Source organism: Macrosteles quadrilineatus, unplaced genomic scaffold (assembly GCF_028750875.1).
Source record: "Macrosteles quadrilineatus isolate MER2022 unplaced genomic scaffold, UCM_ALF_1.0 Scaffold_5__1_contigs__length_97177068, whole genome shotgun sequence".
Lineage (NCBI taxonomy): Eukaryota > Metazoa > Arthropoda > Insecta > Hemiptera > Cicadellidae > Macrosteles > Macrosteles quadrilineatus.
In genome coordinates, this window is record NW_026542598.1 from 26,339,154 (window position 1) to 26,411,242 (window position 72,089).

A 72,089-nucleotide genomic window follows, 5' to 3' on the forward strand; every position below is an offset into this window, starting at 1 on the left:
AGAAGTTTAGATGTTGTCAGTATTACATTTGCAGATCAACACGACAAGGCTATTGACTTTAACGGAGAAGAAACTACAATTACTTGTCATATAAAAAAGATATGAGAATTTATAAGAATTTATCTATAAGTGTACAAAATGCTAGGTTCCTAAAATCAATAGGACTAAAGTTAAAATTTTCTATTAATAAAAATGGAAGATTTTCTAGACGTTACAGGGAAATCCCAATTCGACGATAGTGTGGTTAAAATTACAAATCACTCCTATGTTCCCCACAATACTTTAGCAATAAATAATTCTGATGAAATTCGAATGTGTATAAATAATCAAGATTTGCTAACTCTACCATGTAGAAGTTATCTGTATATTAAGGGAGAAATTGAAAATCATGATAAAGGTCATTTTATAAATAATGCATTTGCGTTCTTATTTGATGAAATTAGATACGAAGTTGCAGGTAAAGAAATAGACATTGTAAGAAACCCAGGAATTTCTAGTCTTATGAAAATATTGAGCTCTTACAATAAAACTACTAAATTGTCAAATGTAGCATTTGATTCTGACACGAATTTAAAAGAGTTCCATAAAGGTGGCAAGTTTAGTACTTGTTTGCCATTAGAGATGTTAATGGGTGTATTTGAGGATTTTAATAAGGTATTAGTAAATGTCAAACAAGAATTGGTGTTGAAAAGATCCAAAAATGATTTGAATTGTATATTAACAACCACTAGTGCTCCAGCCAGTGGCACTGCTGATACGATTCCCAAAATTACACTTAACTCAATTCAATGGGTAATGCCACACGTGATACCATCAGATGGAGAGAAGTTACAATTACAAAAGATGTTATTGCAAAATAAAAATTTGCAAATTGCATTTAGAAGTTTAGAGTTACATGAACTTCCATCATATCCCAATACCACAAGACATACATGGTCAGTAAAGACGTCTTCAAGTTTAGAGAAGCCTAGGTATATTATATTTGGTTTCCAAACAGCTAGGGATAATAGTGCACGAAAAAGAACTGATGAATTTGATCACTGTAAATTAAAAAATCTCAAAGTATTTTTAAACTCTGAATATTATCCTTATAGTGATTTAAATCTCGACTTTGAAAATGGAGATGTCTCTAAAGCTTATGAGATGTTTATGAGGTTTAGAGAGACTTACTATAATACTATCCCAGATCCTATGATTAGTAGGGCTGAGTTTATGAAGAAATATCCACTAATTGTAATAGACTGTTCTAGACAGAACGAAACAGTGAAGGAAGGAATTGTTGATATTAAATTAGAGATTGAAACTGCAGAAAATGTACCAGCAAATACATCTGCATATTGTTTGATAATACATGATAAAGTTTTTGAGTACAATCCTTTGTCAAATGAGATAAATAAAATGTAAATAAAAGATGAAAAACATTCAACAAGAATTGGTTGACTCTGCAAATCAAATACGAGAGAAATATAGAGCTTTAAAACGTGGCAAGTTGCTAGAGGCTGAAGAGAGGTTCCAAACATTCCAACCTTTAATAGAGCCATTACAAGAATTAAAGAAAATCACATCAGAGAGACCTAGAATGGAGATACTCCCAATGACTCCATCTAGAATATCAATGATACCAAGATTACAACCATTACAGCAATCCACTCCACAGAAATTGGATTTTGGTCTTTTAGCATCAGACTATTTAGGAAATTACCTCAGTAAAAGTAGTATGACAGACACTACATATGGTATTAGACGAGAAGCAAATAAATTTTTTATTGGAAATAAGGATGTTGATATTGGCAATGATGATGTTACAGTTGCAAATAAAACCTACAAGGGGACAAAAGGTTTGTGGCAGTTGTTAACTTTAAAAGAACCTGAGGATTATACTCAGGCTGATTTGCAAAATTATAAAGAGATTTTGGAAGCTACAAATGGACATTTAAAGAGTTACAAAGACGGTGCACCAATTTCAAGTAATAGACATACTAAATATCTTAATATAATTAAACCACTATTTAAATCTGTTGGTGAAGGTTTGAGACAAGTGACTGGTAATAAAATAGACTATATTTATTGGGATGATCCTAATGAGCTTATAGATAGGTTAAGACTTCTTTGGCTAAGTCGCCAAGCCGGTAACTCAGGAGTGGATAATGAAATAGATTCCATTATTGAGGAATTGAGAGAAAGTGGAATTATTTATTAAATAAAAATATGTTTATAGATAAATTTTATCGTTTATATAATCCATATAATAAACCTGCAGAACCCAGGGCTAGTAATGAACCTACTTTAAATTTACAAGACGATAGTTGGAATTGTTTAAACCGTAAAATTGGTAATGTTAAAGATGGGGAGTTTGTAGATGATGTATCAACTTTGGGTCAGACATTAACTAGAAAAGGTGATGTATTTTTACAAGGTAAAACTAAATATGAGTTTTTAGAATCTAAGAATAAAAATTGGAATGCTAAAAAACAGAAAATTACTAATGTGGAAAAGGGTGAAAGTTTAGATGATGTGCCCACTTTACAACAGACTTTAATACGTAAAGATGGCAAATTTGTACAAGACAATAATAATTTTGAATTTTTAGAATCAGAAAATGGTGTTTGGAATGCTAAGAAACGGAAAATTACTAATGTGGAAAAGGGTGAAAGTTTAGATGATGTGCCCACTTTACAACAGACTTTAATACGAAAAGAAAATGGTAAATTTGTACAAGACGATAATAATTATGAATTTTTAGAATCAGAGAATGGTGTTTGGAATGCTAAGAAACAGAAACTTAGCAATTTGATAGAAGGTACAGATAGTAAGGATGCTGTGAATGTTTCACAAGTTCCAAAAATGGAAGCAGGCTATTGGGATTTTAATAATAAAAGGTTAGTACGTGTTAAACCTGCCGTTGATGACACTGATTGTGTTACAAAAGAACAGACTATAACTTTTGATAAAAAAGAAAAATGTTGGGATGCCAAAAAACAATATATAAGAAATCTGCCAATGGGGGAATATTTAGATGATATTTGTTTAATGTCACAAGCTATGTATTATGATGGATCAAAATTTGTATATGGAGGAAGAAAATTTAATTTGATGGAATACAATCCTGATTTATTAGTTGCCGACCCTACATCTTTGAGCGGATTTAAGTATATAGATAATAGACCATATATACCAGAAAACTATGTATTTAAAAGAATGGAAGATAATCTATTGATTGGGGCTAATGGTAATATATTTACAGTACAAGGAAAGAGTGATGTTATAAAAAATGAATGAAATTGCATACGAACTTCATAAGCCTGCAAGAAAGAATTTCATTAGAAGGTCTTTTAAAGTATTAGGTATAAACGAAACTGTACAAATAGATTTAATTGATATGCAAAACTATGCTAGAGAGAATTCTGGCAATAAATATATTTTAACTTTAATAGATACATTTTCTAAAAAAGCTTATGCTGCTCCACTAAAGAATAAGACAGGGCTGGTGGTTACAGAAGCCATTAAAACCATTCTACCAAAGGGGGTTAAAAACATTCAATCTGACAATGGAAAAGAATTTTTTAATCAATATTTTAGCAAACTAATGAAACAATTAAATATTAATCACTATCACACATTTTCTACAACTAAGGCTGCAACTGTGGAGAGGTTTCAGAGAACTTTAAAGAATTGGTTATATAGGGAATTTAGTGCTCAGGGGAGTTATAAATGGTTGGATTTACTTGGATTTACCATGTTATATACATTCCTCGCATGCAAAATAGAACTTCCTGGTCTAGCTAATAAACACATGTTTAAGAAACGCTTCACTATTTCTCACCATAACGACTTACCATTCCATCTATTTGGTTTTAGTTTTATTCATAAATAAAATCAGGTTCATCGACAATAAATACAAATGCTTTCCATTTCTTTAATCATACATTTTCTTACACATCTTAACATTGTGTAAACACCCCTTCTTACCATACACCCTATACAATTGGGCCACAATGGCACAACTTTGCTCCCCCAGCAATAATGTGTCTTCCCCAACAACTTATACTTGTGAGATGAACGATGGAGGCAGCTCTAACACGGTGGTTTGTACTGTAATTAATCATTGCGGTTGAGACGTAACATGTTAAACACTAACTTGTACGTCTGCTATCTCCTTAGCTGTAACACAGGTTTTATCACTAAAACTATTCTTATTATTTTGATTAAATATCACAACCAGCATTATTCAAGCTGCACTTTGATATATTCAAAGTAAACCATTTTCACGAACCAATGTTGGATTTCTGTAACTACATGTTGACCATAAAGGACCAAAATCCCGAACTTGATTTTTTCTGTAATAGTGAATTAGTCGATGTTGGTGCGGCCAAATATCTCCTTGGCTTTGCGTGGCCATGAGAGTACGTAAGTAGGTAGTAATTTGGAAAAAGTCAGCTATTAATAATACATATTATTTACCATTGAAGTTACGATTCGGTAGTTCTTTTCTACCTGATCCGAAATAGATACAAAATGTAAATGCACTGGTGTGATGTAGTGTATAATTGTAGTCCGGTGTGACATGTCCCTATTCTCGGGACAGATGAAATAACACGCTCCATGTATCTGAATGTGTTACTGTAAAAGTGTTCGGGAAAAGTTTGGTAGTTCATAAGTTTTTTATTTAATAGTTTCAAAGTGTTTAAATTCTAATTAATGCCGTTATTCATGGTTTTACACGATCAAGCAACACAATATAGCCAGCATATAACAGAAGAAATAAATAATTTACTGTACGTTGGTTCTTAATGTTAGTATTTGTTGTATATATGTAAAATGTAATAGGCTACTCTGATTGTACTTAAAAAGAGTTGATTGATTTTTTTTCTGTTTTACTTTTTAAGAATAGAAGTTGGATTTAAATTCCTGTTTTATTATTTTCGTTTTTAAATATTGCATGTTTATATGTGTGTTTTAAAAATTATGTTTATATGACGTAGTAAAATACCCAAATTTCATTTAAATGACTGAACTATTTGTTTGATAGCCTTCATATTAAAGATCAATGAGCTATTTTTACAGTATAAGGAACGATGAAAGTAGTAAAACAACTACTTTTAATTAAAACTATTTATTATTAAACAAACAAAATATTTTTCGAAATTAAGAAAGGTACGGAAAAAGGTAGTAAATGCAAGGGTCGTTTATCTGCTAATAGCCAAGTATTAGTAAGGGGGGATTAATGCATAAATATCAGCTGTAGGCTGTTAACGTGATTTATTTGTAAAACTGGGGTCCGCACTGAGCTTTTCTGCGACTGTGTCTCTCAAAGGGGAGGAGGTATTGTAATTAGTAAAAACTTTAGAAATAAATTGTGGTGGCAATAAAGTTGCATACAATATAGTGCTATTCTCCAATTATTTTTTTCTTGTCAAATATGTCCACAAAAAAATATTCCAATTACAATAAACTAACTTATTAAGAAATTATTAAATTTACCATTGCATACTTTAAAAATAATAATTTGGTACACTGAAGCATTTTTTGTACCTGATTAAAGTATAGGGATCTACAAAGATTTCTAAATTCTTTAAACTTAAAATTGCCATGTTATTCTTATGGGGCTATAAAAATATAGCATGCCATAGTGTGCATGTTTGAGGAAACATTTTGATCATTAATATGTTTTTTTTTTCATACAAAGCTAGTCCTAAATTTAAACTATTAAATCAGCGAAACCTAAGCACACATCAAACTTAATGTTATTTTACAAGGGAATAAACCTGGAATTTAAAAGGAAATAGTGAAAACCTAATCAGGCAAATAAAAAATCCACTTAGTCTGCAGAATTAATCCAGCGGGGGTATTTTTATTGTCACCGAACGTATATCTTAGTACAGTGTAATTATTTCTTTATTTTGACTGTAAACACAGTGTTAGAGTAATTTTTTTAAAGCACTTCTTGTTGTTGTAGACATGTGTCAATAAGGGAGGTTTTGATGTAAAATCCTCTAGTTACTGTTGAAAAATTAGATAATCGTTATTAGTTGGGGAACCTGGGTAAAACAGTTGGGTGATTTTAAGTCTTTCTCCCTCCCCGCCATATTCTAGTGTGATTACTATAAATATGAGACTAATGCAATTAGGATTTTGTGTATTATATATTATTACTAAATGCTAAACTAATGTATTTTTTCAAATTACTATTACAGGTTATAATACTATTTTATAATACTACATTGATAATTTTTGGGAACGGCTTTCTCATATGCCATAACAAAATCACTTGACCCCCGCCGTGTTAATAGCTGGGATCTGGTAGGAAGCTGGGTTCCCTGAAATATAGCTTTCATTTCCTTGCCTTTTCGACACCGTCTCCTTTTAGAAACACGTAAATAAAAAATGGTACCACGAATTCTGAAGGACAATGAAGGAACAAATTTAAGTACAAAACTATAGGTTTTAGTCCAGAATGTACTTCTTTAGTATATAAACCCTTCTAAAATTGCCACGTTATTCGATCACATGTTTAAATTGTACTTAACTGTTATTTGCCTTGATCAAATTTGATAATAGTATTACTTTGATTAAATTTAATATAGGCTTGATTATGTCAAGACGTTTTATCTTCTGAACAATGAAGCAATGTATAACTAAGCCATGTGATACATTATTAACTAACTATAATACAATGATAATTTGTAATCCATAGAGATTGTACGTAGTATTATTATATTAAAAGTTCCATTTAAAATGGATAAAGTCGTTTTAATACCCTTTATCGTCATACATTATACATGTAGTAGTTGATACCCTAAAAAAATTCTCTATTTAATCTCATTCAAAGAGCCTTTTTCAATTTGGTTTCCCTTAATTATTGCCCGAGTAGGAATCTAATAAGCTCTTTTAAGTTCGTTTTTCCTTGAACAGTGTCATTCAACGAGTCGGGAATTTCCCTATTTTATACAGTTTTCTGGCAACTGAGATATAAATTTATATTGGCATAGACTAACTTTAGGTTCTTTAAACTATAGGCTCTCTAATAACTCCTAAAATAGTATTTGTCATAGCAAAAGATACAATACGTAAATACGTTATGCTGGACTACCGTAATTTATAATGAACCAAGATTTAGAAGAAATGAAAATAGATTTTAGTATAGGAATTCCCCTTTTAGAATATCTGAACTTTAAATCATCTCTATATCTGGATTTATAAAGTATGTTCAATACTTTGGTTTACTTATTTTACACACTAAAGGCTGTAACAAGATTACGTGAATATTTCAATAAAACAACATTAAAATGTCCGTGCAACACAAACCAATGTATGTTATCAACCATGGATATTCACCGGACACGTTTATAGGGGATATTAGCTTGACAAAGTACACCTTTAAATGACACCTCCTACCTCTAGGAATACAAAATTTCAACTATTATAAACGTAGGGTGCTGCTGACAAACTAAAGGTTATGAAGTATGGTAAAACTAGTTACTAATACATTTTCAAATATACAATGAACAATGAAAACCTTTAACAACTAAAACTAAATTTCACCATAATTTAATGTATTTAAATTCTGCATAAATCTAAAATGATTGTCCACTTAATCTTTGGTATCTAACATGCTGTAGGACTATAGGTGAAAATAACTATAGGTGAATGAAAATAGTGACATCGAACTTTTGGGAGGAAACCTTTCCGTGAAATTGCTTTGTTTTATGGAAAGTTTGTCTTTTGTGCGTTAAGTTAGGTAAGATAAACATAGTCACTTATCTACGAAAATTAAGATAAAGGTTAGCACTGGTAGAGTTAAAGCAGTTCTCAATTCATATGCAGATGGCCACCGTCGTATTTGACCATTTACAAGTAGATGAAATATATTTTGAAATATAATTACGCAAGACATACTTCGCTTGCAGTTATATGTTTTCACGTGGTGTGCCATGCTCTAATGAAAACGCAGTCGTCTTAAATCTGCAGTTTCCATTCTAAAGGATATTAACCTAGTCGCACGAAGCGGTTGCTGGAGTCATGAAGCTCTGTGAAATACGGATTTCATTTCCTCAACGTTCTTGGATTTGTACATTAATCCTTGCCAACAACCCACAAGAAAACATGAAACATGTTATACATTATTTTATTTATATGGGTAATTAACACCTAGTAAGAATACTTAATCGAAGTAGAACTGGAAATACATAGTTGAATTAAGATAAATGCAAATGTGTATATTTAAAAGTGTGAAAGTAATTTTTAAAATAAATTTGCGTTTGATAAAAACATATTTATAAGATTTTCAATGTAACAATAAAATAAAACTGTGTGAAACCCTTTATCATATAATGAACGACATTCATGTGTGTTGTTATATTAAATGTCCTATGGTTAATTTTAAACGAGAAACGCTGAGATTATTTATAGGACCAGTTATTATCAAAAGTAAAATGCAACCCAATTAGAAACATGTTCTAGAATTTAAAGAGTATAAACTCATTTATAGAGTACATTTGTACATCAAACATAGTCACTAACTTATCAACGAAAATTAAGATAAAGGTTAGCACTTGTAGAGTTAAAGCAGTTCTCAATTCATATCAAGATGGCCACCGTCGTGTTAATATGGTAGCTAGGTAGGGGCTTCAGAGCCCGAGGTCCTGGGCTCAAATCCCGCCAATCACCAATGGATTTTATTAATGCCACAACCCTCTAGGACAAGACTGAAATAAAGTGTAAAACAGTTCCGGTCCAGACCAAATGCAACCCAAGGTTGTCGTTCAAGGTTGTAACGAGGTGGGTCATAAAAAAAGAATATATAGATTTACTTAGGAGTAAAGTAGAGCATGTAGAATTTTATATAGTTTTAATAATCCACAAAAGGAAACGTAGGGCCTATGTTTGATTGCAAAGCTATACAAAATAACATTTTTGAAATGTTTAAATTTTATTTTATTGAATCGTTTCTTTAATTATGTTCAAAGAACTCCGTTTGCTCTCCCTAATTATTGTTAAAGTTTCAATCAGATAAAATGTTTCCTTTACAACCACTTTCGTTCGACTGTTTTTTACTGAGTCAGTAACGGTTCAACTTTTCGTTTTAATAAATAAATGCATCTATCTTCTGATCACATGGACTGATTCAATAACTAAACAAATATGTTGGGAATTCAATAATAAAATTAATATCAGATATAAATAAATTGAATGGCAGAAATAGCTTATAATTTCTTGTTGCTTTGACATAACAATAAATTTTGCTTTTCGATAACAATACCAGCTATACATACTGTATAGAAAAACAAGAAGAAGTAAGTGTTCCGAGATAGTATATGAAGGCAAACAATCTTAAAGAAAGGTGTTGTATGATTAAAAAAATTTCCAACACTAATTTCCGGTAAGACTGTCTTTATCATAATTAAAGTGCTGTTTGTAAGAAAATAACCTATGTGTTTGTTAGTTTTCAAGAAAAGATTTCTGAACACTTTAAAACTAACTTAGTAACTATCCTCTCCTCAGTATCATGCCAAGACCATAGCAAAAGGTCATAGAATCTTCGCAATAGGAAGGAGCAACAGAATAATATTTGCACTCCTAGAAGTGTGATTTTAAAACTCTATTGTTTTTCAGTCAAATAGAATTCAAGCAAATGAAGTCACGGAGTAAAACAATAACTTTGAACACTCAGGGAGAAGCTATTTGTTCTGGAATGCTGATTGGCGTGGTTAAACAAATCAGTTTCTTGCCCATAACGTTTAAAAATCAATAAAAGTGTAAAGATTACCTGGCTATACCAATAGAGTTGCAAGCCTCTATACTAATACATTTTATAGCTATCGTTCTATGTATGATCTACATAAGTATGTCTCAAACATTTGTTCTAAACTTTACGTTTAAGCAATTATGGGTGGGGTAAGAAATATTTTAATCAGGACTTTATAGTAACAAACTGACTGTAAACTGAAAAAAAACAGCTGTAATTCTAACGGGCAAAAGTGTTACAATATAAATCGGAATATAGTTTCGTTGTCTGCCAGTGATATCTCCACTAAAACAGGCATATGCATGAAATTTATGTACATTTAGCCTATTACTAATGCATTAAATATTTTCACGAAATAGGTACTAGCCAAATGTAATTGAATTAAAATTTAATTAAAGATCACTGTGATAGTTTGTATAGCATATTTATCAATCAATGGATCGTTGATATTAAATGGAAAAAGTTACTTGCCTGTAAGTTTGTAATTTTGGACCTTTCCGTTAATTCACTACCAATAGTTTTCAGACCAACATATTATTAGCAGTAGAAGTGGCAGTAAATTAAACTTTGGTTGGATTAGGTTAGGTTAGTAGAGTTTAGTATAGAGTTAAAAAACCTAACTTAACCACATTCCACTAGTGGTAGTGAATTAACGGAAAGGTAGAGGGAAGGTTTATTTATCTTTTGAAGTTACAACCGTTTCATATATGTTTACATAAATATTTCACTACAGTTGAATTGTAAAAAAAATAAAGCTTCGATAATTTTAGTTAAAACTTAAACAGTTACAGATTATTGAGGCCAACAAATTCGCTCCGATGTGTACGCCGGTGGCGCACGAATGACTTTTCAGTCGAAAGTAAATTTTTGTACAAATTACCATGGACTAAAAAAACAAAAGTGTGTTTATAGGAATAATTATATCACAAATACATATATATATACAAAGGATTTATCAACTGTACACTACTTGTACAGTTTTAGTAACAAAAAATATAATAACTATGCTAATACCGTGTACCTCCCGTGGTACATGTCGACCTGTAATCATGTCTTTATTTTGAAAAGAAATACATTTCATGAACTTACAAACAGATTTTGAGTAGTAAAAATGTCTTTTAGTTCAATTTATAATATTTAAAATGCCTTTTGTTGAAGTAAATATAAACTACTTTTTTGTAACTTGCTGTTTTATTAATGTATCCTGAATTTGGTTCGTGGACACATTTCATGTGACTTCTACAAACACGAATGCATAGTAAAAAAACTCTTTAAGACTCCGAGATGCCGTTTTGAGTACACAATCACCAAAGCAACGTCGTCTTTCGGTGGCACACGTCATAGTTTTTGGGGTCACCACGTGTACTACCGGGGGTACACGCCGAAGTTTTCAAAAATTTAATAAATCGGTAAAACAAATATTGGAGCGAAATTGTTTTAAGAACGCCATTATAACTCAATATCAACGGATTAAATGTTCGTTTTTACTCAGATTAAGGCCTTAGAAGTTTGTTGTTACCGATTTCCGGTTAAAGAATTTCTAACAAGCATTCGTTAAGTAAAGACACAAAACTTAAGTTCACTTAGTTTTTATTAAGTTATCTGAATTATGTTATGTTTTGCATTTAAGGAAACGTTTACAGTAGGAGGCTTTATATGCTGCATGTAAATAGGTTAGGTTCAAATTAAAATATATGCATTTTGAGCTATTCTTTTCATATGAAACCACCTGTCTGCTACACCTTTTGTTGATCTGCCATAGTAAAATCTTTGCCTAAATATATGATAATCACTTAGCTTAATCACTATGGTATAATACTTACTCTTCTGATACCATTACAAAATGGTTTCGAGTATACCAAAAATATGATAAAATGAAATTAATCCTCCCAGTAGTAAGTTATATACTAGTTAGGAAGAAGGTTGTATTGATAATAATCATTTAAAATTTAAATTAATCTAACCTGTATTAGTATTCAATACTAATTTAATTAACTTGTTTCAAAATATTATTTGTTTTGTTTTCGCCGATGATTAAAATTATATTTAAAACCATAAGTTTTTTTGAAAATTCTTCAACAACAACTCTTTTGATTTAATGTGGTGTTTGGATCAAAATTTAAGTACAATTATAAATAAAAACCCGTTTAGAAATGCAGTGTTCCTATCCTCACATTGAAGAAATGACAGGACTGCAAATGATTGCTATCAATAACATTCAATATTTTCATTGAGCCTTTCGTCGGCAGGAAATTACAAAACCTCTTTATCAGTTCTTCATTATCATTCGACCTTGAGTTCCACATGTTTTGAAGTTTAAAATTACCTACTGTAAGCTAAATAAGTTATAAAATGTACTACTAAGGCAAATCGTATGTAATCGTAATGGGTAAAGGTAATCTAGATAACCATTTCAAGTAGCCCGAAAAAATAGAATAGGTATGTGGTTACCTATATATTATATTATATTATATTTCTAATGAGAAAAATAGAAAATATTTCTTATATAGCTTCCTTATAGTTGTAGGCATAAAGCATGAATCATAATGAAATAAAATTGGTTTTGGAATGCACGATAAAAACCACCGGTTTGACGCCTAATCTTTACACCTATTTGTGAAGTTCACAAACCACTTAGGAACTAGATACACTACTGAGAGCGACACGGATTAGGTCTACTATGGGGTAACCAGTTGTGGGGAAAAAACAAGTCAGGAGTTATTTTGACGAAATATTTTCATCTAGATATATAACCCTGAGTGTGTCGAGTGATAAAAATGAACGGCGAATGAAAAAAAATATATGTATCAGTTTATAGTAAAATTATTCCTAAAGACGTACTAAAAATTTAGACAAATTCTAAAACCTGAACGTGAACGGTGATGATTCCTGATCTTTCGTAAGTGTAACATTTATTCTTACCTGAATATTGCTCTTCAAAACACAAATTTACAGCCTAGTAAATATATTTTTAAATTGAGTTTTTTTTATTTGTTATGAATATTAAAAACGTATCGTAAAAAAATAGAAAAGAAATTAAAGTCAAACGTAAAACTTTAATAGCTTTGTTTTGTTGTACAATTAATATTTTCCTCACACGAGAAAATATGGAAGCTTCCATTGCATGTTAATTTTATTGCTTTCGAAAATCCCGTAAAACTGGAGCAGAGGACATCAATGTTGTTGAAATAAAAAGTTTATGTGTAAATATTAACACCTGGCCTTGTTAGCGCTGGTGACACGGACTGCAATAAACTGAACATGACGTGTTCTGTGACTCGCCACGAGAATTGGAACATGTAACTTTTTAATCTCATAGTTACAGTTTTACTGTAAAAAATCAATAACTAAACTTTAGGTCTACTGTATTCATTTTTACCTAGTACTTAACACGAGGTAAGTGTTTTATTGATTTACACTTTTTGTGAACAATGAATCATTTACAGTTTGAAGTATTCGATTGCTGAACATGTAAACAAACAAAAGCCGTCGGACATTCGTGAAACTATGTTAATTCCGGTAAAATATAATACTGTTTTATTTTACTTTTTTTAGGTAATAAATATTATAATTCAGCTACTCTAAAACATTTCTGTATTTTACTTATTTGTAACGTTATTAAATAAAGTAATCTTTAGCTATAAATAGTATATAATTTAGTAGAAAACAATAATCACAAATCCTCGGTAAACATTCAATGCATTTTTAACTTTGTGCTTTGATTGGAGAACTAAGTTTGATCGGACTGACCTCTGTTGTTTCCAAGACGTTTTAATATTAAATGAAGCAAAGACTCTCCTAACCACTACAGTAGACCCTTTGTATATTATAAGAAAATACGTTTTGTTACGATACAATTGTAGCAAAAGGACGTATACATGATGATCTTGAATATAATTTTTTTAATGTCAAAATATATTTTGATATTCCATTTACTAAATAATTTCCAAAGTTTAGTAGTTCGAAGTTAAATAGTTTCGAAAGCTTTTGTTTAAACTACTGTTTAGGCTACATGTAAATTACTTAAATACCAATATTGTTTGCAGTTTTTCAATATTGTGAATTCTTTAAGATTATCCAATTTAATTTTCTGAATAAATAAGCGCTCTATTATTTTGGCTTTATATCTCAAGGACCATCATGTGAGTTTTTTCTCGTGTTTTTTTATTTGATGCCACTTCCTATTCTATTTTTTTGAATAGCCAATTTTCTACTTCTATCTATCAGCACATACTATCAGCGCATACCATAAGCACATACTATCAGCACATACTATCAGCACATTTTATCAGCCTTACTAGGACAACATTAACTGACCCAGCAATCAAGCTTTACCTCAGCTTTGCCTTTATGGTAACTTTTTATCATTGCAATTTAGTTTAATCCATTTATGTCAAAACATTATTGCACACAATTAATGTTGGATCTCATGTCACTGTTTATTTATGACGAATAGTATATTTAATTATTCATTCATACAAATAGGGTAGTATAAATAGTATACAGTACAAAAGTAAACTGTGTAGGATTCAGTAATACAGTTAAATCATTCAACATCCTTTTCACAAGAAAGTCTAATCCTTGTTTCAAGCAAAGCAGCTCACCTGAGCTTTTAATTAAACTCTCCATCATCAAAGTATTTTCGTCAAATTTACTCAAAGCCACCCATCTCAACATAGTTTTGTTTCACAATTCCAAACATAAACTTTATCACTATTTTGTATCATAGGCCTACAGCTTTACCTTTTGGGCCGTTCGGTCTTAGTTGTACAAAATGATTAAAGTTAAATTTCAAATAAAAATTGCAGCACAGCTGTTTCTCCAGACTTGTGAAGGTTTTGTGAAAAAAATGTAATAATATACGTTTGTGACTCCACAATTTGATCATTAAATCCCTAAAGGTTAGATGATTAATAGATCAATAGTGATAGGTATGCTTTAATTTCATAAATTATTATTGCACTGTTTAATTATGATTGTTAATTTTTATGTTGTTTTTAATGTAGTTCCGAGGTAACCTTGCTATATGATTGTTTTCAAGCTGTATTACAATGCTGTATATAACAGCTATGAGTTAACTTTTGCATTATTGTTCGCTGAATATGGTTGTCTATTCACCACTTTGAACATTACCGAAGATCGTGTTATTCACACGCTATTCCATTATTATTAACGACCTCCATTAGAGATGAATACAAAAAGATGATTATATTATAAATATGCCATATTGTTTTAAATGAATCGTAATTACGTTTTAATAGTTAATATTAAACAAGTACATTTTAATCATGTTTTGTAAACATGTAGAGGATTCTAATTGTGAATATATATTCAAAATCAAGGAATAACAAAAATAAAAATCTTAACCAACCCTTCATTTAAGGAGATTAATCATAGGTGTGAACTACGGAACTTAAAATCACCACATACGAAAAACATGTTAGTAGTTTATTTTTTAACAAAGTAAACTGATCTATGAATTCTGCGAAAGAAAATGATTGTGAAACGGAATTAATGGTTTCAGTCCTTATTAGGAAACAAATTATTATTATTTTTTTTTACTTTAAATTTACCTTACGATTTCCTATGACATATGAATTGGTGACGGCTTCTTTCATTTTCCATAATTTCATTGCACTTGCTTTCTGAGAAGCACTTCTTGTGAGAAGATTTTCTTCAGCTCCCAAGTATAATGGAGACAGCTTCTGTAACAGACTCAACTGAACTTCAAAGAACAAAGAATTCTTTTAAAGAAAGTATTACAATTTAACTGCATTTATAAAAATTAATTGTGAGGTTGTTTTTTAATTCTTAAAACATTTGAACACGCGTTTTATTTTTATACGTCTGAGATTGTGGTCTCGGATTAAGCATTTTATTTAAGTGACTTTAAAAAAACAGTCTGTGTTAATACATCTTAAAATGTTTAATTAAATTGCAGGAAGTAGATTGAGCTATCCTGTTTTTATTTTAGACACAGATCTAAAGTAATATTCAAATAAATGTTAATACATTGATCATGCCTTCTTATGAAATTCTTGATTTTAAATATGTAATTTAATATATTTTTTTAGATTTAACGGGACCAATTATAAAAAGTATTAAAAATTTCATAGGTTTAATGTTGAAAACTAAAAAAAACATGATTAAATCGGAAATATGTAAACACAACAGGCTTCTTTCGCTAGAATTGACACTAACTCTAGATTTGAAAGTAGTTGACGTTTATGCGGTCGTTTCGATGTCTGTCAGTGACATTGTATCAAGGGTTTGTTTTTTAATGAACCAGGAGACAACAAAGGGTTGGTTTTCTTAATATTTTATTAAAATTATAATACATTAAACGATTAACCTTGTTAAATAAACCGAATTCAATTGCCATAACATTGATGTTAGAATTTGTCATAAGGATGGGTTGTTTTACTACAAAAACATGAAGGCCATATTTCAAAGTAGATGTCGTCATGATATATTGTTACGTTGTTATTTGCTGAATAATGATGAAATAAAATGTCTTCAAAAGATAAAGAAATCTATTATTAAGTCAAGCATTTCGTCATGTCTTTCTTCATTGTCTTTCTTCGTGTCTTTCGTGGGTTACATGAATTGCACCCACATGTGATAGGCCGGCCACATTTAACACGGGACCGGGGTTTGTAACCTGTGTCGGTTTGTAATAATAAACTTTATGCGTTAACCTGTATTTATATAATGATGAAGACTTCCGTCGGATTTTTGATCAGCTTCTACATGATGTTTTGAAAAGGATTTGACAATGGGTCTTTGTACCCGAAACTAGTCATCCATTGACTAAAATAAGACTGAAGACGGACCAAGGTACGTAACCTATTATATATTATATATTGAAGTTAGTAAACAACACGTAAACAAAATAGATCACCGCTTACAGTCTTTTATAGTAATTATCGTCTTTTGAGTTAACAGTAGAAGTGTGGACATGTATTTGTAGTGTTATTACTGTACATGCATTTTTATTTACTTACCAAGTGTCATTAAAAATGGCTGTCTTCATTAGTTTATTAGGAGCTTGTAGCTTTAAGCTTTTATCGTATCCTTAGAATTTGTTTTCGTACTTCAAGGTCACGGCAGGGGAATGATAGATGAGCTGAGGACACCACAAACGCTTCTTAACATTGATAATGCAGTGGTTATAAAGATCCTACACTCTAGATCGACCACAGTAAAAGAAGGTTGCAGTTTAACTCAGAGTTTCGTTAATACACTATGTGCTTATACCAAAATAAATAAATATAACTTACACGCACTCAAAACAGTTTAAATTTTAAAAACCTTTTAATTGGAATATACTATTTATGAAATATATAAATTATTCATATTCAGAGTACCTATTAGAAAATCACTGGGTTGATACAATGTCAGTGACAAACATTTGAATCTGTGTAATGACATATTTATATGTTATGTAATTGCATTTTTATAGGATAGGAATCTTTAAATAGATTTTCCCTTGTTTGCGGTTTAGTTGAATTAAAATTTAAATATTTATTTGTTTATTTATTTCTTATTACCAGTTTTGAAGACTTACTCTGTGTATGCAACAGGAAGTAAACCAAATACTGCATGAATCTGCTCTTAACATATTATTAAAAACCTATGTATGAATTTCAAATTCATAACCTTCCAATTTATAAGTACTATTTATAATATTTATAAGACTTTGGATTTTAATAAAGGGCTTTTCGAACGTTAAGCGTTTTAACTATGAGTGAGTCAGCATGTAAGAAAACTCCTCCCGTTTTAAGTGCCTAATCTACATTTACCTAAATACCCTAATAACATGATAATCTATCACATCTTTCTGTACAAATAAATTACACATTGTATAGCCTAAAACAATAAAAAATCACACAATGTAACTGAAACATCATAAAAAAAGTTGTGCAAGTTGTGCCCTATGCAAATATGAAACTTTAAACAAAATGCAAGTTTGAACTTATGACCGACGTTACAATTTTTGGGCTTAAGTAAATGCGTGTTAAATGTTTTTATTTTTACTTTTTATTTCATGTGAAACTGAAATACTTTTAACGAAACTTAAAGTTTATTACTTTCTTGAAAAAGAATGTCCTTTTCTTTGAAGTCTATAAGTTGGGTCTGTAAAGGAACTGTCCCCATTATACTTTGGAGCTGAACAAAATCTTCTCAAAGAGATCAAGTGTTCCAGAGACAGCAAGTACAATGAAATGATGAACGATTAAAGAGTCTGTCGCAAAATCCTGTGTTTGTCGAAATATAATTAATAATTTGAATTTGAAAAATCTGCATATTACTTAACATTAGTTCTTAGTGAAATTTGTAACCACACAATAATTAGTTTCGTCATGTAAAGTACTAATTTTCATTTGTCACAGCATTTGTTTAGGAAATTTTGACCTTTAATACAAATAACAAATTAATGTAGTTCTCTTTATATTTATAGTAAAACACTTTACGTTTCTTCTAAGTAGTCTAAGCAGTTAGGTGATTTTTTTCAGAGGTTTAGTAATATATTATCTGTTTATCATTAGAAACCCGTATTTAATTTATTCTAAAAAAAAACAAGGTTATTTGCATAATACATTGCTCGTTACATTGTTAAATCGTTCAAGTATGAATAGCTATTTGTAAAAATGCCTAAAGCATTGAAACCACCAATAAAAAATGTTTATAAATCGAATCAATATAATTTATTCATTTGGAGATCATGAATATTAATGGGATGGTGTGTGAATACTGAATAACACGATCTTCGGTAATGCTCAAAGTTGTGGAGGCACGACCATATTCAGCAAACAATAATGCAAAGTTACCTCATAGCTGTTAGATACAGCAATGTGAAGCAGCTGGTGATGCAATTGTACTAAAGTGAAATAGTTACTACTTGTAGGCTATGAATGAGTGATTTTATACAGTTTTAATCAATGGATTTTTATTTAAAATATAACTATTTCTTTAACATTATTTGTTTTCCAGAACAAGATTAGTTACTGGCAAGAGTACAAGAGTAGTAACTTTGATTTCCATATGAAGTACAAACTGTAAGTGTATTTTAATACCAATTTTATTTGTAACCCAAAGTTCTTTTTCAATAAAAAAAAGGACGATAACTGCTCCATTTACAGCAGATGGGATGTCTACTTCAGTATCCAATATTCAATGTTTTAACCAACTCAAAGTGCCTTGCACATGTGAGGAATTTTCCATAAATTTGGTTACTGTTGTTGGGAAATTAAACGTGTCTTTGTATATTACTAATATAACATTTACTGCTCTAAGATAGACATAGTTTGTACGTACATTAACCCCCCCCCCTCCTCCCCCCTAAGAGACACAGTCGCTGTAAAGCTCAGTGTGGACCCCAGTTTTACCCGTAAATCACCTTAACAGCCTACAGCTGATATTTATGCATTAATCCCCCTTTACTAATACTTGGCTATTAGTAGACAAACGACCAGGGCATTCACTGCTTTATTTTACCTTTCTGATTTGTAACATTTGTTTTATTCTAGTGGTACAAAAATGCTTTAGTTTACTCACATTTGGATACTGAATAAAAAATTAAATGCAGATGAACACAGCTATCAAATAAACGTAAAATGAGAAATAATACCTAGATAAAAAACAATTTTATTCATTTTTGTTTGAGGGAAATTTTTACTTTTGTATAGTTAGTATTGTAAGTAAGAAGCAAATTCGAGTTATTGTTATTATTATTTTTTAAATTTTGTTTACTAGACTATTGCTAAATATTTTCTCCATCCTGTTTACAAAATTGTCCCGTTTGTGAATTATATACCCTCGCTGAAGCGAACCTGCAGATTAACCTAATTACGTTTTGTCTTATTGGATTTTTGCCTATTTTATAATAAGATTATATTTAACGAATATCATAGGTTTGATGATAAAGGAAGGGAAAGACGTAAATTTGTAAATTTTGGCAAATTTGATAATAGTATATTTATGAGCAAGTAAATTACAACAGTTTTCTTTTTTTCTTCGACAATAACATGGCAATTTTTAATTTACAGTTTTTTTCTTTGTTTTCCAACAGTGCTACAAAATACCATCTTGTTTCAAGCTCTACTTTGTGGATGTAATGACAAATTTGTATTTCCATGTATAGCACTTCCATGTGTAGCGGTAAGCACTTAAAAATATATCAAACCCTATAAACCCAGTTCCCATTACCCGATCCAGCTGGTTTGACAACTGAATCAAATGTATCTAGATCTATACACTCATGCAAAATCTCATCAAAATCTGACCAAAATTGATCCAAACGAATAGTGTTTTAGGCCTCTGGGGACATGAAAGTAAAAAGTAAATGGTTCTCGGGGTCTAGGTCTTTCCATGCCACCACAAAGCTTCTTCCCTATAGGGAAATTCGCTAAAATTCTAGAACACCCTTGAACGAATTGGTATAAGGGTTGTATTTTATAAGACAACTTTGGTGCAGTAAAGTACGGTCTGTAGGTAAAAGTTTAAACGATGCTAAAGTTTGTTTCTCGACATAAGATTTCATTTATTTCCTCGTTCTATTTGTTATGTCCTGTGTTACTTATTAAATGTTAACCTATACTTTCTATTATTTTGGTCGTAAACAGTATTGATAATATGATAATGGGATTCCCATTTTCAAGAGTGCCAAGAGTGCCATCATTATCATAATAAATCATTATCATTTTCAATAATCACCATCATCAGTATCATTTTTATAATACTGTAATGCAAATAACTAACTGTTAAATTGTGTAAAAAAATTAAACTGACAACTAACTTTTCGTGCCCCAGGAATCAAGTTGTTAGTTATATAGTAACAATAGGTGTAATTTTTTTTTTGTCCTAGGACGCTAGGCACTAGCCTGGAATTGTTTTTCACATTACTTCAGGCTAGACCTAGGGGTTACGGCATTATCACTTAGATAAAATCCATTGGTGACTTGATCCAAGTGAAGTCCCGCGCTCTAACCACTACGCCAGCTCGCTCCCCAGTAGGTGTTACAATAGAAGGTATAGTAATAATACACCTGATCGGGTAAAATTAGCAGAGAAAAACATATTTGAAATCTAAAAACGACAATGATAAAAATTGTGCAGTAATCAGCATTTGCCGTGATTTATATACAAACGTCTTTATACTTTCAAACGACTTTTTGAGCTTTAGGTTTTATTGTTTCAAAACTCTTTTGTAGCCTTATGTGTATAAATTGGAGAGGTACCTTTTATCATTAAAAGGAAAATAATTCATTGGCATAAATGTTTTCAGCCAAATAGAAATGCCAATGCGGTGTAAGGTTAGTCATTAACCTACAATGTTTAAATTAAAGTAATATTTTGTTTAAATCCATCGTAACTGAATATATTAGATCTAAAGTAAAATAAGTAAATTAAATTAAGCTAAAAAAATATAATTTTCGTATTTAACTCTAAATATAAATAAATTGCATTAACGATGAAGATATTTTTTCTTTTCTTTTAATCTATTTACGCACACAAAAGGTTTACAGGGTAAAATATTTTTTTTATTTTAAAATATGTCAATTGTTAGATGATAAATTAATTTGATAGCCAAAACAAAAATATTCACATTTGAATTGAAGATAATCATAAGTAGAGAATCTTTGGTCGGATTTAAAATCAATATTGTTAAGGTAGGATTTTCAATGCTACAAGTTGTCTTAGTTTATAGGTGACAATAGAACCTGAGGCAGAGAAAGTGAAATTAAAGACATATTTTACTTAAGTAAGGGCAATGACAGGCCGGTCTAATTTCAGCACAGCTGGATGTACGCTTACATTTACATGCAAGCAAAGTAGCTCCAGGGAATCGGAACTGTGTTGTTTATTGTATTTTACCGATTCTTAAAAACTGTAAAAAATAATATTTCTGGTAGTTTTTATTATTATTTTTTTCCTAAGACACTAGGCACGAGAATTGGAATGTTTTTCACATTACTTCAGGCTAGACCTAGGGGTTGTGGCATTATCACCTGGTTATTGGCGGGATTTGAATCTGGGACCTCAGGGGCTGAAGACCCGCCCTCTGACCACTAGACCAGCTCGCTCCCCCAATAATTCTTATAGTAAAGTTGCGACTGCTCTCAATTTAAATCTTACTAAATATGATTATATGCAAAACAACCAGTAGTTATCTTGCTCGTTGGGTTAGTTTCAGCATTGATTTAGCCAAATAAAAAACTTCTGATTCTAAAAACAAAAAATGTCTATGGTCACAATTTGCAGAAGCCTACTTTACCCTAGGAACGTGAAAAAATAATTCACTTGGATCTGATATCAGAGTGAGAAATGTGGACGACGAAATCATTCTCCCCAATTACTCTTCTTATCTCCAATCTATAAGTCATCTAGGTTGTCTCACCAACACCCTCTCTAGATAAATGTCTCGTGTTGAGGTCCACGTGGCTGTAAAATAATACGTAATACTCTTTTATTTGGATTTAGCTTTGTTTGTAATGCTAAACATTTTCGTTTATGAAATTGTTAATAATGATATATATTCATATTTCTTTTGGAATTTGCAGTAATTTAAATAGTAGAAAATACTTGGGTAGGCCTACGTATTCTTCTGGTCCTAAAAAAACTTGTATCCAGCGATTATTATAAATAATATTATTTATAGTAGCTGCTTTAATTATTCTAAGACTGATTTGATGACAGAGCTTTCCTTATAGGTATATTTCTCATAAAAAACAACTTGACCTACAATACCTTCGTTCTTTTACGCCCAGAGACATAGACCTACAGATTTAGTAGGGCTCTAAGCTTTCTTTAATTGTAGTTTCCATAGTCTTTGAACTATGGTTTAGCAAACTGTCATTGATGATAGTTGCGGTCCAAACTTATAGAAAAGTCCCTCGCTCAATAAACTAGACTAGCCAAGAAATGAGAAATGCTCGTTTAAAAAATCTATTTCTATTGATACTAACAGTTAAATTAAATGATATAAATAATTTATAAGAGTCTTTCAGACACACCTAAACTCAAAACTAACGTTAAACATTCAAAGAGACAAGTGTCGTAAAAGACAACTTCTTTTATGTTGCTGCATAATAGAGGCTTCAAGAAGCGTTTTGTTGTCTCTCTGCTGTTTATAATTTATAAGCTACCCAAGCAAGTCAAGAAGGCAAAACAAAATAATAAGCAATAATTAGGACAAGTATTCTTGGAATGTAATAGTGAATAAATTTGTTCAATCTGCTGGTTCGAACGGTAAATATTTCCAGTACTAAATATATTCTTTTTCCGTAAAATAAAAAATTAAATATAAATATTTGCAAAAGTATCCTCGTAGGTTATTTTGAATAATTGATTTATTTCTCATCTTATACATACCGCTCACTGAAACACACTTAACTGAGCACCTGAAAAAGTTATTATAACGCCTTGCCTTTTATGTCAAATGGGTTTTAAAACTACAAAGTGAATACATTTGTTTAGAAAATTTGAGTAATTTAAATTATCAAGATCGCCAATTTATTTGAGATAATTTTAAAACAATATTCAACAACATTAGTTACAGAAAAAATATTTTTTTTCAAATTTAGCTTGCGTTGATTTATTTAAAAACAACGTTTGTTTCAAAATGTGTATACTTAATTATACAATTATATATAAAAGCAATATTCCCATGAGGTTTTGTGATTTATAGATGCTTTTATGTTATTGTTTTTGTCATAAAGTGCATAGTGGTTTTTAAGTACAATGCAACACTATATTGGTGTAGGTTGCAAAAACTATGCTCTTAAATTAACGCCTTTTTTATTTAGCTATACAAATTTAAATTGTAATATTAAAAAGAATATAAATTAGTTTGAATACAACCCGTGGCATAAGACACTACAAATAATCATGGTTTTACACGTGTAAAGGGGTTTAAATACCTTTATGTGTCACATCTTTATTGTTTGCAGCTGTATTAATTTACTTTAATAACTACTGCCACACATTGGTAAATTAAATGGCACATTAAAAATTTTCACATGTTGTCAAGGCATTTGAGATGTAGAAATTGAACAGCTCAGTACATGGCTAAAATAACAGAAAAACAGATGAAATACATACGTGTTTAATAGCGCCTGTTCCTTTATGATTTAACCTACCCTCCACTTTTACCATTAAGGATTTAATGTTGGTTTAGTACTATATCCAGTCTTAGTATCAGTTGCTCTTTTCCCGGAATAACACGGAGCTCTTATGCCAGAAGATCCATTGTTGTAAAACAACCTCATCCTTCAACTGTTATCAGGGCAATGTCCGCCTTATATAGGGTGTCCCACGAAGGGGTTTAAACGTTTGATTTTATATTACGCGCCCATTCATGCACCGAACTTTTTGAAACTTTACACAGTTTACAAGGTAGGTTTTAAAAATATTCTGGAAAAATTTCAACTCCCTAACCTTAGTAGAAACAAAATGGCGGCATATTGAAAAAGTTACTTTAAAACATTAAAAAGGGTATTTTTGGTTTTATAAAATATTTTTATTGTTACTTTCCAGGGCAATATGGTATATAGGATATCATAAGCTTATCTTTCACACACAATTCACCTGGGCAGCACAATCACTCACAGGAGTCAAGAAAAAGTGAACGTTACACGTGTCGGGTACCTTGTGGGAATACACTTGGACGAAGTATTGAAACATCAAATCATCACTAGAACATTTGGAACTCACAACATATAAAATTAATATTATGCAGATTTTCATAAATAAAATGCAGCTTACTAATGTATATAATTAATGGGAAATAAAATATTATTTCATTTTATTTTATTATTTTATTTAATTTTAGTTTTCCCTTGTTTATTGGTTATAGTACGAGCCAAACTACGTGTGTTTGTGTGTCTTTGAAAGCTTAAGAGACGAAAAGAAATTGATTCCCTGGCAACTGTGAGGGGATTTGATCAAGGAGGATTTGTTGCTTTATCCCCTAAAATCTTCAATCAATATCACCACCAATGGTTGCTTGTACCTTACATTGAGTTAACCTGATAAAAAATAGCCACAACACTTCACTGTGTAACGTGTTTTCTGTCTCAGAAACACGAATATACGTAAGTTGAAGCACTTAACTTTAGTTTGGCCATGAAGCATAACGTTTTAGTGGACGGTCTGGCTCAATGTTTACTCATAACCGTAAAATGAATGACGCACTCAACTTCAATGCACGCAATAAAACGCAACTAACAACTGATATTCCTACCTGCCAGCTATGAACTGTAAACTGCAAAAACAATAACATCTAGAATCGAGTTGATTCGTTGTAATATAACGTAGCAGTTATAGCTTCAATTATTTTTGACAATCCACACTCTAGATCTAAGATTACATTATTTTGCGTGAAACGTAAATTCGTTTAAATAGATTTTTTTAATGGATATTAATGGATTTTTTAAATATTAATGGACAAGTTGAAGTAAATGTGGTTTTTGCTTATGTTTCCCACTCTCCCCTACTCATCCAATTTTCCTCATACTCACAAAACTGTTTACTAATTTTTTATTTAAGTTATAATTTATCGATAACGATTCTTCTTTTAGATAACTCCCTAATGAACAAATGTAAGAAAAATATTTTTATGAATTTCCCACCCTTCCCTACTTATCTAACTATCTGATCCCATTCCATCCTCTCACAAGTAGCCTACTTTAAAATTCTTGTTCAAGCTATATGCTACTTTTTCAACCATAATTCAAAAAATGTGTATCTTTATTTAACACCTCTTTGGTAACGTATTTTGTTATTGTATAAGTTTTTACTATAACATAAAAAATAGAGTTTTCAAACTTGTGCTTTCCAACATTTCAAAATAAAGGCTTATTAGTCCCTCTTAATCCTCTTATCGGCATATAATAAAAAAATATAGGCCTAGATGTTTTTACTATTTAGACAGAAAACTTGAAACATTTTAGAGTTTTGGTTATTCATTGCCTCAGTAGGCCTACATTGTTTTGGTTAATAGTTCCGGAGGCACAATTTGTTTTTCAGGATTAATTTTGCCAACAGTGTCATTTAGAGTCTTCTGATTGACTATAACGAAGGTTTAGTAATTTAAAAATTATTTTTGTTCATAGAATAAAATTATAAATGCCTCAAATTCAATTTTAGATTTTTTTATTATGAAATTAAACCGTCATAACCTAACCAAACCAACCAAACGTGCTGACAATGAAAAAATCTAATGAAGGTTTATTAATCGAAAAAATAGTTCTGTTTATAAAATAAAATTATAAATGCCTCAAATCCTATTTTATAATTTTTTTATTACAAAATTAAACATTGGCTTAATAGAGACGAACTATCTACTAAAGACATTCCCGGATTTAATCTCATCTCAGCTTTTTGTCGCTTGGAACGTAAGCATGGTGGTGTGGCCATATTTGTTGCTTGCAGTCTTGTCCAATGTTGTAAAGTAATCAATGTCGAGAGATACTGCATGGAATTACATCATGAGTTTGCATGCATCGCTCTCCTTAATGTAAATATCGTCTTGATTGTAGCATATAGATCACCAAATGGTGATGTAAACATGTTCTTTGATGCCCTGGAGCAACTAGTTGGATCTCTGTCCAATTATAGAACGAAAAACTGCCTAGTGATTGGAGGAGATTTTAACATAGACCTGGCTGCGAAGTGTGAACGCAAAACTGTGATGTTTGTCAATCTTTTAAAATCAATGAATCTGTACTGCCTAATTGACAGGCCTACCCGTGGTAAAGCTTGTCTGGACAATGTGGCCTCTGACATTGATAATAGGCTTGTGAAGGTGGGTGTATGTTCGTATGCCCTAAGTGACCATGACGCAGTGTTCTTGGAAGTACCACTGCCGGAGAAGAAGCAGAATCACCATCAACCTTCTATGTCAAGGGAGATTAGGCCTGTTAATCAGGCTAAGATAGACTACTTCATATCTATTTTAGATGGGGTCGAGTGGTGTAAGTTATTAGTAATCGATGGTGGCGAGGCAAATTTTGATCTATTTATGGAGACCTTCATAAATATTTTTAACCAGTGCTTTCCAGTTAAAGAAATTAAAATCAAAGCTGCTAAGCCTATGTCTAAGAGCCGTAGGCCTACTTCCAATTGGATCAACCAATCAGTACTTGCCAAAAAAAGTTGGGTTCTATTTCTGTACGACATGATGAAAAGCTCGGGGAGTACTGACATAAAGAACTTGTATAATCAATGTAAAAAGGAGTACAAGAGTGAACTAAAATCAGCCAAACTGGTGGCAAATATGAAGTTTATTGAAGGTTCGGCAAATAAATGTTCCGCTGCTTGGAAGATCATAAAGAAGGTTACCACCCCCAGCCTATCTAGAGTGCCTGAAGTAACTCCGGACCAGTTGAATGAGTACTTTGTGGAAACGGTGCAGTCCCTTAGAGAAGAGATGGAAGATCCTGGAGTATCTGCATTGGAGTTGCTGGAGAGGTGCCCCTCCCCTACCTGCAGATTCGAGGTTGAACTGGCTTCTTGTGACCAGGTGCTGGATGCTGTAAAGGATATGAAGACATCGAGATGTAAGGACATTTATGGCATTTCTAATGATTTCTTAAAATTGATTATTAACCATATAGTTGACCCTTTGACCTTTTGTGTAAATCAATGTATAGCTGAAGGGATTTTCCCAAAGATTTTAAAAAAGTCTAAAACCATTCCCATCCACAAAAAAGGCAGTTGGGACCTACCAGAAAACTTTAGGCCTGTGTCGATTCTGCCCATCTTTTCTAAGGTGTTTGAATATGTTATTCAAAAGCAACTTTACCTTTATTTTGAATCAAACCACCTGCTCTCGGACACTCAATACGGTTTTCGTGCAGGGCGGTCGACCATTGCTGCGGTCGACAATTTGGTTAAGATTGTTCTTGAAAGTTTTGAAGAGGGTAGTCTTGCTGGGGTCACCTTGTGTGATCTCAGCAAGGCTTTTGATACAGTTGATCATGAACTGTTAATCAAAAAACTTGAATTTTATAAGGTTGGGCCTAGAACACTCAGTTTGATTGAGTCTTATCTGTGTGGCCGGGAGCAGGTTGTGTTTGCTAGAGGGCAGAGTTCTCGTGCCAAAACATTGTCTCATGGTGTACCGCAGGGCTCAATCCTGGGGCCTCTGCTCTTTTTAATCATGGTCAATGATCTAAGTCATAACACTGACGCAACTGTCATTAGCTACGCAGATGACACTACTCTTGTGTGTACAGGTAAAGATGAAGCCATGCTAACAGGGGATATGTCACGTTCTTTGGAACAATCAGCTATCTGGTTCCGTGCAAACTATCTCTTTTTAAATAATGCCAAAACTCAAAGTCTGATTTTTTCTCTAAGGCGGATAGGCAATAGGCCTATCAATGATTCCAATAATGTTAAATTACTTGGCTTAACCCTAGATAATAAGTTGTTATGGGATGATCAAGTTGCAGTGACATGCAGCAAATTATCAAGAGTTGTACATTTATTAAGAAATTTGAAGGTAAATGTTCCCAAACAATACTTAAAAGTAGCCTATGTTGCATTTTTTCAAAGTATAATTTTATACGGCCTAAGCCTATGGGGCAGTGCAACTGATGTTAAAAGTATCTTAACTGTTCAAAAGAAGGCAATTAGGTTAATAGCTGATGCTTCTTATGACGCACATTGCAAACCCTTATTTGTATCTGAGAAACTGATGACTGTTTACAGCTTGTATATTTTTGATATTTTAGTTAAGTTTAAGGAAAATAGTATTGGGAATGTAGTAACTAGAGCCGAGGTGCATGAGCATGACACAAGAAATAAACATCTAATAGATATACCTTATGTTAGACTTAGAAAAACTCAACTCAACTGTGATATCTTAGCAATAAATCTATTTAATGCATTGCCTTATTCAGCACGAAACCTGGAGATCCGCCAGTTTAAGCGGAAACTGCAAGAGTTGCTATTGGCGCATCCTTTGTATGCTTTAAAAGAATTTTTTGAAATTCCTACAGCTGTTGTAAGTAGATGCTTTTGATTGCTTTTGCTGTGCCTGAAGTTTGAAGTAGTTTGTGCATGGTGTGTTTTTTGAAAGTAGATATGAGTAGTTTGTGCACTATTTATTCACTATTAATTGTAGTTGTCATTATTTAACTATTTATTTATTTATTTATTATATTTGCCTGTTCTTGTGCATGGTGTGATTTAAGCTAAGTCAACCCAGTTTACTAACTGGGACTGTTAGCCCAACAGATTGTTGCCAGATGATTATTATATGACTTGTCTGATTGCATGTAACTGCATGTTTAAAAGACCAAATAAAATTCTCATTCTCATTCTCATTCTCATTCTCATTAAACTATCATAACCTAACCAAACTAACCAGACCTGCTAACAATGAAAAATCAAATGAAGGTTTAACCGAAAAAAATATTTCTGTCCATAAAATAAAAACTATAAATGTGTCAAATTCAATTTCGTAATGTTTTAATTATAAAATTAAACCGTCGTAACCTAACCAAACCAACCAAACTTGTTGATAATGAAAAAATCCAATACAAAAAATAGTGCTACGGGTGGGATTCGAACCCGGATCAGCCCAGCATTCTATCCACTACACCACCGAAGCCGTTAGCATTAACCGTATCGTCGCGGTAATGATGTTCCCTCAGCCAATCAGAAGCCTCAAAATAATACTGTAGGCAACACTAATCCTGAAATAAAAATTCAGCGTTCCGGAGGTATTTAAAAAGCAACACGAATTATGCGTTAGGATATCACAGGGGTTAGTCTCATTGTGAAGTATGGATACTCGTCATAAATCCTGTACATTACAAATTGCCACCATACTGCAGCCCTAATGGGTGCAAATTACTCTGTTAAAACACATAGCTGCATTGCTGGCGTGGTGGGCCATTTTTATCCACATTTTATAACAATTGTTTATCTTATTTAGTGAATATATGTAGTCGTGCAAATCAAATATAAAGTTTAAGATGTATATTTAAGTACATGCGTTACATTAAAAAATTTTAATAAGCTTAATTCAATATTGGGTTGGTACTCCGTCATTCTAAATTGGAGCAAAAATTTATCTAAAATTGTAGTTCTTGGTTATACCAAATTCAGTTAAAGAAGTCGATCGTTAGGCAGCAACAATAGTTTTAACGAAAGAGATAATAGCTTTTGTAATAGCAATTTATCAGTACTAGTTGTTCTATCCATGTTTCGCAAGGGGCAAGAATACTTCAGAAAAAATGTGAATCTCTATAGCTACTTAAAAAAACACAAATACACACTCTTACCATGAAGTTAAACAGGACAAGTTCAATAGTACTTATTGCCTATGTTAATTCAAGTATTTTTTTGTATTTGCATTAAACTGTGTGGCAGAACCAAAACCAATGTTTTTATCGTAATTTAAACATCTACAGTAAAATGAGAATCAAAATATTAGATACATCTTCAACAGTTTAAAGGCTGCCCTTAGGACAGCCTAATGTGATTTGTTCGGGTTTATTATCTAATCTTTTTTTATATTAACGTTACGCCTATTTATTAAATCAAGTATTATCACGTCAAGTACTAAATTACCAATTCATTTTTAATTAGGGTTTCAAACACTAATGGTGTAATTAGCAAAAATAAACTGAGCTGGTACTTGCTGTGGAATGAAAAACTTGACTGATAAGATTTAAACATTTGTTTTCAACAGTATAATATTTACAAAACGTTCCCGGTATAGCTGAATACTAAATCCTAAAAGCTGAACATAACCATAATAATTTTAAGAGTTAATGTCAATTGAAGTAAAATGAAAATGCAATAGATGTATCTGCTATGTAATCTTTTGTAAATCTTTCATAAAGTACATGACCATTGGAAACAGTTCGTAATTTGAATATTCATAACAGAAACATTTTACAAAATTTATTTCTAAGCCACATTAAACATGACATCAAAATCGTTAATGTAGTACCGATACGTATTATATATTTACATTTTGATAACGTAAATGAGCTTCATTATAATAATATATCAAAGAATACGTTTATAGTCAATGTAATGGTTATGCAATTGCTAACTTTTTACATTGTCATGATATCTTGAATAATCCAACATAAGGATATTGCGAGATACAAAGACCCTTTAGGTTGAAAGCATCAGTCATATTTTCACTCGATAAGCCGGTCAACTTCCTGTATTTTGTTGAGCTACCCTTGCCATTGAAACTCCACTTTAGGTAACTTTCTGATATAAGCCTTACGAAACCTTAAATACCGTTTAATAACATCAATAGTCTCAACTATGTAATGTTAAAAAATGAGTGAATTTCTGGCTCTATCAACTTAATTATTTATGAATTAAGTGTTTAAAGAAACACTTACAGCTGTTGCATCCTCAATCTCAAAACATCACAAAAAAAGAATCATTGAAGAGATCAAATAAATTTGACATGCGAAAGTAAATAATTAATTTTCAAAATGTTTTAAATAGAATAGTAAAAGAGAAAGGGATGTGCTTTTGAGCGTTGAAACAACTAGACCCTATTATACCCAAATCACTTCCACATAATACAGTTTTTCTCCTCTCCCATTTCTGGTGTATGTGTGTTTAAGATTTCTCCAAGTAGAAATAATAATCATAGATAGGGATAGAGAAAATGCATGTCTTATCCCTTGGAGTTTAAATTGGAAATATTGAATTATTTAGATGACGATATCTCAAACATTGGATTGAAATATGTATCAGCATGTTGAATTCCATGCTGAAATATGTTTAGATTAAATGTTTTAACAATCATAGAATATTATACACTAATTGTCTTTAATTATTGGTATACATTACTTTTGGTCTTTGTTACCAGGGTGTCTACAATGAAACTGAAGCTTTACCACTACAGTATAGAAACATAAATACTTTACAATAACATCAAATATTTTATTATTATTATTATTACAATGAAAAATAGTTATGAGTTTATCTTCGCACTACATTGTTAGCATAGAAGTTCAAGCATACACCCAGCTGTGCTGAAATTAGAGAACCTGTCTTTGTTCTCAGCTACGTAAAATATGTCTTTAATTCAATTTTCTCTGCTTCAGGTGGTATTGTCACCATGCATTTGTAAAAGATAATTTGCAACTAATTAAAAACATACGTTTGAAATTTTACCTAGATTATTTTACTGTCTAGGTTAAGATAAAGTATAGATCCAAACCATATTAAACTTTTATGAATAAAATAAATTGAGGTCAAGCCATTAATAAAACTAGTAATTAAAATAAACGCAAATATACCTTAGTATAGACATTTTATGAACTATCAAAGAACTATTTTCTTCACAACACTTTTTACTGGTTGACGTTTCTCAATTGTAAAATATAGTGTTATTTGTACTTTTTTGCATTAGGCTATTTGTAAAAAATATGACCTTGCGTAATATATTTTTGATATTTCTTCATTGATTAGTCTTTTCTAAATTATTAATTACTTACCAACGATTTACTTCATTATTAGTTTCAAACTTGCTCAATCTCAAAAATAAATAGACCGAATCGGTCTCCCTTCCCTCCAAAAATGACTTAGTGTTGGTGATAAGAACAGTAATTGGAGGGGTGAAACTTCTGTCATAGGATATTAACAAATAATTCACCTGATTCAAAAAAATTTCACTTTAGAAAGTTACTTTAATAAAATTAAAACAAACTGATATTACTTAACTTATTAACGAAGTTATTAACAATAGTATTCAAACCAAATTACAAAGCTGCAGGACTTTTGATCAATCATACAATTCTTTTTAGTATTATGAGAAAATACTTGTACGAAGAATATTCAAAACCCATTGATAATTATTCAGTTTTATTATTATCAGCAAATATTAAAAATCATAATTTTGTACGAATGAGGGTGTTGGTATTTCGTGAACACTGGTAAATTTAATTATTTATAATAATTTGTATAAGATAGAACTACATAAATAAATATCATATGTGTGCTATTAAAACAGTTTTTTCAGATTTTAATATAGGCTAGTCAAAAACTTCTAATTCGGCAATTGAGAACAAATTGCTTTATAACTGGTTTAAAAACATATTAAAAGCCACAGAATAAGTGCTTACCAGTTGTATTTTCTTGCGAGGTTTAGTTTTCATAGTTTATATTTTAAAACCTAACTTGACCTTAATACACTAAATTATGGGAGGTATATGAAGACATATTAAAACTTTGATTGTACAATCGATTTCAAATAAACTAAAAATAGTTTGCTTAAATAGTATAATTCTAAATTCACAATTTAATAAAATATCGTATACGTCATCATGTTGACATTTCATGAATTTTGATAAGCCAGCTTCATCGTCTAGAAGGGAAATTGGATTGAAACCAATCATGAAGGGGATATTGGTTAGGATATTATTAATCTTAATGGAAATATGAGTAACAACATGTAAAGAGGCATAAAACAAAACACGGAAAAAACATAAATGTAAACATGGCAAGTGTAAAACTGTTGAAAAGCTAATGAATTTTTTCAGGGTCGAACTGGCAACCTAATACTTCTAGGAGAGCCCTGTAACTACTTGGCTACCCATCATAAGTGTAAGACTAAACATGTGACTTAAAGGAATCCTATTTCAATAAAACAGATTTGTAAACGAAGGAATACAACTTATTCATAGAAATGAATGTTTTCTTACAGTCACCTAACAAAGCGGGATTCCTTGAACTGATTATAGTACAGAAAATTGCTAATTGCAGCATTTACTTACTTTTACCACACTCTTTTTTTCCTCACACAAAAAAGCGTGCTTTTATTATGCACGTAATCCGTGTACGCTTGGAAATAGGTATGCAACTTTAAAAGATAGTACGACTATGATCAGCTGTTGCAGTTTTAACATTCCTCCATGTGCAGCAAAGTACCACTTCGACCACTAGTTACACAAATAAATATTTCAACGTTCTTATCCATTTTTTCATAGTCAATCTCAGTAATCCCCAAGCTTGTTTAGGCTACCTGTACTAAACAGTTAGTTATGTTTTTAATTTTTAATTAAATAATATTATTCGTTCAGTTGACAACACTTATGTGTTTCTCTTGAAAAACTAAATAGTTCATTTATTCATTTAAGAAAATTATTTGCAATATAAATTTAAGTGAAGAAATATTTAACTTTTGCCAGCCTTAATCGATGACATATCACCGTTGAAATCTGTCATTTAAACGGATTTACAATAATATCTACCATGCCAGCAATATTGAATAATGACTAGGTATAATGCATATATTATTTGTCTACTAATAACTAATAGCCAAGTATTAGGGAGAGGGAATAATGGCATACATTTTAGCAGTAGGCTGTTGGGGTGATTTATTTGTATAAGTGTTGTCCAAACAGAGGTTACTGAAGCTTGGGGAGAATGTGTTGTACATCCAACGCATTATGTGTACCAGTTAAAGTATTAAGTAAAGTTACAGTAAGTAGATAAGGTCTTTTTTTAAGGTTACACATTTTACTGATTGTTTCATTACATTTACACAACAAACAAACGTGATAGATTTGTATGTAACACTGACGTTCTGGGCTTGTAACAGTAGGTTGGATTTTTATTAATATAATTAAAAAATAATATGTGATCAAACTAATCAAAGTTTTTTTTACTCATAAATGCTAAAGGTAATTTACTAGTGCCCGAGAATAAAATTACTAGTGCAACCATCTTATTAATGACCAACTGTTTACACATATGTGTGTTTTTATAGACACTTTCCCCCTGTTTTGCCACCTTCATATCCTAAGACACTATGCTCTAACACGCAACCATTTTCACATTAAGTCTAGGCTTTGAGGGCAAACATTTTCACTTAGAAAAGCAAGCATAGAAAAGACATCATCACTTACACGTATTAACAATGGTGTTTGATGGGATTTGAACCAGGGACTTTATTCCTGTGCTCTTCTCACTAGCTTGTCCCATTTGTAGACCAGGTTTGCTCATTTATTTGGATTACGGTTCTATTACAGTTATTATAAATCACTAAAAACAATTAAACAATTATTACTCCACGTCATTAAAAAGACAAATAATATAAAACTATACATAATTGGCCATTAACTATAACATCGGCTTCAAGACTTTCCCTTTTGTCTTTGATCTCTCTATTGTACTTGCGTCTTTGAGACATTTGATCTCTTTGGGGGCGATTTCCCTCCATTCCAAGTACAATGGTCTGTGATAGAACGAAAATGCCCAGGGTAAAAAAATAAAAAGAGCTACAGTAAAATTATTAGTGTGAAAAAGTGTTGTTATTAATTATAATAAAAATTATAATTGTATATATAAACTAAATAAACTTTAAAGGGCTGAATTAACCAGGGATATCTTTCTAATTAAGAATGTGTCATCCGTGATATCACTCTGTTTAACTTAATTGTCGTAAACCTTGAAGTAACCGTCGATTTCGATGGGTTTCACAGATTTATTATAAATAAACAAACTAACTATACTTATTCTCAAATAACTAAACAACTGTTGGGTTTAGAGTACAATGATAAATACAAAGAATGTGTATTTTTAGATGGACTACATTTTGTATATTTAGTTTTTTTCTGTATCTCTAATAATAAAGTCACTATAGTCAAAAATACAGAAATATGCCACCATTTTCCAATATGTCGGCCGTAGCACAGCTTCAAATTTAGGAACTTTTAGTATATTCAAAAGGAAGGTACACCCAACATCTGTATCAAATTCCTTGCTTGCGCAAATTTTTATTGGGTGAAAACATATTTTTATTGTGCTTATGCTCCTGATCATTGGGCTTTAAATAATTGATCCTGACTGATGAAATAGCACATCTTAGTCAGTAACAAAGTTACCCAGATCATCTCACTCCATATATTCTACAACTCATATTTGGGTTGAAATACCCACCTATGTGACGTCCCTCTCAATCAATTGATAGAAAAATCATAATACAATTATAATGCTTTTTCTACTAACCAGGATTGATGTTGGTTGTCGATAATTTTTTTGGATTAGATTCTTTGTATTGTGATAATTGTGAAATACTTGTGTTCTCTTTTTAAGTTTGAATGAACATGATACGCTTCTTAAGCTAGGTAAAAGAATCATCAGGTTAGCGAACCTTAAAGAGAGCATTTATTTTGAATTGTAAAATTTATAATTTATGTAATTATAATTTATATGTTTTTTGTTACAATTAAGTCGTTGAGTTGGAGTTTTTTTTCGGTACAGTATTCAAGGTAACTTTTTTAAGTATTTATTTTTAAACTTTCCCATCTAAGATTTGTAAAACTTAAGATTTCTATCGTGATAGAAATATTAAGTTTTACAAATCTTACATTTAAGGAGTAAATAATAAATGAAAACCCTTAGAGCGATTTACTTAACGAATGGATGATTTCATCATCTAAACTCCAAAACTCCCTCCTATAAAGTGTCTTGACAACATTTAATTAAAGTGGCAGTAAAAAGGGTCTTTTAAGTAGAGCTGCCTTTCAAAGTATAATTACAGAGCGTAAAGCTATAGATTAGTTAATGGACAAGATGTATAAAAAATAGTTACTTTTTTGTTGTATAGTATCAGTAGCTCTCTGCACGATGTAAGATACTACTGAGTTCTTATGTCAGAAGATCCATTGTTGTAAAACAACCTCATCCTTCAACTGTTATCAGGGCAATGTCCGCCTCATATATAGGATATCATAAGCTTATCTTTCACACACAATTCACCTGGGCATCACAATCACTCACGGGAGTCAAGAAAAAGTAAACGTTACACGTGTACGGTACTTTGTAAAACTCTCGAATTTAAAAGTTAACTCTCAAACTTATTTTGTTTTTGTTAATTGTGGATACCTATTACATCATAATCAATCGTCAAAAATAATATTTTTTTTAAACTAAAGTGTTTTTCATACATCGACCCCAATCACAATATGCGTCTTACTTCTGACTATGGAGAGTCTTAATATTTACTGTCATTGATCAACAGAACAGAGATATAGACAAAGTCAATACATTGGACATATACATAAAGTATTTTGCTATTACAATATCATAAAATTAATTTATATATTTTTAAATTTGAAAAAAAATCTTTAAACTTTTAACTAACCAACTCTAAGCAGGTACAGGGGGGGGGTGTATTTTTTGCATGTTTGAATGAGTAATGGTGTGTTATCGATCTAATGGGTGTAAAATTTTTTTTTAAACCATGGAAAATACAGACGATGATTATTTTTAACAACTTTTCTCGACAATTCGTTGGTCTGCACATAATTATCGTGACTGGGCTTTGATGATTTCTCAGTGCAGAATGGGGTCTTTTGATAAATAAAAATTTTTATATAGCCTTAATTCTATTTGATTGATTTTATAGTTTTTGCATGACTCAATTCCCGTGTACCTATCAATACAATATCCTCATTATATGAAAGTTTTCTAAAAACGGCCCTCTTTGTTATTTCCCTCTTGGTGAAGCCATATGATGAGCTTTGCTAACTGATATTAGTACTTTTTTAGCTTCACAAAGTGTTTGCGTTTTTGTTTTTGAAAGCCTAAGAGCCTGAAAAAAGAAATTGATTCCCTGGCAACTATAAGGGGATTTGATCAAGGATCATTTGATGCTTTATCCCTTAAAATCCTCAATCAATATCACCACCAACGGTTGCTTGTACCTTACATTGAATTAACCTGATCAAAAATAGCCAGTCTGATCAGAGTACAGTCTGATTGTTGAGTAAAATTCTCTAAATGTTTTATTTTCCTAAATCGTTACCACTTTCAGAGATAGTCTTGCAAACGGAGGATGTTAGGGTGATAAGCATGTTTTACTAGATGGAATGGCTTAATGTTTACTCTTGATCATAAACACAGTGTAGTAAGTATCAACTTACACAATAAAACTAAGCTTAATTCAGGTTCATATCTGATAAGACTTGTCCATGGATTTTAAACCTTCTAGTAAAGTAGATCTAACTGAAATATCTTTAGCAATTAGGAAATAATTGTCTTGCCATGAAATATATTTCTAAAAGACAACAGATAAAACGGAATGAGATTTCACAAGTAACTAAGGAATTCAATGAAATTATTATATATATATTTTTGAATTTTGGGCTTAGCTAGTAATAGCTAATAAAAGTTTGCACTGTAAAGGTGAGCAACTGTTTATACCCTTACCCACCCAAATTCAAGTACTTATAACATGGATCGCCCGTCTTTAAAAAAAAAGACTTGACAAAAATGTCATGATATTGAAAATGAAAACTCTATTAGCGGATGGAAGGGTGAACCCACTACTATGCCAGAAATAAACATTGTTTGTTCAAACAGCTTAAAGGTGTATTTCAACCCTAACTATTGATTAAGAACTTTCTTTCCCTAGCATACTCAGTTCATGAGTTATACATAAATTAATTTGTAAAGGTTACTGAATTTTAAGCTACCTTTATTAATGCAATTAGATTGCGCATTGGGCAAATCGTTGTTGGCATTCCAGAGGAATTCGAAAATGGGACATGAATTTAACATTCTGCGGGGCTTAGCTCATTGTGAAGTATGGATACTCGTCATAAATCCTGTACATTACAAACTGGTGCCATACTGCAGGCCTAATGGGTGCAAATCACTCTGTTAAAACACATAGCTCCATTGCTGGCATAGCAGGTTGATTTTTTTAAATTTATGCGCATAGGGATTAAAACAGTTTAAGTGATCTTTGTTTAAGAAGAATAATAATTTCTGTTTAAAAAGCTATAATACAAAACCAATACATAGGTAACCCTGTTTTTATGAGTCTAAAACTTTTTTCAAACCAATAGTTTGCTCTTCGATACAATTACTAAATCAATGCTATTCATTTTAAAGATTTATGAAATATAGAATTTATTACAAAACGTAAATGGAACTTTGTCCCTGTTTCATTGGTTAATGTTTAGTATTATTCTGTTCTATTTTTGAACTTGATATTGTAAAATGTTGTTTGTCTCTTCCTAATTTCTTTCTCAATTTATATAGAATTTCCTGAGTTTTCTTTAATATGTTCTACTGTAGTTTCTCCTTATCAGGTCTTACACTTTTTTTATCGTGTCTACACCAGTGGCGTTTTAACAATGGAGTAAACCAAACGCATAAAGGACAGATTTCAAAAACCATGAAATTTTTTGTAAATGTGTCGGGAATTGAACCCGTCCCTCTCGCACCGAACTCCAAGACCCACTAGTCTAGCAACACACCCAACCTACTAGTGGCATGCCAGAAATAGATTGGAGTATGGAAGGGTATTGATATCTTCTCTTGGTGGAGGACGATAGAGAAAAATATGTTCTCATAAGGAGAATAACATCAGTATATAAGCCAAAGCGAGCTTCCCAAAACTTATTTTATACAGAAACATAACGTAAAGGATGCTGTCTTTTACGTATCCTTCAGTAACAATAGAAGGGGAATGTTTAATAGCGGTTAAAACTTCTCGAAAGTTCAGGTCGTTAAGTTCATCTTATTGTTCAGTTTTAAAAATAGTTGTTTAGCCTCCGGATTACTGTATTATACTTAAAATGGTTTACAATACCTGCATATAGTAATCCTTTGTTGCTGATTTAGGCAACTAGTTTCGGTTCTTGTTTTGAACCATCTTCAGGCCTCAAGGTGTCAAGTGATCACTTCATCCGAAGGTCGTTAACAGAGTTCAATAAATAAAACATATACAAAACACGATACACGGAACGGACACACATTACAAAAAACACGAAAAACACGAAAAACACGAAGGGACATTGACAAACGATCGTGACCGGGCTGAGGTAATGTCTAGACCTTACAAACAAAGATTATGACTGTTAAATGTAACACCTTATTCTAGACATTACCTCAGCCCGGTCACGATCGTTTGTCAATGTCCCTTCGTGTTTTTCGTGTTTTTTGTAATGTGTGTCCGTTCCGTGTATCGTGTTTTGTATATGTTTTATTTATTGAACTCTGTTAACGACCTTCGGATGAAGTGATCACTTGACACCTTGAGGCCTGAAGATGGTTCAAAACAAGAACCGAAACTAGTTGCCTAAATCAGCAACAAAGGATTACTATATGCAGGTATTGTAAACCATTTTATTGTTCAGCTATATAACAAAACGCTATAACATTTTAACGGTTTATTAACTGTTTATTAAGATTATCTTTTGTAAAACTTAAATTAATGAATAAATTGAGTCATGTGGTAAAGCTTAATAGAAGACCTGTGAAACAATTCATTTAAACATGTGAATCACGCAATAAAACAGTTCCGTTTTATACTTCAGAACACTATAGACTCATAAACGTCTTTTCGAAACCTAAGGTTCATAAAGCATATGTCTTTATGGTTTGTCGAAATGTATGACAAAATTAGTTGTAAACAGCTGTACACCCGAAAACGAGTAAAAAAATTAAAAAAGTAAACACATAGTAAACTTCTACCGTATAATAGTTTCGCAAATAGGGACATTTTTGTTTGTAGTTTCGGCAACTATAAGATACTTTTATTGTTTTATTAATTGATCATATCGGTTTGGTTTGCAAGGTTAAATACAAGATTATTGTGTAGGTATTACTGCTATGGAGTAGCTAACAGGGTCGGTGATAATATTGCAAAATACAAAGAGCTCCAGGTTGAAAGCATCAGTCATATTTTCACTCGATAAGCCGGTCAACTTCCTGTATTTTGTGAGCTACCTTCACCATTTAAACCTCCTTTTTGAGGTTATTTTGTTATTAACCCTGGGTAAGGTTAAGTTATTTTTTTATGAACATCTTTGGAACGTGGTCTAAAATCACTGGTTTTTATTATATTATAAAATTTCAAATTAAATTTACGGAAAACTGTAAACACAGTTTTGTTAATTACTTTCTAAGTTTTTTTTATATCGTTAATGCATTGACACAAATACACAAAATCCAACAACGCATATCAGTACCAAAAGAAATTGAATTAACAACAAGAAATAGTGAATTATTATTTATAGCTTGTCATGATAATTATTGGTGGATTGTTGTTAGGTATATTACTCGTTTAACTTTATTGATTTGATATAATTTTTCTTTTTAAGAAAGATGATTTCTGGAAAGCAATCGTGTACAAAAAAAATATTTAATTTTATTTATATGGTGGGAAAATATTTAAGGCATTGTAGTTGTTAAATATTTTGTTGGAAAAAGTTAAATATGCACCTGAAAACGTGAATTGAACATTTGTAATTACTTTTAATTTCATTAACCAAAATAATAGATTATTAAAGAAAACAAGATTAAGTGTATGTAGTTAAAAGGAAAGACCATTCATCATCATAAATGTTTCTCGTTCGTCTCTTGTAGGTCTGTTTTACGTCTGAAAGCTATGGTTCACGTAGACGTTTGCAAAAGCTATAAATCTAGAGAGGGTGTTGGTGAGACAACCTAGATGACTTATAGATTGGAGATAAGAAGAGTAATTGGGGAGAATGATTTCGTCGTCCACATTTCTCACTTTGATATCAGATCCAAGTGAATTATTTTTTCATGATCCTAGGTGAAAAGGACTCTGCAGATTCAGGAAACATACACAGAAATCTGGATGGTTACCGCTAGTTTTGGCACATAATTATTTGTTCATAAAAAAAAAGTAATTCAGGAGAATGTTCTCATACCAAACATTGGATTTATCTATGCCCAGTAATTTAATTAGCAATAGAGTCTAGAAACAATTTGTGAGTTTTATTATTGTGTGTTTACAATACAATATTTGTTAAAGCTTCATTATAACAATAATAATACTTGACTTCATGGAAAATTATTGGATTTGTAACACATTGTAAAAAGTTAATTATTGTTATCATAAGTAGCTTTCTTTAAGGTCTCAAGTGTTACTGTCACCATAGATTAGGAAATAATAACTGATATTTAAAACCTAAACAAATAATTTACAATGTTTCAGGTGGTATTTTAAACGTAACATATACTAAATGAGTCAATACTGTTATGTAATTATGTAAGCCTTGTCCTACACATTATTGTAGGTACTCCTATTATGAGGACAACCCACTAAATTATTTAATAACATGACATCAACAACATTAATTTAATAACAATTATGAATTACAATTATAATGATTTTTATAACAATTATGATAGCAATGATTTAATAACATGATTCTTAGAAAAAAATATGTTTATCAATATTTACGAAGTTAATTTGTAATCCGTTCAAGGTTCATAATTTGGATTCTACATTCGTTCGAAAATAAAGTAGTGGATTTTAAACCCACCTTTCCAAAAATGACTTATTGTTCGTGATAAGGTCAGTAATTTGTGAAAGGGGAAGAAACCTCCATCATGAACTAGCAAACAACTAACAGGACTCTCTACTGATGTTGATAAAGTATTGTACTAGATAATAAAAACAAAAATAAAAAGCTTAACCTTTGACAATTACATGTATTCAAAGTTGAATATTTTGTAAAATATTTGCGAATTTTAAACTGTGTGTTTGATTATGATAAAAGAAAATTTGATAGATATTTATTATAAAGACTATATAGGTTTGGATATTACAAGGATACATCTTGATTGGAAAATTGTCATTCCAAAAAAAGCAAACATAAAACCAAATTGTAATTTTTCATGAAAGTCTTGTAAATAAATATAATAAAAATACCATATTAACGCAGTTGCTATAATAATATAACTTAATATCATTCTAATTGAACATTTTATGAGGTTTGAATATTTAAAGCATGCGTGATAATAGATCAATTAAATATATTATAGCTGTACAAGTTATAAAAAAAAATACTTTGACTAAATTTTAATAACAGCTAGCTACCTTATTATCAATTAACTAGCTGATTATCAATTTATCTCATTTATCTAAATTAACTAAATTAAATACAATGATTGTAATCAATTAATTTACGTTTTATATAATTAATTTTAATTGCAGTATATCAGGGGAGCGAGCTGGTCTAGTGGTTAGAGCGCGGGACTCCGGTTTCTGAGGTCCCGGGTTCAAACCCCGCCAAATCACCAATGGATTTAATTTAAGTGATAATGCTGTAACTAAGACTAAATGTGTACTAGACTGCTGTAACTAAGACTGTACACTAAGAAACATCATCAAGTTTTTAGTGAATTTCCCATATAGGGAATAAGCTATTACCGTAGTACTCATGGTAAGACCTGGACCCGGAACCGATTTTTTCGTTTTGAGGTCCCTAGAGGCAAAAATAGCATACGTTCAAATTTTTATATATATATATAAATATGTGTGTGTGTCCGTTAGCACGATAACTCGTGCAAAAATGATCCGATTTTGATGAAATTTGGTACAAACGTGTAAACCTACGTTTATTCGAACGAGTTCGCGAACCAGCATGATCGGACCATGGGAACGGGGGTTTATGGGGTAAAAATAGGGTTTTCCCATTTTTGACCCAAAAAACTTAAATTTTTGCAATTTCTTTCCAAACTATTTTGTAGAGCTTAAAAAACAAATAATTTAGTATATTGAAGCGTTATAATGCGCCTAATGGTTACGGAGAAAATTATAAAAAATCTAAATTTAAAATTCCCATTTATTAACATATTTCGCCTAAATTTGGAAAATGTTTTCATTTCTTACTAACTATTAACATTTTACATAAAAATACACTTTAACCCTCCCTGTTGCAGCAAACCTAAGTATGTGTTAAACTGATTCAATTTAAATAGGGAATAAATGTGATATTTTTAAGGAGACATTTTAGTGTAAATCCAATCAGGCAAATGGAAATTCGCTTAGTCTGCAGGTTTGCTGCGGCGGGGGTAAAGACCCACAATAGTAAAACCCCACAGTGGTAAAGACCTACAATGGTAAAACTCCACAATGGTAAATACCCACAATGGTAAAAGTCACAATGGTAAACCCCCACAATGGTAAATACCCACAATGGTAAAGCATTGTGACTTTTACCATTGTAGGGTCTTGCCATTGTGGGGTCTTACCATTGTGGGTATTTACCATTGTGTGATTTTACCATTGTGGGTATTTATCATTATGGGGGTTTACCATTGTAGGGTTTTACCATTGTGACTATTACCATTGTGGGTCTTAACCATTGTAGGTCTTTACCTTTGTGGTTGTTTACCACTGTAGGGTTTTACCATTGTTCCTTTTACCATTGTTACTTTTACCATTGTAAATCTTTACCTTTGTGAATTTGTGGGTCTATACCATTGTGACTTTTACCATTGTGGGTATTTACCATTGTGTTTACCATTGTAGATCTTTACCTTTGTGACTTTGTGGGTCTTTACCATGAAGTGCGAAGTGCTAAGTGGGAAGTGTGAAGTGTGAAGTGTACAGTGTAAAAACATAAAAAGTGTAAAGTGTTAAGTGTTAAGTTGTAAGTGTGAAGTGTGAAGTTTTAAGTGTGAAGTGTTAAGTGTTAAGTGTGAAGTGGGAAGTGAGAATTGGAAAGTGGAAATTGTAAAGTGTGAAGTGTTACGTGTGAAGTGTAAAGTGTGAGGTGTGAAGTGTGAAGTGTGAAGTGTGAAGTGTGAAGTGTAAAGTGTGAGGTGTAATGTGTGAAGTGTAAAGTGTGAAGTGTGAAGTGTCAAGTGTCAGGTGTCAAACGTCAAGTTTCAAGTGTGAAGTGTAAAGTGTCAAGTGTGAAGTGTCAAGTGTCAAGTGTCAAGTGTCAAGTGTCAAGTGTCAAATGTCAAGTGTCAAGTGTTACTTAGTGTGTTCAAGAGTGTTAATTAGGTCTAGCCTGAAGTAAAGTGAAAAACAATTCCGGCCTCAATGGTAAAAGTCACAATGGTAAAGACCCACAATGGTAAAACCCCACAATGGTAAGACCCTACAATGGTATAGACCCACAATGGTAAATACCCACAGTGGTAAGACTCCACAATGGTAAAAGTCACAATGGTAAAGACCCACAATGGTAAATACCCACAATGGTAAAACCCCACAATGGTAAATACCCCACAATGGTAAATACCCACAATGGTAAAACCCCACAATGGTAAATACCCACAATGGTAAGACCCCACAATGGTAAATACCTACAATGGTAAAACCTCACAATTTTACCATTATGGGGGTTTACCATTGTGGGTCTTTATCATTGTGGGTATTTACCATTGTGTTTACCATTGTAGATCTTTACCTTTGTGACTTTGTGGGTCTTTACCATGAAGTGCGAAGTGCTAAGTGGGAAGTGTGAAGTGTGAAGTGTACAGTGTAAAAACATAAAAAGTGTAAAGTGTTAAGTTGTAAGTGTGAAGTGTGAAGTTTTAAGTGTGAAGTGTTAAGTGTTCAGTGTGAAGTGGGAAGTGAGAATTGGAAAGTGGAAAGTGTGAAGTGTGAAGTGTTACGTGTGAAGTGGGAAATGGGGAGTGTGAAGTGTCAAGTATGTAGTGTGAAGTGTGAGGTGTGAGGTGTAAAGTGTGAAGTGTAAAGTGTGAAGTGTCAAGTGTCAAGTGTCAGGTGTCAAACGTCAAGTTTCAAGTGTGAAGTGTAAAGTGTCAAGTGTGAAGTGTGAAGTATCAAGTGTCAAGTGTCAAATGTCAAGTGTCAAGTGTTACTTAGTGTGTTCTTAGTGTTAATTAGGTCTAGCCTGAAGTAAAGTGAAAAACAATTCCGGCCTCAATGGTAAAAGTCACATTGGTAAAACCCCACAATGGTAAAAGTCACAATGGTAAATACCCCACAATGGTAAAACCCCACAATGGTAAATACCCACAATGGTAAGACTCCACAATGGTAAAAGTCACAATGGTAAAGACCCACAATGGTAAAACCCCACAATGGTAAGACCCTACAATGGTATAGACCCACAATGGTAAATACCCACAATGGTAAGACTCCACAATGGTAAAAGTCACAATGGTAAAGACCCACAATGGTAAAACCCCACACTGGTAAATACCCACAATGGTAAATACCCAAAAATGGTAAATACCCACAATGGTAAACCCCCACAATGGTAAATACCCACAATGGTAAATACCCACAATGGTAAAACCTCACAATTTTACCATTATGGGGGTTTACCATTGTGGGTCTTTACCATTGTGGGTATTTACCATTGTGTTTACCGTTGTAGATCTTTATCTTTTTGACTTTGTGGGTCTTAACCATGAAGTGTGAAGTGTGAAGTGTGAAGTATTAAGTGTAAAGTGTAAAGTGTAAAGTGTAAAGTGTTAAGTGTTAAGTTGTAAGTTGTAAGTGTTAAGTGTTAAGTGTCAAGTATTAAGTGTGAAGTGGAAAGTATGTAGTGGGAAGTGGGGAGTCGGAAGTTGGAAGTGTGAAGTGTGAAGCGTGAAGTGTGAAGCGTGAAGTGTCAAGTCAAGTGTCAAGTGTGAAGTGTAAAGTGTGAAGTGTCAAGTGTCAAGTGTGAAGTGGGAAGTGCGAAACGTAAAGTGTGAAGTGTTAAGTGTGAAGTGTGAAGTGTTAAGAGTCAAGTGTGAAGTGTCAAGTGTCAAGTGTAAAGTGTGAAGTGTGAGGTGTGAAGTGTGAAGTGTGAAGCGTGAAGCGTGAATTGTAAAGTATGAAGTGTGAAGTGTGAAGTGTGAAGTGTAAAGTGTGAAGTGTCAAGTGTCAAGTGTCAAACGTCAAGTTTCAAGTGTGAAGTGTAAAGTGTCAAGTGTGAAGTGTCAAGTGTCAAGTGTCAAGTGTCAAGTGTCAAGTGTCAATTGTCAAATGTCAAGTGTCAAGTGTTACTTAGTGTGTTCTTAGTGTTAATTAGGTCTAGCCTGAAAGAAAGTGAAAAACAATTCCGGCCTCATGCCTAGCGTCATAGGACAAAAAAAAGAAACTGTATCAGTTAATTTATAGTTTTATTCACTACCGTAATGTAAAATACCCCCGCCGCAGCAAACCTGCCGTCTAAGCGAATTTCCATTAGGCTGAATAGATTTTCAATTGATATATTTAAATAACATTAGGTTTAACGAGTACCTAGGTTTGCTGCTACAAGGAAATAATAAATAGTGTGTTTTAAGTAAAATAATTATTGCTTGGTATAAAATGAATATATTTGCCAAGTTTGATCAAAAGATATCCATAAACAAGCAAACTACAACATTTTACAATATTCTCCATAAGAATAACATGGGAATTTTAAATTAAATTTTTTTTAGTTTTCTCCGTAACCAATAACCGTACAAAAACACTTTGATATACTGAATTGTTTGTTTTTTTAAGCTCTTTAAGAAGGTTTAAAGAAAAATTGGAAAATTTTGTGTTTTGAGGGTCAAAAGTGAGAAAAACCAATTTTTACCCCATAAAACCCCCCATAAAATCCTGTTCCCATGGTCCGATCATGCTGGATTGCGAACTCATTCAAGTTTATCCCGCCTTACACCTTCAAACCAAATTTCATCAAAATCGGATAAAAATTGCTCAAGTTATCGTGTTCACGGACACATATATATATAAATCTATATATATATATATATATATATACATATATATATATATACATATATAAAAATTTGAACAAATGGTGTTTTTGGCCTCTGGGGACATCAAAATGAAAAAGTAAATCGGTCCCGGGCCTAAGTCTTACCATGAGACCTACGGTAATAGCTACTTCCCTATAGGGAAATTCGCTAAAACACGGAAAAAATTAAATCGGATTATTTATAACCTCCGATGAGCAAAAACACATTTTAACAGCTAAATAAGTTTGAAAACTTAGCCGACTTGACTTAAAAGGAAGGAAATCTTGTGTCGCTGAACAAACTTTGGCGTCGTTTAAACTTTTACCTACAGACGATATTTTACTACAGAAAGGTTTACTTTGCAGAGAAAAAATCATGTTTGTTGTAATTTAACGAAATTGTAAGACAACTCAGGTTAATTATCATTTCCGATTCTATTAGTACCATTATAATTGTATTATGATTTCATCTGTTATATATTTTAATAGAAAATAAAAGTGTGTAACTGATTTAATTTCGTTATGAATAATATTGTACAAAGCTAAGTTTTATGGGAATTTACAAACTAATACAAACCTTAAGATTTTTTTGTTGTAGTTTAAATCAAAAGTTTAGGATAATACCATATATTAATATAGTTCTTAAATTCGACTACTTTTTAGACATAATCACTCAAATAATAATGGCTCTACAACAATGAAAACATAATTTATCTGATAATAGCCAAGTATTTGGGAGAGGGGTTAATATATTGATTTCAGCAGTAGGCTGTTAGAATGATTTATTTGTATAGCAAGTGTCCAAATTGAGCTTACTGGTGCTTAAGTAACATAAGGGGAGAACTTGCTTATATCTAACGGTAATCGCAATATGTATACCTCTAGTTACTGATTATATCATAAAACCTATAAAACCTCTTAAATCAGTTCATTCTGATTTTAAGTAAAATTTTCATAGAGTTGAAACGGATACCCAACTTAATACCCCCGCAACAGTAATCCTGCAGACTTCGCGATTTTCCACCTGGTTGGATTGAATTAAACTTATATGCGAAATTGGGCAAAATATTTTACCCTAAACAAGTAAACAACAACGGGTTATCTATGATCCATAAGCATTACATGTGAATTTTAAATTTACATTGTTTGTTAATTTTTTACGAAACTATTAATCGCACAATAACACTGCAATGTTCTCAATTATTTGTTCTTCTAACTCTTAAACATGGATTAGAGATATATTGTAACTCCTCATGTTTTGGCGAAAACTGGAAAACCCCAACCTTTTCCTATAAAAACCCAGATCGAGTGACCCAGAGGCCCATAGTTCGATCATTCTGGTTTGCCTTAGTCGTTCAAATAATGCATGTTTACATATTTATACAAAATTTTATGAAAATTAAATATATTTATTCGAGTTAACAAATGGTATTTTCAGCTTCTGGGGACATTAAAAGGAAAAGTTAAATTTGTACCGAGTCTAGATTCTAGATAATTTTCCTTAAAAGGGGAACTCACTAGACAAATTTTCTTGAAACATTACTCAGTTTATGAAGTTGTATGTAAACACCATTGTTTTTCATTGAATGAGTGTTTGAAGCTTTTGAAGTTAGCTTTTGAAGTTAAAGTGATTTATAATTCTATATATTATTAAATAACCTAGGCCGTTCATCTGATAAAAATCAAGCAATAAAACGTAGTCTTTATATACATTTTACGTTCTAATCACCAGCGAGGCATGCCTCTAATTAAAGTAAAACAGCAGTGTTCCATCTAAACATTGACGTATCTGTTGTTATACCATTACTGGTTAATTACCTCCTATCTCCTGGGTATTCCATGGTTAATTATCCTGTTTATTTATAAAAATGTATCGATATAGTTTTGCGCAGTTCATCCATTAATCATCCATGCTTTATTTGAACTAAATACAAATATTGAATTAATGCAAATTTTAGACCGGCAATCATAAATACTTACATGGATTATTCTTTGTTTTACGACTAACCGCCATTTGGTAAAAATCTATGTTTTTATTACATTTTTTGTATTTGTGTCTCAGTAGTTATGTTACATTCCCCAAACATGTTGCTAACTTGTGTATTCTTTATGTGATGTGAGAATGCCAAAATGAATTAGATTTATCCATTATCGTATCATCCTCATACAGTTCCATTACCCTTTAATAACGTTATCTGCTAGGTTAAACTAATACAGGATTTGTTTGAGATAAACACTGTAATAAAATTTTGATAGATATATACCTCGATGGCCATAGTAACGCCATGTGATTTTTGGTAGTAAGAAATGGAATTTATTTAATGAGTAAGAATTTAAAGGTTAAGTAACATTAAAATAAGGTTAATGAATCCATTTAATAACATTCTGATCGTTAGAAAAATGATTCAGAATTAGAAAGACAATTCATGGAAGAAATCACAACATTATTTTAAAATTTCTGAATCTTTCAAAAAGATAAGAGCTAGTCTGAAGTTTTTGGGTGGCATTTAGATTTGAATTTTAAAATTTAGATCAATTAATATAATTTATAGCTGCAATTACATAAACAGTAATTATGATGGAAGGTAATTTCAAAGGGCTTCTTAACATCCTAAGAAGTGATATTTTAAGCTTAATTGGTGTTCACTCGTAAGAAAATGTAACATAAATACGTTATAATTATATTACACAGTACAAATATTTTATTCAAAGGAAAATAAAAAATACCGTTAGATGGATTTACTTAACGAATGGATGATTTCATCATCTAAACTCCTAAGCACCCTCCTATAAAGTGTCTTGACAACATTTAATTAAAGTGGCAGTAAAAGGGTCTTTTAAGTAGAGCTGTCTTTTAAAGTAAGATTACAGAGCATTAATAAAAGATGAGCTAATGGACAAAAACATATTTATAAATTTTGTACTGTACCGGCTCACTCCTTGCTTTGCTGTAGATGATCCACGCACGGGAGTTTAGTCTATGTGAACGGGCAAATGCAAGGTTAAAAGAGGCCGCCAACCTCTTTTATAAAAACATTTTAGATTTAAAAAAATATTTCTAATTTTTATTTAGCCTAATTTGGTTCGAAACTAAAAATTACCCCATGGCTATTGTGAGTCGAGCTATTGTAGTTCTTTTTCTGAAGCTGAACTATTTTTTAACAAATTTTGTTTTATATGTAGTTTGTTGTTGTAGTTTTTTGTAGATAATAATTTCATAGTGTGTTTTAAGCAAATCTGTATTTTTCGAGAAAGAGTAAACTCTGTTATTTGTAACAATCCCTAGGTAAGCTCTAGTAACTCTTGCCCAGGTCTTGTAGATGATCCAATTTCACAGTTGAGCTAAGATTATAGAGAGAAACACAACTGTAAAGAGACAGAGAACTAAACTTTTCTACAAGGTGTAAAATATTTTCACTTGTATAATATGTATATTATTTCCAAAGCGATTATTTGGTCCTAAGAGCTTTTAAAACTGCAAAAGTATGACAAGAAAATCTGTAGAAGTGTAATTGTAAAGGACAGTAATTAACCTTAAATATATAAACTTTTCAAAAAAACTTTATTGGCATTTTATAAGAAAACATAAATTTGTCACTAAAGAGCTTCACTACATTATTACTATATAATTTTCATTGTAAAGTGTGTTTATAAAAAACATGATTACTTAGTATACACAATTTTGTTAATTTTTATCTAATTCAAATAATAATTAAATATATTTAGCACACCAATTGAAAATAAAGACACTCCGTTTGGTATAAAACGGAAATAAATATAAATTCTATGAGGAATTTAATCTCAAGTGTAATAAAAAAATACAGAAACACCGTTAGTGGATTGCGACTATTCGTTAGTTGTATTGTGAATATAAATCTCAAAGTTTTAACACAGTAACAGAGTTTTAATAGAGATTTATTTTTTATTAATGTCCCACCTTCATATCCTAAGACGCTAGTTCTAGCCTGGAACTGTTTTACACATTACTTCAGGCTAACCCTAAAGTTTCGTGGCAATATCACATACTGTAGATAAAATCCATTGGTGATTGGTGGGAATTGAACACTAGACTTCGGCCACCGAAGTTCCACGCTCTACTACTGAGTTTTTCAAAGATTGTTATTTGATAACCTGCTATGCTTACTGATTACTGTTAAAACTATAAAATCACAGGGAGGCTAATCGATAGAACTGTACTGCACAGCTACAGTACTGTGTAACTGTATTTATGAGAGAGTGTATTGAAAGATGTAATTTTTACGAAAGATTAAAAGATATTGAATCACTTTGGCAGGAAGTATACCTCATTTATAGAGCTTTTATAACCATTAAATAACCTCATTTATAACCTCATCTCATTTATAACCTCGTCTCGGATTTATATATTTTTATTTCGTAGACCTTCAGTTTAAGGACTCAAAACCACTACCATCGGAATGATTAAAAAAGTATTCATGAAAATTATAGTTATTTGTGTAACTAGAGGTGAAAGTGGCACTTTGCTGCACACGAGAGCAATGTTTACGCACGAGCCGCAAGCGAGTGTGGAATGATCTCGAGTGCAGCAAAGGCCTTTTTCACTCGTGTTACACATTATATTTTTCCTACAGTCCCTATAAAGCATATAAATAATTAGTTAATTAGTCTTTCAAACACTATACAACACGTTTTGAGGTTCAGCTGGCAAAACAAATGATGCCCTAGAGAAAGTAGTACCCACGGTCCGTATCACTCCGCTATTTTTCCTCGGCAAGAATTGTGCTCCGCGTTTTGAGAATATAGTTCCGTATGATTTTGTAATTTGAAGTGGTTTCCGTGCCTAAAAAAATGCTTTAAAGGTATTTTCTTGTTTATTAAGATAGTAGGAATGTTTTAAAAACGTTTAAAAGAAAAGTCCAGAAAGTTCAGAAATACCGAAACTATAAACACGAAATGACAGTTAAATCGTAGTTATAATAGTCAATCAGCTGCTCATAGTATTTTGATCTTAAAGTGTTGCCAACCTATTTCCAAGCGTACACGAATTACGTGTATAATAGAACCACGCTGTTTTGTGTTGTTTCGTTGGAATCCTGATGTGCGGCAAAGTATAAACCGTACGGCAAAGTATAAATATGCAGCAATTAGAAGCTTTCTGTACTATAAACAGTACAAGGAAGCCAACTTTGTCGGGTGACTGTAGGGAAAATATTTTATGACGTTTGAAACAAATTATTGCCGTTAGAAATGACGAATGTTGGTCGTAGATGCATGTTTATAATACCTGGTCCCAACAATGCTTAACATCAGATGTTCATGCGGTGAGTCCTGACTTGAACAACTTTGCCAATTCCACTGGCTCTAACTGCAGTTGTAAACTAAACTACCCTTCGTGAACTTGAATGGATATGAACCACTTGTATATTGTACAACCTCAACTGGGACTTATTAGTGGATCTTTAAACAAATTTAATCGACGTCGGTAATTATTTGTTCAAAATTAATTAAAATGCAGTCGAACCTCGTTAGTACGAACCTCGGTAAATCAAATTCCTCGATAAGAAGATTTTTTTGAATACCCTTGAAACTTTCATAAAGGTCAATGTTAAAAACACCTCTGTACAAAGTAGTAATTAGGTTAAATACATCCATACTAGGAATTTGTTTGTGACATGGGCTAGAACTGATTAACCTCTATACAACGAATATTCTTAGCATAAAACCTCTACAAGACGAATACGACCTCTATAAGACGAATTTCTCATGACCTCCATAACCTCCATAGTACGTAGTTTTTAAAACAAACAGAAGCTTGTCTCAACATGAAACCCCACCCATCCCTCTTGCTTCCTCAGTCATTTACTTAGAACAAGAATAAACCTCTATACGACAAATAACGGCAGTATTAAGCCTCAATAAAACGAATCTCTTTATTAAAAATACCTCGATAGTACGAATTTTCCCCATACCCTTTGAAATTCGTATTATAGAGGTTCCACATGTTGTTTTGTTCAATCGATAACAATCATAATGTTTAATCTTCAACTTGAAGTATTGTTTGACATCGATATGTATTTTTACATTGAACATTAGTCGAAAGTAGGTAAATTAATAAATATTCTTTAAATGAGTAATTTCATGTTGTAATTATAATAATCCATCTCATGTGTAAACACGTTACCATATCGTTGTAAGTGGAGTGTCAAAGGGTGATGTTAGTAACAATGGAGAGTTTTTACGTATAATCCGATTTGTTGAAATAATGAAATATTGTATTTTACACCGTTAAAATAGCTTCAAAAGATAAACTATTGTACTCATTGCAAACTTCTTTTTCAATAGTATGTCGAAGTGTAAGATTAGTTTAAAAATTTAAGTGGATTTATTGGCAACAAAGCAATATATTTTTAGGAACAATACACTTAAAAGTACACCGGTTTGAAACTATTTAAACGAAACAGAACAATATCCAATACAAATTTTAATCTCAGCATGTTTTCAATCAAAATTTATCTGAAAATGAGCACTCAAACTTAGAACCGAGAAGAGACTTTAACCATTGTATAAGACAGGTAATCATCCAAGGAAGTGAAGACTTAACAACTTGCCTCTTAATCTTTTAATTCTGCGTTATTGGAGATTAAAGTTTTGTGACAGTTTAATTTAAGAAACTCTTAGGAAAAACTTAGGTTACCTCTAGTTTTAAAATTATTTAAATGACTTAGATTTACTTTTTTTGCCAAAAATAAAAGAAATTCAAAACTTTTTTCGCATATATTTTACAAACTTGTTAAGGTAAATATATAAAATACCATTTACTGTACAGATTGTAGAAGAAGAATATGAAAAAAAATATTGCAAATTTATAGGATTTATAGGTAGCTAAGTGGTTTTAATGTTTGCCTTCAAAATATCAAGACTCTCGGTTTGATCCCCATTGTGGTAGTTTCTGTGATCAAATTCTAGATTGTAAGTGTACTACACTACAATGTTGCTTTCTTGGGGAACGAGCTAGTCTGGTAGTAGTACTCGGTATTTGGAGCCTGAGGTCCCGGGTTCAAATCTCGCCAAATCAACCGTGGGATTTATCTAAGCCTAAGCCATAATGCTGCAACCCAGATTCTATCCTGAAATAATGACAAAAACGATCCTGGGCTAGTGCCTAGTGTCTTAAAACAAATACAAAAATGTTGCTTTCTAACAAAAATAGTTGAAGTTCGATAATAACACGACTGGAGAATGGACTGTTCCTTTATAGTAATTCCAATCACATAAACAAACTCTATTTGTCGTTCATAGTCTATGATATTTTGTTCTCTACATTTAAAAAATATTCACATCAATTTGAACAACCATTTCTCGCAACATAATTTCAGCAAGGAAACAGTCAGTTGAAGTAATGTAGTGGGATTGAATTATGCAAACAAGATATGAGGATTGATAAGGGCAATCGGAAGCGAGGGTGACAACAAACGGCGACCCTTCTGATTTACATTAAACATTTCCGTGCTGAAGATTAGCTTCTCGTAGAGAGAGAGAGAGAGGGAATGAGATAAATATATTTGAGCAAGATTAACTAACAATGATGCGCCAAAGTGTTGCTTTTACAAAAACATTCAATGGCGTTGAGATGTCGAAATACAAACCTCATACTTTAATCTTAGACTATTAAATATTGGTTTTATATTTGAATTTATTGAACAAAAACATAAAACGTACATTAACACGTACTTCTAAAACTAATGATTTCCAGTAGCAATTAGATTCAATTAGATTTCTAGCTTACGGTTAAAGAAATATTTGAAGACATATCAAAAGTTTTAATAAAGTACCTAAATAATCGGTTTGCCTAACCTTTTCCCTTTAAAATAACCTAGTTTTATTTGTATTTTGTAAACTATAACCATAACCATCTTAATTGGGCAAATATTAAAAGTGACATCTTTCAGTAAAATTTACCAATTTACCAGCTACTTTTAATCAGATATTATAATTATCATAGATAGTTAGCTGTACACCTAAGTTTGTGTAGAAGAATTACTGAAGAAGATTATCCAACAATTCTTTGTATATCTAAATCCAAGTCGTAGCATACTTAGGTAAAACAATTGAAAAATAGCATGCTTAAAATTGTCAACTAAATGAATAGATTTTTGCTACATTTGTCATAATAGGTGTTTAACTAGTTTTTAGCCTAATACAGAAGCTCATAATTTTGAAACAGTAATAATAATCTGCTTGGTAGGCGGTCAAGTTGATCAACAACAGCCTTCATTTTCTATATTGCTTAACTTTTGGGGTTTAAAGCGTCGAGTTCCCGTGTAAACATAATACCTAAAGATATTTACATAGTAGCAAAAACCAAGATTAATATAGGTCTTTTTTATTGGTTCTATTAACATTTTTTACCGTGTGTATATTTACAATAAAAACTTATGATTGGCCAAGTTTTAAGGAACCTTTAAGATAAAAGTATTTCCGTCCCGGAAGCCTTGATTCGAATCTTACTGATCACTTACTTATTCATTGATAATTAAATTTGCAATTCGTAGCCATAAAAAGTCGGCAGGTCCATATTTTGCGAAACACAAGAAAAATATGTAGGCTATCCGGTGGCACGTCAAATCTCTGTTTAGAAATTCGACCTTTTATGTTAGCTTACTTAATTCATTTTTAAACTGGTTACAGCTTTAAAATTGGAGTGGAATATTAGTATCATCTTTCGATAGTTTAAGTTTAGATTGGCAAGAGCGAGCTGGTCTAGTAACAAGACTACTACTGAGTTAATATTACAAACTAGTTTAAGAGATTAGCAAAAACAATTTTTGGACACGAGTAAATTACAGCTTTGCGTTTCAAACTCACACAAAATCCCATCAGTTTTATATAATGGTTTACGTGTAGTAAAACATAACTTTTATTGCCTGGGCAAGGAGTATTGGTTATACGTTATAGGAAGTACTGGATTGGTTAAAGTGTTCACCTTCTAATCTGAAGGTCACTGGTTCGATTCCAAGCGAGATCGTTACCATACCCAGATGCCATTTGTCATTTGGCTATAAATTAACGGTGCTTTCTTCCAACAGGTCGACGATTATAGTCAACACAAGGGCTTGGACCGTTTTCTTACAAAAAACTTTAATAAATGCTACTGGCGTAAATACAAGAAATAAACAACTCTTCGAAGAAGTTTTTTTAGATTGATTTTTGAGTACCAACTTTTAAAAATTTAAAATTCAAAAGCAAATATTTGAGTTTGAGATTTATTTAACATTACACATTATGAAGATAGAACATGCCGTTCTAAGGGTACAAACATTGACAGTCGGATCCATGTGATTTGAAGATTCTCTGACACGGAGAAACGGCTTGTTAACTTCTCTGCGAAGCTCCGTTGGTTAATTGTGTTGACTTATCCAATTTGTCGAGGAGAATACCCAGGGCGGAACATCTGTCTGGGTCTTATAACCAGAGAAATCCTTGCATAGGTATGATCACTATCGATAGCTCTAGCTGTTTGTTAGGTATATTAAATTTATTACAGCCAGTTTTTCTTATATACTTAATAGAGTTAAATTATTTATTATTATTAAATTATATTTCTAGTAGGGTTTCACTTATGTATGCATCCATCTATCATATTCTGTAATACCAGCTATTTGTCTGTCTGTCGGTCTTTATGGGAATAATACATTTTTACCCCATAAACTCCCGTTCCTATAGTCCAATCATGCTGGTTCGTGAACTCGTTCGAATAAACGTAGGTTTACACGTTGGCACCAAATTTATTCGAAATCGGATCATTTTTGCTCGAGTTTTTATTAGACCTATGGTAATAGCTTATTCCATATGGGAAATTCGTTAAAAGAGACAGAATCCAAATTTCTTTAAAAGTTGTTCGAAAAAACTAAAAATCGTTTTCACAAGGCATTTTGAAACTAATATGATTTTGTTTGTATTATATTTTTATCTGCTGTATTTAGTGAGAGTAAAAGTCGAACCACTGGTTTCAATGACTAGAGGGGAGAAAAAGTCTGTGCAAGTAGCACTTAAACTTAAGTAAGGTCATAAAAATGTGTCTTTTTTGTTTAATTGCATGCTTTTACATTACAAAGTTGTTATTATTTCAGCGATTGTCTATACATGGTTTGTAATAAAAATGTGTTTAAATTATAAAATATTTCATAACAATATTGTTTTTTTTTTACTATTAAACCCAATTAGCAACAACCGATCAAGGCTCGGTCCCCCGGTATTATATACTTCTTTCAATAAGGTTATCTCTGTTACATCCCTTTTTAGCCGTCATATTTAAATTTTTAACGATTGAGGTGTCATTTTAAAGTTTATGATCTAGGACACCAATTAATGTAAACAATGGACCATCTTGGATCAAAACTAAATAGATGTAAAATTTACAAATTTATTTTAAATTATTAGTGTTCTTCATTTATTAACTGTTCTAATCAACCATAATCTTGAAAAGTTATATGGGAATTGCACTGGATTAATTTTGCCTCGGAAACAAATTTTGGACCATATTAAACTGCGCATGCGCACAGGCCCCCACGTTTGCAATATATTTTTGTGGTGTCTACCTTTTACAAATCCTCTAAGTTTAGATACAAGCCTGTTTAAGTGATGGTTCAAAGCAAGAAATGCAAAGCTTAAATAATGGCAAGACAATATTACGTTAACCGTACGTAACTTTAGACCCTTAAATTTCACAAATAAATCACTCTACCGCTCGCAGTGAGATGGAAAATTCATTCGCCCCCTGGAGGGCTGGGGCAGGTGTCTTATGTAAACACTTGGATAGAATGCGCACACTGAGAAACACTCTTCTTGATTACTAGTAAAATAAAGTTACATCTAAAGCGTCAGTAGTCATTTTGATGCGTTGATTAATTATTTAGGCTACCATTTTAACTAGTTTAACCACTAAGTAAATGTTTCAGACACATTATACAAATACTTGAAACTAATTTTGTAGTATGGACATCTAGATTAAATATCACAAAATATATCTATATATATAATACCTGAAGCCGTATTTTGTTAACGCAACTCCTCCCTTATTTGTGGACCAATTTCAACATTTAAGGTGTCAAAAGATTCGTCTCAATATGTAGTTTTGCAATAAGGTTTTAGAACTTTAAAATGTCTACTCTTAAGGGCGCGAGACCCTCTCAAAGGTCGGGTTTTCCCCATAAGAAATACATGGAACAAATTTAAAAACAAAAACAGCTGTTTATAAAGAGAAACCTTTTAGCTTTTTGGAAGTAAATATTGATGTTTTAATATTCAGTAGGTTAAGACCAAATTAAACAGTTAATCAGTTTGGTTGGAAGAATGGAAAATGCCTGAGGTTCAAAGAAGAAATATTGAAAACGGGAGGAGACAATTGATCATAAGGTATCTTATGTGTATAAGGAGAGTAGAGATAGAGAAAGAGAGACCTGGTCTAACAGATACACATCCATATACACATTCACTTGGTGAGATGATTAATACTAATATAATACTAATGATAAGTGAAAAAATATACGACGCACATAGTTTTGTCACGATGGTAAAATAAACTTGCCTATGTCAGATCAAATGAATGCATGCGAGAAATGTTTACTTCTGACACTGACAGATCTCAAAAAGTTTAGTACAAACAATAATAATGCCTTGACGGACCTTGGCGGACCTTATGTTTTTATTGTAAACTTTTGTATTACTCGCTCTACTTTAATTGAGGAAAAACACAAATGGATTGTTTACTTCTAGGTTATGTTGCCAGTTCCTCGGACAAACGTATACAAAGTTTTTTGACTGAATTTTAGTGGTAATATATTAGACATAAGTGAAGGAGTTTATGTATTCAACGATCAATTGGTTACAGTCAAGTTTATTTTTATGATTCAGGAGAGGCAAATAATATACACTGTTCAAAAAGAGAAAATGAAAATTGCTATCCAAATCTTATAGCTACAAGAGTTATCCAACCTATTTCATGGTGTTGCTGCTTTAGCCTATTCAAAGCAGATTATGGCTTTCCAGTTGATAACCCAGAGTTTGTGGGTAAAAAATGGAGCACATTAAATGGTTGATATCACTCCACTTTTCAGGATTCTCTACGGAGAAAATTCGTTTGATTAGGGGGATGTCTAGGCAACAGTTTTCTTAAATTCTCAATGCTGGAGAAACTTTGTTGCAACATGTTAGCTCGAATTGAAGCAGATCGTTTAGCATTCATTATAAGTTATCAGTTAAAGCTGAGAGCAGAAATAATGTAGGTGAACCTTGACGACACAAATAGAGATATTTAAAAGTAGTTTCTAACAAGTGTTTAAACAACTCTAAGATGTAACTAGAATTACTCGAATTTAAGCATTTAACGTTTTCCTCGGCGTTATGTTTCATACTATGCGGCTCATTGAGCCGCACGGGTTCTCTAGTATTATAGAATATTGATACAATAATCCCGACCCATTATCACATACTCGTTTTTCGTTGTATACATCTACATATACTTGTTCTAGTTGTACAATAGTTGTACTAGTTAGTTAATCTTTATCTCTGTTTTATTTATCTTTCTGTAATGAAATTGGGATAAATAATCGTATTTCATTTCACTTCATATATGATGTTTAAACAAGTTTTTAAAATTTCCTAGAATGTTTAATAAAAAATGCTGATACTAGAGACTTATTTTTAACCAAACATTTAGTTTACAATCGCAAAATTATATTGTAAAATATTTGTTATGCTTAGTGAGGAATGACTTCTTACTTGTTCAAGTAATATATTTTTTACAAATACCTACCGATTTTTAGCTTGAAACATTGTATACAATAATTAATCTTCAGTTAAGTATAACGCTTCACAACTAGTTTTGGCACCAAAGTATAGCCATGATTTGCCATGATAGAGCCACTACAACGCCATGAAATAGTGGACACATGATCATAGAAATCTTCTTCTGAAGACAATAACTTCCAATACCGTGATAATTACACCAATGTACACAGACACACCTCTTGTACACAAGAATAGACACATAAAGACATAGAAGAATATCACTATTATATATATTGGCAATCAGCTGAGTGTTCAGACGTGACCTGGTAGAGGCTGATGGTCAAGACAACGAAAATCAGTTGCATACAATCTGTGGATAGCTATAGTAATGGGTTTTATTAATAAACTATTTAACTCTAGCAATTTGAAAGTAATGATAAGTTTGTGTGTCGATTATGAGTTTTGGTATTCGTTGTTTATTGCCAATATTTGCTCGTTTACTACATAGCGTGAGTTTTGTTTGTAAAGGGTGACGATCCCTTACTTGGTCTTCACCCTCCTTTCTCACCCTAATTCGTCCACCTGTGAACCTGAACCCTCTTAACTAGATCATTTATTTACGCGCAGAATCTTCAAGGACCCTCTTATAAAGCCCGGCCAATTAAGATAACCGTTCTGGAATTAACAGTGAAATTTACTATCAGTATTTATGATTTAATAAAGTTCTGTTAACATAAACAAATATAAAGTGTGTAAAGAAAGATATTCCTGGTTAATGTGTTAATAAAACCCTTAAAAGTAACGGTAGAGTGCCTTAAATGTATTTATGTTATATATTTCATACTATCGAAAATATTATTCATATTAAGGATTTAGAATTAAGGATACTAGAAGTTTGCAAACACCCAAAACTAATTTTGTTAAAAAAAATTGAACAATTAGGCAAAGTTCTTGCTGAAAAGATAGAAAGGAAATAAATTAAGTTTTAAGGTGGTACCAATCAGTCAGCTGAATTTGCCTTGCGGTAAAAGGCACAAAATTATGACATCAAATATGTATAAAATAATCAAAGTAGGATGTTTTCATGTAAATAAGAGTTGAATAATGAGTAAGCTGTGAACCCTTTAAATCGTGTTTTTGCATAGGGTGACTATTTCGAGTGTTCAAAGCGTACATTTGCAATAGGCATTTTTTTATGATTGTATGGATCAAAAACCGTGGTGATGATAGAAATAGATTTTCACTATATAACAAATGGAACCAAATATAAGGTCAATAAAATATATCTAGTTATTGAAACCACCACGACATCTATAAATATTTTGATATGTTAAACATTTAAGTTTTAATATGTATTTATACTTCTTGGAAATTATTTTACTTTTATGTTAGAGTACGATTCAAATGTAAGCATTAATAATAGATTAAGTTAATTTATCGAATCACTATTTATATTTTTCTAAACGTGTAAACTTGAATAAAATTATACCCAAAATAAGGTTATCACTTTCTATATTATGTAAAAAAATTTAAAATCAGTATTTAGATTTCAGCCCCTCTACAAAGTCTAGAAAGTTTTAACGACAGTTATGTTCTTGTCAGTCATTTCACTTGGGTCAAAAATTTAATACTTTCTCAAAAGATGACGTTACGGCAAACTTGCTTTATGTCGTCTGCATAACACAAGTTTGGACGCTTTTGTGGTCGTCTCTTGCTCGTTTATCATTCATCATATCCTGGAGGCAATAGGGAGCTGTAGAGGGGAATTAACCATACAATATACACTAGCTCCTTTGTTAAATGATTTGTATTTAATTTTTCAAACAGAATGTTATTTAATGAAATTATTTACCAATTGTTCTCAACGTTTAATTTAACATTAACTCAGTATTTTGTCCGTAGCATAACATAAGCAATGTAAAATATGCTTTTAACTGTTCAAAACTGTTTACAATCATTCTCAATATTTTGAATTAAGTACAATATAACATTTAAATAACGTAAGGTCCAATAACAGTAGTTTAGGCAACGATCGCGTAAAGATAGTGTTAACTACATGAGTAGAAAATTTAAGATACGTGCTTTGGTGAGTGCCTTTAACACTTCTACGAGTGTCGGTACTACTATTTACGCGAGTTACGTCTACTTTACCTACGACCGTGTTTTAATTATTAATAATCACTACTCAAAACTTCTAAGAGAGGTTATGTTTTCGTTTATAACCTCTCATTGCCACTGACATTGATGCAACGACTCGTATCAATTACTAATTGCACTAATCGTTAACAATTAAATTGATAAACAGCTGATAAGTTGAAGTTTGAAGCATTGCAATTGTACTTCTTCCCTCTCATTGGTCCATTAACCGTGTTGTTAAGTAAATCGATGCTGTTATGTAAGTAAACAATGCTTTTATGTAAAACTTTTAAATTCTAATAACTGAACTGAAACGACTACTTTAAAAAACGGTCGTAGGTAAAAGATTTCCCGATTGAACTAATATGTCATGGAATCTAGAATATGGATTGAGACTATTAACTGAGAGGAACATGTGGAAATCTGAATGTTTTGTCAGTTATTAAAATAGCTTTTGATCAGCATTGTACGTGTTATCAAATTTACAGAAAGTAAATAAAAGAAACGTCTTATAACACTTAAAACATATATTTATGCTTATACTGTTACTCAGAAGACGGTAAATATACAAAAAAGATGGTAAGTGGTGTTCGATTTCGAATGGACACTCCAATCATCATCGGACCCAATAGGCGAAGTTGTTAAAATGACGTGATATTTACAATTGAATTCTATGTGTTTTTGTTTGATTTTAAAGTTAAGAATGTTTAGTTGCCTACATTTTTTTTCAAATGTTTTAAGTGTTTTCATAACAAAGAGTATTACGTTTATAGTCTTGTCCCGTACTATACCACTAAACCTGCCTTAGCTCTAATAGTGTATTGTGTTTATAGTGTGGTGTTAATATTTTTTTACGTTATTTGATGTAAGTCAATGATTGAGACTTGAACGTCGAAAAGTATTCAAATATAAATTATCCAAGAGACCAAAAATGTTAGCCAAAAAAACCAGAGTAAGCTAATATCTAGTACCGTATGTTTTAGGTACGCTCCTGAACTTCTGTTCGACAGTTGGTAGTTTAACCTTTCCCTTATCCCCCCCCCCCCCTCATACCGAGAAGCTAATCTTCAGCACGGAAATGTTTAATGTAAATCAGAAGGGTCGCCGTTTGTTGTCACCCTCGCTTCCGATTGCCCTTATCAATCCTTATATCTTGTTTGCATAATTCAATTCTCACTACATTACTTCAACTGACTGTTTCCTTGCTGATATTCTTGTTTGTTTAAATAGTTAGTTAAAAATTTAGTGCAAGTCAATAGTTGAATATTACATTCTAACCCATTTAGGTTTATACATTGCATGGCAGCGCTTGCTTGTTGATATAAAATGGGTTTGGAAATGAGTAATACCATTCAAGAATATAGTTTATATTGAAACTAACAGATGCCAAGTATTCTTTAAAAACTCTTATAAACCAGGCAAACTCTCAAATAGAATCACTATACACAAAGTTAATTAAAATTATAAAATTATTGTAATAGAGTTAAAGAGTGTAATTTCTGTTCTAAGAAAAGTGTTGAACATATCATGTAACATATTAATCTGATAAAAGTCTTATTTTATATATCATTATTTATCACGCTTCATAGCTTCTTTAGTACTTGTTTAGTATCACCTTCAAGGCCTTGAAATTGAATAAAATTGAGAGTTATTATAATTGGTTGTTGCTTAATCTCTTCTCAATCATAATAGCTACATAAAAACACCAAATAATGATAACCAACAAAAAATACCATAGCATTTGTAATGACGCTTTTGGTTACTAAGACCAAAACCATTTGCTGATCTTTAATTATGTTCCTGACATACCTACTAAAAATTAAAAAAAATTCTAGTAATTTTTCTCGTTTGAAATACTAGAGAGTTGGTATGTTTATTTATCCAAACAAGCAAACGTGTTTTAAAACATCTGGATTTAAACCTCATGTTATGTTTAACTGTAAATGCTGTTTAAATTAGTTGTGAACTGTGTTTGTTGGGAATGTTAAATTAAAGTTTGCGTTCGAAATCACTAGCAATTTGATAATTTTGACACGGATTAGTTACTAACTCAATGTTCAATGAATAGTTAAATTCTTGAATAATGATCTGGTAGAATTTCATATGGCAAATACGTTTTAAGTGGTCCCACCGAGACAGTTAAATTTTAATCCTAACAATTTAGTGCACAATGTTATTGAATTTAAGGAGTTGAATAGTTAGGAAAATGTGAAACAAGATGTATAAACAGAGAGAGAGAAATTTACCAAAAACCGACTGTGTAAACGAACTGATAAATACTATAAGAGTGAAGTATGGAAGCAATGCACGATGTAAATAGCAATGTTTAAATTTTTTATTTCTTGTTGTTCTCACGGGGCTTATGCAATTGACTCTATTTAATATATATTTACATAGTTATATACTGTATATATCTCCGTATTTCTATCTGTCACACCAGCTGGACTACCTTTAATGAGTGCTAAACACCTCATACTGTACTGTTGTGCCATCGTTCAATAACTTTATGAGAATGGCTCATAAACTCATAAAACATTTTTTAAACATAAACGTTATGTCAATTATATAATAATATCACCACTAACTACGAAAAATGGCCATACCAACTTTTAAAACTTATCTGCACCCGGCCACTGATGGCAGTATTTAAGGCAAAGTGTACATACCCTCACGTATTTTGGTGTCGGTTTGAAATCTTTCATCTCACAATCATTATAAATTCATTTCATATCTGTAGCGCATATTGCAAAACAAACAATAACCCATAAATAAAGGCAGATTGTTGGCTTTGATTGTCATACGCCGGCTTGTTATAAGTTATTAGTAATATTTTAGCGTAAAAACCAAGACTCGGCCCCAATTATGAAATTAATATTCGCAAAAAGCAAAGCTATTGAAAGATGCCGTCGTGAGTTAGCAGCATTGAGTCTGCATTCCTCAGCACGGGGATTGACGGTTCGACAGCGTCAGGTTTTAAGTCTTTTGGTATTTGGGAACTTTTTGCGAGATGAATTATTTCCAGTGCTGATTACATAAATGATAACCTCCTTAAGAGTAAATTCCGCCGTCGGTTTTGCTCTCAATAAATAAAATAAGGCGAGTACATGAAGGACATCTTTTAAGGTTATTGAACTTTAAAAAGTAGTTAATTTAAAGAAAATTTTTTCGGTGAATGATTTGAGTTTTAAATAAATACAGTATCAGTATGATTTCACAACCTAAAGCTATATTTTGCTTTCTTATAGATTTTACATCGCATTACAACGAAGCATTTGCGCAAAAAAAAATTTGAAATGTCAGCCATAGCCTAAAAAGTCATAGAACCAATATTGGATAGGAATGAATATAATGGATTTGTATCTTATGTATAGAACAATAACGAAAAGAAAGTAATACAATGTTTGAAGTCTACGTTAAAATATTAAAACTTTAATACTTTACTTTGAAATGACGTCCATACGAAAGTAGGCATTTAACGCCAATTATGAATAGAGATGGGTGTAGGATGAGTTGCATGATCTTGTAGTCTTGTTAGTGACTAAGGCCGACATTCCTTAGTCACAGCTGTTAATTAATAGCCCATACAGCCAATGGCAACTTAGGGACCTTCAGTTTATAGTGGAATCCGAACCACATTGTTGCCTTGTAATTGACAAATTATCAGGATAGTACTGCGGATAGTCGTAGTACTCACTAGTGCGGACGTTAATCTAACGTTTAACTGTTGGTTTGAGGAAGTAAATGCTTGCGGTATAAGATCGTTTTAGATTGCGTTTAACAATTAAAAACAATTCTGAAAATTGGGTTCCATTAATTTACGGAAACCTTTTTTTTATTTGTGTGTAATATTTTACTTAAAATTAAATTTCCTTCTGCTAAAAAATATGAGATAAGTAAAACGAGACCCCTTTTTGTTTATGAAAGTAAATAATGCATAAACTATCGTTTAAGTATATCAAAAGTATTGTCTTACTACTATTATTCATGAAATTATCCAGGAATAATCACCAAAGAAGGAAATCTTACTTGAGTTAAATTAAGATTTAATTTACTTTAAAATTGGCCTTGACAGTATCCAAGACGAAGACAACTTTACAAATTGACACGTGGTTGAGGTGGTGAAAGTTTTTTAGATGTCTAAGACTTTTTGGTTGTACGAAATTAAAAGATTAAGAGGAAAAGTTGCTAAGCTCTTCTTAGTTTAAATGATTAGCTGTCTTGTACAACGGTAAAAGTTGCTTTTCTTTTGAAAGTTGGAATGTTCATTTCGTAACCACCGTTCATCGCTTACCTGATTGCTTTGTGGCAACATTACTTTTTAATTAAAGTATTAAAAGTAGTTTCATGTTTTCGTTTTATGAAACTAGAACCTGCATTAATAATCTTTTATTATTCTTGAGCCTGTCCAAAAGTCACGTCATTTCATTGTTTTAATTTTTAGTTACATTTACTATGGGTAAACATTTGACTTGGTTCTATAGAGTACAGTAATCCATGTTTTACAAACAAAAAAGTTCGGATTTTAGTAGGTTATAGTGCACGAACTACTAATGTATTTCTTTCACGTTTTGAACTCAAAAATACTGATCAAATAATTAAATACACAAAAAATAGTGTGATTTTCTTTGCAATTATATATTTGATTTTGTGTTTGTAGCAAAAGCTACATTAAAATCCGTCACATTAAGGTATGAAAAAATTCCACGGCCGAACAGCTTGTTAACTTGGCGAAGCTTCGCTGGTTGATTGTGTTGACTTATCCAATTAGTCGAGGAGAAATCCCAGGCTGAATAATCGGTGTAGTTCTCAAATATACACATCACTAAATATATAAATAGTTCTTCAGAGCACGCAACAGGAATGGAAATAAATTCCAAACACTTTATACATATAGAAAATATGTAAACCCTTATTGATACCTTTATCATTAGGTATCTCTATAAGTTGAAATCCTGTATATGAGTCTATTTTGGTTGACAGAGAAAGACACTGTTTCGAACAACCTTCGTAGAGGGCATTTGTTACAACGAATAATACCCCTTTAAAATTGTTTAGGCTTTATCAATAAATTTAAATTTTCGAAATTTTTATTTAAAAATCTCTTAAATGTAAAACAATTGTGAAAATTGTATGGGAAACGTTGAATGTATAAATTTAGGTAGGATTCCTTTTAAACTGTATGGTTTGTGGTATTCCAAAATTAAAGTGACACTATCAATATTCAAACTACATTATATTTAATTCAATTAATAAAGTAGTTGCAACAGTTTAGTTGAACGTATAATATTTCCAACATATTTTTGTCTCAATGAGTATTGTACTTTTTTACGTTTAGGCCTAATTGTTCCGAACATCATTCCTAAAGAAATAAAATAACTAGTTTTGTTATTTTGATTCCAAACTTTTGACTATACAAAAATTCCATACTTACTGCAAACGATTACAATGTTTTACAAATAAATGTAAAACCTACGCTTATCCTCCGTGCAAGTTATCCTACACGGGTAGTGACAAATTAAAACCTCAATTATTTAAAAATAGATTACTTTACAACTTGAGGAGTAATGGAAAATTCATTCACCCCCTAGAGGATCAGGCAGGTGTCACATTATTCTCCAATTTGATAAAATGCTTGACTTTCAAAATATGTTGCTCTTCTAAACTATTTACTTCACACAGTACTTTTGTTGAGTTCTGTGAAAATCTAGTCATCCTTAACTCCATGTAATGAAGGAGATGAAAATATTACACATAAATTTATTTTAAAAGTTTGGGGTCTTTTCCTAGTCAGGTTAATCCTTAACCTTCCTCAATTATTATCACATCGTGGTGTTTTGACAAGTGTTTTCCATAAAATGTCATTTTATTTCCATTCGGACTCTTATCAGTTTGACGAATGTAAAAAACTCCCCAAGGAAGTAGATTTTCTGAATGATAGAAATTATTTCCAACCTTCGCAAACTTAACTTGAGCTGGGAAAACTTAGTCAACCATCTTCATAGCTTATTTCATAAGTGTATAAGTTGGTTATAATCCCAATGTATAAAACACACTTAAAGGTGGAAATATTTCAAAAACAATTTCTAATATGTGAATTAGAAATTGTTCTTGAAATTTTTTATCTAAGATGACAAAATGAATTAAATCGCCAAAAATTGCAAAATATGCAAATAGTATCAGTATCTCCTACAAAAACACCGAAAACACCTATTAATAGTAACACAGTTTAAACAAGAACCAAACCATGTAATCGTACCAGATATCTATCAAAATCCTCGTATATTTTAAGCAAATGACCCTGCTTAGCCAAACAAGAAAAACTATGTATAACCGAAGAACATAACGCCAACGGACGGTGGCTCTAAAGACGTCGCAAATATGTCAGACACCACAACACCTGTCTTTCGTCACTCTGGACGTCCCATGTCCAATGCTAACAAGGTGTTGACCTGGTCTTGTTATAGACCGTGTAGGGAGACCGAGGCTTCTGTCTGGAGTGGTTTTTGCCGCCATCAGCGCTACAGGCTCTCATTTCCACGCCTTGTTCTGCTCTTCACACCTTGTCACCCACTCGTTGATCGCCACATTTGTATTCGCCGTGTTAAGCTAGTAGCTTGTTGTGTTTTTCTCTGGCAGAATGTTTTGCCGTATGAGGCAGTTTCGGTTTGTAAATCGTTTTGTGGTTTTCAAATTCGAATACGGTTGTATTAGTTTTCGTTTGGACATGTTGTGGGGGAGTTTTGAAATTAGCAAGATCTACTGTTTGAATTTGTGATTTTGCCCTATCTTTGTGGTAAACATCTACAGAATCTTTATTATTGTAGATATACATCATTTGTTAAATGGATACGTATATGAAAACATTAATTTACAGTTATTTTAATGATGAGATTAATCATATTGTACAAAACCAAAACTAGTTACCCTGGTAAAATAACAACCTATCAAAAGTTACTAAACCAAACGCATTGGAGTGTCGCTCACACATGCAGCTTTAAGGTAATTAGCCCGATGTGAATTCAAATTAGATCCAGCCACAACCAATTTTGTCAATTAGAGTTTTGTCCAGAGGGAGTTGTTGGTCTCATTTTATTCGATATTTTTTTTCATTATTGAATTGATAAGTTAATTTAATTGACTTATAATTGGATTTTTATGACGTATAGACAAATAGTGTAGCCTAAGTATATGTTTTAAGTTTTATTAGACCCTTTTTCGTATATTTAGCATGTTTTAATTGTCACATGTTTGCTTGTGTTGAATTTGTAAATGATCGGTAAAGGAGGTAGCTTTTGAAGTCATGAATACATTTGATGTTGTTACTATTTATACACCAAGTATACGAATAATTTTGGTCTTGCACGAATCTTTGTTCCAAAGCTCAAGTTCAAATGGCATTCGCCAATGACGATCATATCCTAATCCCTCTATAATAGCTGCCCATGAGAACAGTGGTTAGATTAATTAAACCTATAAAAATAAAAAATAAAAACAATTCCAACATTAATTTAAACAGATTCCAAAAAAATCCTCTACATACTTGTAATACAATAAGTTTGTAAAAAAATAGAAAGATTGCTACACATTTCCTGAACTTAAATTAGGCCTAAGCATTAAGCATTTCATTAGCATGGATTAAAATACAAATTCAAATAAAAACGTTTATCCATCAGTACAAAAGAATTGTCAGAGTTAAGGTGTGTTTTATTAGCAAGGCCGTAGCACACAATATCATGCTAAAGGACCCTGTTGCCGAGTAACAATATAACAACAGTAAACCCAATTTCAAGTTGTAATTTGGCCGTGTTTATACAAGAGACCGATTGGATCACGTCAAAACTAATTATACCATCTGTTCCTCGATCCGATAGAACGGGTCTGCTCTAGATCACCCTAGGAATAATGTAACACTGACTATGATATCCAATAGGATTTGTTGGATTGTTTTACTTGTATTTTAAATTATTATTGTTAAGTATTTATCAGTTTTTAAGTATTTATCAGTTTTCTTTATTTCATTCATATTTAAATTATTAACTCAATCAAAATTCATTAACCAATGTTTAGGTTTACAATTTATTATTATTAGTTTAAATTACAATTCATTTCAATATTTACTAACTATCATATGTTATCAAATTATATTCACATTGTATCTAAAAATAATATTTCATTATTAAAATTGGCAACACTGTAAATGCAAGCAGTTTAACTACTAGATGTCCAACAATTAAAATTTAAAAACAAAACATGTGACTGTGTGAATGAAGATAAACAAATGAAGACAAAATGAGAATGAACTGAGAAGATGTAGGAAGAAAGTGTCAAATTCAAGAAAATTCATTATAACATTATATTGTATTCCATTTCAAGAAGAATTAAGAAAAACAGTAAATGATTTCTTTCATGTAAACACAACAAAATACAGTCCACTTGTTCCAATTCTTTAACTTTTTCTTCAATCTATTTTAGTCACTAAATTAATTTATGTTTCAATCAATTATCAAAATTTCATGACATTATAAATTGGTCCTTCAACAGCCGGATCTTGTTTCTGGTCCATGGATTGTGTTTAAAAGTGTTTCTAAGAACATTCAAGCAATACCTTTAAAAAGACCTATAGTCTAATTTTCAACATTTTAAATGTTTGCAATTCAATAGCCTACATCCCAATTTGTGAATGTGCCCCTGTTGCATGCTGCATGAACTAATTGAAGTCAATAGCCTATCTTATGAACTGTGTAATTTCCATTGTGAAAACAAACATTGACATTAACAGTGCCAGTATGCACATGTTCAACTAAACAGTGCCAGTAATGCACATTTTCAACTAAATAGTGCCAGTATGCACATATTCTCAACTGAACCAATATTGTTCAAACAAAAGTAAACTGCTTGCATCCTTTTTAAATAGACAAATAGGCTAGGCTCAATTAAATACTTGTCATTATTACAATATTAAGTTTAGGCCTAGTTTAATTGATTCTATTGGTAGGCTATACTAACTGCTTGGATTTATTTTATTGTTAACAACTTTTTGACCTCATTATAGGTAGTTTAGTCTATTGTGTTCATTCTGTTTGTAATTCATTACTTCAAAGTAATGAACATTTTACGTACACTATGTCTTCAATCAGGTATTCTACATTTACCAAACAAGCCAAACTCACAAAAGCTCGTTTAACTCAGCTGGAATCTCAAGTTAATGCGCTTCAAGTAATTGGTTCCGAAGAATTAACCGAAGTTCAAATTGAAAAAATTAGGGCTATTAAAGAAACCGCCACTAGGAAAAATACCGAGTTTGAATCTACCATAACTAGACTTTTTAATTCAGACCCCATATCTGAAGACATCGATGATGATCAAGTCATCCAATTGCAAGATGAAATCAATGATTTATTTTTGAGAATTCACAGTGTATGTACTGTACTTGCTCCGGTCAGTAATTCCAATTTAGAACAATCCCAAACCAGTAACACTACTTCTGAAATAGCCACTTCTGGTCTTTGTCTCCCTCGAATTGATCTTGGTACCTTTTCTGATCAACCCGAAAAATGGATTTCCTTTTGTAACTTATTTGAAAATTCCATACATAAGAACTCAAACATTACCGATGTAGAAAAATTCACCTATTTATTGTCCTGTCTCAGTGGTGAACCTCTAAACCTAATCAAGGGGTTACCAGTTACCACAGCCAACTATCACATTGCTTGGGAGCAACTCCATAAACGTTACAATAATTCAAGGTTGCTAATTACCCTACATGTCAACAACATTTTAGATCTTCCCTCAATGCACGGTTGTTCTGTTAAGCAGCTCCGAACCTTTGTGTCAACGTTTCAAGAAAATGCTAATGCCCTTTGTGCCTTAAACCATGACATCATGTCTGAAAGTCTTATATTAACGATTAATCTTCTACGTAAATTTTATTATGACTTTAGGAAGAAATTTGAGCATAGCCGAACAGACTTACA